This window comes from Zalophus californianus, chromosome 9 (assembly GCF_009762305.2).
Source record: "Zalophus californianus isolate mZalCal1 chromosome 9, mZalCal1.pri.v2, whole genome shotgun sequence".
Lineage (NCBI taxonomy): Eukaryota > Metazoa > Chordata > Mammalia > Carnivora > Otariidae > Zalophus > Zalophus californianus.
In genome coordinates, this window is record NC_045603.1 from 11,257,006 (window position 1) to 11,317,953 (window position 60,948).

The 60,948-nt window shown below is 49.5% G+C and overlaps 1 protein-coding gene across 1 annotated transcript; it reads right to left on the reverse strand.

Annotated features, from left to right (window-relative positions):
- Window positions 1-21,702: 21,702 nt before the first annotated feature.
- On the reverse strand, window positions 21,703-38,376 carry NCF4 (neutrophil cytosolic factor 4). Its single transcript, XM_027595691.2, has 10 exons — window positions 38,206-38,376; window positions 33,079-33,163; window positions 32,598-32,751; window positions 30,369-30,439; window positions 27,424-27,551; window positions 26,199-26,256; window positions 25,430-25,528; window positions 23,538-23,668; window positions 23,246-23,311; window positions 21,703-22,078 (listed from the first exon to the last, which is right to left on the reverse strand). Exons 1-10 carry the CDS (start codon window positions 38,235-38,237, stop codon window positions 21,883-21,885), a joined length of 1,020 nt encoding a protein of 339 aa, XP_027451492.1. The 5' UTR covers window positions 38,238-38,376; the 3' UTR covers window positions 21,703-21,882.
- Window positions 38,377-60,948: the final 22,572 nt, after the last annotated feature.

Here is a 60,948-nt window from a genome sequence, read left to right on the forward strand (position 1 = left end):
CTCTGCAGTAGAGGCCTCCCCAGAGCTGGATCTTAGAGTTTGTGGAGACTCTTGCCACACAGAGGAAAAGGGATATCTGGGCAGCCTTTTTGGAGGTGAGGGCTTTTGCTTTAGATCTCTTCATTCCTGGTGTCTACTCACTGATCTGGTTAGCTAAGGTAAGCACCAAGGAGTCAAGAGGGCCTCCACATAGGAGCAGGCCCACGCCCTTACTTCTTAGCTCATAGGTAATGAGTAACACCCCAAAGTCACAGCCAGTTAGTGACTGAGTCGAGTCCAGTGTTACCTCTATGACTTTGAGCACAGTAAGGGATCCCAGGAACAAATATGAAATCCTGAGCTTCTTGTACCCTTTCCTGCCCCAGCACACCCCAGCTCCTGGGACTTTGGGAAGAAAGATGACCAAGGAAAGCTCAACTGTGTCTCATCTCCATAGGAAACTCAGAGAGAGAAGGAGACTTAACCCTCCCAAACTTCTGCTTCTTGCCTCCCTCAATCCCCTGCAGATTGATTTAGCACCTTCTGCATTCTGTTGTCATTGCTCTTCTCTCTCCCCTTTTTCAGCCTGACAGCCAGTCAGGAACAGGGACCATTCCATTTAATTCTTCTCTTTGATGCTGAGGAGTTGTAGATGCTCAATTAATGTCTGTTGAATGGACTGGCACACAGTTGGATTGAATGGAGTGGACAGAATGCGATTAGATCCCATAGGAATGGTACAGGCACCAAAGACGATCTCAGTACGACATAGGTGGCCTCCCTGCCTCAACCTCAAATGTCACAGACTCTTCCAATAGTTCCTTTTGTTTAAGAGTAAGTAAGTACTGAATTCCCTTCATGGGTCTTATCCGGTAATTTATCTATAATCGTACTTAAAAAACTTATATCTCAGTGGACTTCCTTCTTCTTTCTTGAGCAACTGCAACTACCAAAACCTCAGTTCATTATCTCCCCAGCACAGCCATCCCATCCTGAAGGTCGTTCCATAAACAATGTATATTCGGCACTTCTGATCCTCTTACCTTCCCACCTGCTATTAGATCTGGGTTTGTGTTAACTCTGCTCTGGCAAAAACTCGGGCTTCTGTATGTTCAATTTGTCCCTTGTGAGGTCCCCTCGTCGGGCCTTATTGTGTGTCTAGGAGCTTGTCATCGGACAGTCCTGCCTTGCACTGCTATCAGTGCTGGCCGTTTCTCACTGGGCTGCCATGTTGCACAACTTCAGGGGACACCACTCACGTTGTGCTCTAGGGGGTTGTGAGTCGCGTCTCCTGAGCTCTGCAGCACAGTGACCCTGAGAGGTCCCCACAGTGAACTGTCACTACTTTGTTCAAAAAAGACCATCAGTGTGGGATTTCCAGTCCCCAGGACATTAGCTCTCAGCCTGTCAGAGTTGTTTAAGACGCTCGATGAACCTACCCTGCCAGCCTTATGTGTCACCACTCACAACTTGCCCAAGCTAGACACTTCTCTGCAAGTGTTCTCTGAAACACATAATTGCCAAGACCTTGAATCATTAATTCCCACTTCTCTCCCCTATGTTTTCAAACTGGAGAGTTTGCCTAAGCCATACACATAATCAGGCTCCTGCCATTTTTAAAGACAAAACCCTCCTTTGCCCAGGCATTCTTCTCAATCCCCATCCTTCTCCTCATTCATTCATTCATTTATTCAACCAATATTTTTGAACACCTACTGGATGCCGACACTTTGTTCTAGGTATTTTGGATTTTATTGGTGAATAAAACAGACAAGGGTCTCTGCCTTTAGGACTCTTACAGTCTCCCAAGGGAGATACACAATCAACAAAGAACATAATAAATTAGTAAAGGATAGAGTGCATGTAGTATTTTGGAAGGAGGTGAGTGCTATGAAAGAAAGAAGTAGATCTGGGCAAGGGAATTGATTGGGCATGGGGAGAGCAGGTTGCACTATTAAATGGGATGATCAGGGTATATCTCCTTGGGCAGAAGAGATACTTACCATTTCTGAAGTGTCTTGTTTAATTCACTGTCACCACTTCGTACCTCCCACTTATTCCTCAGCCCAGGGAAATCTGCTCCCTAAACACTGCTTCTGACAAGACCAACAAAGACCTCCATATTGCCAGATCTGGGGTCACCTTCCAGCACCATGGAAGCAGAGCTTGATGCTATTGAACATCCCATGCTTGACACATGTTTGTGCTTGCCCTCTAGGACACTACACTTTCCTGCATTTTTCTATTTCTCCTTTATCACCTCTTCTTTCTCTGCCCATCCCTTAAGTGATGGTATTTCCGAGACCTATCTGTGCCCCTGGCTCATCTGAAGCTATGTTTCCCCTAGAAAGTTTCATCCACACACACATGCTGTGAAACCCAAATCTGTTTCAGCTCTGGCCTCTGGAGACATCCACAGGCTCCTTTTTGTTTATGAAAGGTGAGGCCCCTGTGCTTCTACCAGAAACCTACTCAGCGTAACTAAGTTTCAGGAATCTGGAGGGTCCCCTGGGAGAGCAGGAAGAAGGCAGTGGAGGGTTTGGGTCAGGGCCTGAGGTCTGGGGTAAGAGAAGGAACAGAAGGCTTGTGGTGGGTACAGAGACCCTGGAAATATGGTCATAAGCCCAAGGAGAGACACCACTAGTGAGAGCTCCTTGGGCTAGGAATGGCCAATTTTCACAGTGATGGCCTTTTCTGTGTGGATCCAACCAGGAAATCATGGCAAAGGCAGCATGCCCAGATTGCCTTGAACCCTAGCACAGGGTGTTAAGAGAGAGAACACCCTTCTCTGCGTGCCCTGGGTTCCTGCCTTCCATGATTTCCCTCAGGCAGCCATCTGGTAGAAGGAACAGGTATGACAGAGCAAACATTTGGAATCACATGACATACCAACATGACCAGTCATCAGGAGGCACAACAAATCAACTCAACCTTAAGTGTCTCTATCTCTCAGGCACCAAGCTGTAGTTAAATGTTTGTAGAAAACACCATTTTTTTTTTTTTTGCCAAAGCATGTTGACTTTCCACATATCCTTCATACACAAGCCATAACTAATAATCACCTAATCCACAAGGAAACAAGCCACCCTGGGAGAGAGCAGGTAGAAACAAAAAACAATAGACATAGGCCCCCAAGAACCAAAGATAGTGGATCAATCAGAACTTGGATATAAGATATATTCCTATCCCCAGGCCCAAGAAGGCAGAATTTGATTAATCTAAGCTCCTCATGATAATTCTTCTCTCTCCAGTGATTGGCTTAGAAAGGGGCATGTGTACTCAGTTTGATCAATGAGGCATGAAGGTGAATCTTTCCTTGTGAGCAAAAATATCATTCCTGCTTCTGGACATGCCCCCCAGTCCTCTGCTGCTAACACCTGGAGCCACTCCAGCCTGGAACACCCACATTCTGGGCTGTTAGAGCAGGAGGAGGGACAGCACCTGGGTGCATGATGAGGTTGAGACCCGGAGACCTGTTGAGATTCACACAGTGCTGCCGACCTCCAGGTTCTGTATCTTATAGCCCAGCTACTTTCAGTGGCTTTTGGTTGCTTGCAGCTGACAGGGCCTCACTGTTGCACCTCTTTACATTCTATATATTCTTTCCCTTTTGTGACATCTTTGCTCTACAAACCTTCCCAGATCTTCCCCCAGAGTGATGGTAAGCAGGCCCTTGCTGCTCAAAGTGTGGTCCCCAGAACCACCAGCAGCAGCATCACCCGGTATTATGTAAAAAATGCAGAATCTTACTCCCATGGAGCAGGGTTTTGTCTTCTCACCACACTCAGCTTCAAGGAAAACTGGGAAACGCAGCCTGTATCATGGCGACTACGTGCATTAGTCTCCTAGAGCTGCCGTAACAAATTACCACAAACGTGATGGCCTGTGACTGCAGAAATCTTTCCTCTCACAGTGCAGAGGCCGAAAGTCCAAAATTGCCACATCAGTAGGGCTGTGCTCCCTCTGGAGGCTCTAGGGAGGATCCATCCTTGCCTCTCCAGCTTGTAGTAGCTCCAGGCATGGCTTGTGGCTGGGCGACTCCAATCTCTGCCTCGGTCTTCATATGGTCTTCCCTCTTTCTCCCTGTGTCTATCCTCTACCTTTTTGTTATAAGGACACTTGTCATTAGATTTAGGGCCCAGTTGGATGGTCCAGGGTGATCTCATCTCGAGATTCTTAATTACATCTGCAAAGACTCTTTTTCCAAATATGGTTACATTCACATGTTTTGGGGGTTAGCATGTAAACATATGTTCTGGGGGGCCACCATTCAACCCACTACACTATGTATCCAGCATGAATTCTTTTCTTAAGAATAAGGAAGTGCAGACACTGGGGGGTAATGATGAGTATTCTTGGGAACCCACAGAGCCAGGCTTTACAGAACTGGGGAGGCCACTGGGGAGTTGCAGGTGGCTGAGAATCTGAAGTAGTTCTAGTTTCACCATCGTCCACTCAGCAGCAGCACCTGCCACTACTGGGACCACTCCCCCTATCTCTGTCCCTATTCCTCTTGCCATTCCCCATGAGCACTGCCCACCTGACTCCGAACTATTCATGGTTCCCTTGGGCTCTTCCATCTCAGAGTCTCTGTTAGCTGCCTTCTCTCTTTGTCACAGGTTGGGCTTTCTGTCAGGCAGACTCTCAGGTGGTGTTTGGGGTTTTGCAGTGTGCTTATTAAGATGTGCCCCTGGGATCAAAACCTATAAGAAGGAAGGAGAGGAAGCAGGGCTGGCAGCAGAAGCTGAGCTGTGATGCACGTCCAACCACAGCCTCACCCATAGGTCTATATTTATTTTATTTTCCGTGCAAAGTAAGTGGCCAAATGCTCTGCCTAAAACTCTGCCCACTGGAGGATTTTTCCTTGCCACTGTTTTACAAGACCACCCCTACGTGGGGCTGCAGTGCAAACACCATTCTCTTACTGTTGGCACCCACATACCCAGCTGACCCATATACGAATCAAGCTTAGTGTTTTCTTCCTCTATTGGCTTGTCCTAAGGGACCTTCCTACCCTGTGCAATCTAAGCATGAGCTAAGGGAGAGGCATTGGTGCAGACAGGCAATGTGCTCATGCAGCTTGCTTATTTTATGCTCCCCAGTCCCGTTCATGCTTGATCCCAGGTAGACCCAGGTAGAATCATGCTTGATTCCATCTGATGACATAATGCCCTGGGCCTGCCCCACATCCTGACTTGGTGTGTTTGACAGAACCCAATTCATGAAGGCCAGTTATGGCCACCCAGTCATGGGGTGTCCCATAATCAAGCAGTGTCTCTGCTAGGGCCCCACAGCATGCAAAGGATTATTTTCCAAAAGGTATACAATTTTCCACTGCAGATGGTGTAACCTTGCCCCAGAATCCCTGGGGTCTCCATTATGCTTCACTCATTGGGGCTTGCCACACATACCTTTTCCCACCACTGATAGCTCTGGTATCATAGATTCTGCTGAATGGTCCCTGAAGGGGCTGCCAGTCGAGCCAATAGCACGTACAGCCCCTAGAGTACCAGTCCTTCATTGATGGAGCATCTCAGTAGTATATCAGTGTCCACCATCAGTGTCAACTTCTGTTCCCACTACCAGATCCTCACTCTCTCACTATGCTTCCTTTGTTCAAGTTCACGAAAGAGAATCAAACAGACTCAGTGAATCTAAGTAGCACAGATAGATAGCCAGCTGTGGGTTAGGATGGCTTTTGAGGGTCAGATGCAGAGAAGGCATACTGAGGTTTGGCCCCCCTCATGCTCTTACCCAGACAATGGAAACATCACCACCTACTTGCTCTAGCACCCTTGGGAAAAGTCCATGGAATTACCTATATAGAATGGCTAGCATATAGCAGGCATGAAATTACCATAAGCTTTCTTAATCTGTTCCTTCTCTTCACCCTGAAAACAGGAACACTTAATTTCAACTCATTTCCTTCCTTTCAATGCAGTTCAACTCAATAAACACGCACTGTGGCAGCCAAGGTCTGTTGTCTACTCTACAGGTTTGTGTTAGCTGCGTCCAGGATCACAGCAATGATTCCCATCTCCTGAATTCACATTCATATAGTCCCATCCCACACTGTACCAGGGCTGGTCTGTGGGACTGATGGAAGAGAGCAGGAGACGGCATGCCATTTCTGATATTATAATAGACGCTGTGGTTTCCATCTTGGCTCATTCCCTCTCACGCTCTCTCTCACATGTTCTCTCCCTCTCCATCTCTCTCTCTTCACATCCCAAACCTTTATCCAGATAGCTCAGTCTGGAGAAGCCAGCTGCCATGTCATGAACAGTCCTACGGAGAAGCCCACATGGAAAGGAACTGAAACCTTTTGCTAGCAAACACATGAACCAACTTGGAAGTGGCTCCTCCAGCCCCAGCCCAGCCTTCAGATGAGTGTAGCCCCAGCCAACAGCTTAACTGAAACCGCACAAGAGATCCTGAGCCAGAACCACCCAACTAAGTTTCTCTCAAATTTCTGACCCACAGAAACTGTGAGATGATGTTTATTGCTTTAAGTCACTAAGCACCAGGTAATTCAATACATAGTAATAGATAAATTCTGTATGCTTTTCACCCTATTTCTTTTCTTCTAACAGAACCACTATTTTTAGGTCTCTAGGAAGATGTCTTGTGCTCAGGGAAGGTAGTTCTTTATTGCAACCCACAAGAAGAACCATAATTTTAAAAAATTAAAAAGAAGAAGAATGATTTAATAAAGCAGTTTTGGAAGCCTCCTTCTGTTTGGGAAGTGATTAGCCTAAGGATGAAAACAAAAAGGGTGGTCTGCTGGAAAGAGCTCCTCTTCACAAATAAAAAGACGTAGATGTGCAAGGAGATGGTCTTTTGCCCTTCCCTTCTTCTGCCTCCTTCTCTCCTTGAACATGGACTTGAAGCCTGGAGCATAGCTATCTTCCAACCATGGAGCAACACAAATGAGGGAAAAACCAAGCGAGTGATTCACACACTGGCCCTGGCATTATCAAGGCCCTGGACCAACACTGGTATCCCTCACTTTCAGATTTATTCTGCGAAAATAAAATGAAGCCATTGCGGACTAACACAACCCTAACTGAACAATATATTCAGCTCCTACAATTTTCTGGCCACTATGCAGGACATGAGAACTGAGTACGGAATAAGACAGCCATGATCCTACCTTTGTGAAGCCCAAAGTTTTGTTTAAGACAGAGACAAGAAGCAAAAGTACGATGAACCTTTCAAAGCTTTGTAAAAAGAAAAGTGTAGCTGCTAGGGGAAGTAGAGAGCAGAGCTGCCTGATCTAGCCTGGAGGTTTAGGGAAGGCACCCTGAAGGACGTTTCATTTAAACTGAGACTGGAAAGGTGGGCAGGAGTTGGTTGGGAGGGAAAACTGTTGGACAAGAGTCTCTGAGATGAGGCATTTGGGAACTGGGAAGAGCAGGGGGTGAAGTGCAGAGAGGGAGGAGGGATGAGCAGGGATGTCGGGAGATGGAGGTATGGTGATAGCTCAGGTTCTGGGGGGCTTGGGGACACAGTAAGAATTTGGGACTTCATCCTACAGGCACTGAGAAGCTATGAGAATTTCAAGCAGGGGAGTAATACAATCTTACTTGTTTTTGAGCAGATGGCTCAGGCTGCCATGCGAGAATTGACTGGGGACAGGGACGCCACTGAGCAGGCAGTCACCAGGAGGAAGATGATGCTGGTTGGGGCTTTGATGGTGACAGGGAGGAGAGAAGAGTGAGTAGAATCTGGACATATTTAAGGGAGACGACCACTGGGTCTGGTGATGGTAATCCCACAGACCTGGGAGGGGTGGCCACCAACGGGGTGGATGGATGGAAGGCAGCACCAGGTCTGGGGGAGATGCAGCCTCCGAGGGCAGTTGCTATTGGCACATGGAAGATGCTTTTTCAGGATCTGTGGAAGGAATTGGCTTCCCTGGCAGGAGAGAAGCTGATCTGACATCCTGGAGCTGGAGAATTTATGTTTTGAGATCTGATAATTCTACCTCCTCCTGCCTATGCCCCTCAGTGGCTTTGCCCTGGACCACTAGCTCTTCCAAGGCCAGAAAAGCACCCAACACCCAACTCACCAGCAGGGCATTCTGAGCCAAAACTCGGGAACTGCAGAGGAAACCCAAATCTCTGCCCTGAAGCTACCGGCTCTTTTTCGAGGATGGGCCAATGTGGTCAAGGGGATACCAAGAACTGAATTGTGTGGTTTGGAGTCATGAGGAAGATAAGAGCCTGTCAGCATTTCATCTGTGCAGAGACAGATAAAACAACTGCCCTCGCATGAGAAGTTTACAGGAAAATCCCTGCCCCCAAAGCAATACTTTCTTCTGAGAGATGGGCCTGTTTCATGAGAGTTCCCAACAGGAGAGTGCAAAGCTAGGAGACCTCAGGCAATCACTAAAGGCAGGCAGTAATAGCTGCTCAAGGAGAGGGGTGTCCCCCACCCCAGGCTGATTACAGTGACAGAGAAAGCAGGTTTCTTCTGAGGGACAAGCTGTCACATGGAGCTGGGCCCCATGCCTCAGGGCTGGGGCCTAGGAGTAGCAGGTGCAAGGTTACGAGACCAGATAGGGAGGGGCAGGACAGGCAGGCCTCCATCTTGAGCTTTAAAAAAAATGTCTAAGACTTTATTTTATTTTTTAAAGATTTCACTTTTTATTTTATTTATCTTAGAGAGAGTGTGTGAGCAGGGGAAGGGGCAGAGGGAGATGGAGAGAATCTTTATTTTTATTTTATTTTATTTTATTTTATTATGTTACGCTAGTCACCATACATTACATCATTAGTTTTTGATGTCGTGTTCCATGATTCATTGTTTGCATATAACACCCAGTGCTCCATGCAGTACGTGCCCTCCTTAGTACCCATCATCGAGCTAACCCATCCCCCACCCCCCTCCCCTCTAAAACCCTCAGTTTGTTTCTCAGAGTCCATCGTCTCTCATGGTTCGTTTCCCCCTCTGAACTCCCCCCCCCTTCATTTTTCCCTTCCTACTATCTTCTTCTTCTTCTTCTTCTTCTTTTTTTTAACGTATAATGTATTATTTGTTTCAGAGGTACAGGTCTGTGATTCATCAGTTTTACCCAATTCACAGTGCTCTCTTCAGGAGAGGATGGTTTCTGTCTGCTCCTTCTACAACCCCAGCTCATTTGAAGTTCTTGGCACAGAGTCTACTGTGCCCTTTTGTGTTGCTGGCACTGCCAGCGCTCCAGTCAACCCCCGCCCATCACTGCTGACCCGAGTAGCCGCCCATCACTGCTGGCTCACTCCTGCTCCCACTGCCTCAGGTCATCATTTCACAAGATGGCGCCATCCAGTACTTGGTCTCCTGGCCACTCCTTCCATTCACCAGAGCTGTGACTCAGAGCCTATTTCTTTCCCCAACACTGCAGCCAACGGGTGAAGCACATGGATTCTGGAGTCATCGACTATGGAGTTGATTTCTGGCCCTGCCATCTAGAACTCTGAGGCTTTGGGCAAGTCTTTTAACCTCTCTGAATGGGTATCAGTGTTTATCTATAAAGTGAAGATGATTCTAGTATCTACTTTACGGGGTTGTTTTGAAGGTTAAATGAGAAGATGCAAATAAGGAACTATGTGGTCCATAATAAACTCATCGTACATGCTATCATCATTATTATTATTTCCTGGAAGTAAGAGCAGTTGAGCAGGTAGAGCTTTATAACCCAAGAGGATGGGAGCAGAACAAGAGAGGAAAATCCATGTCGTTTACTTGATTATATACTAGTGGTAGACTTAGGTCTGGAATACAGACCTTCTAAGTGCCAGACAATGCTTCTAAGTCCTAATACAATGCATATAATTAACTTTCATATTTATTGTATAAGGCAGGCTCCAATCCAGAGACAGAGATCACACCAGTTATTTGACCCGAGAGATCTGAACATAAACAATTGTTAATTAAGTGTCTGGCTTCATCTGGCTTCATCTTTGGGTCACCCCTTCCTTGACAGGGCAGAAGGCTAGGGGTCACGGTGCCTACCAGATGACCTCTGCCTTCCCCGGGACATGGGGGCAGGTAGCACCACTGACCTGCTATCCCCAGGTATCTTTTTACTTCAGGCTTCAGAAATGCTTTGTCTTTTTGTGCAAGACTTTGATCTATCCATCCAACTTGGGTTTTGTTTCGGTATTCTCTGCCCTCCCTCCTCCCGACACACACACACACACACACACACACACACACACAGCTTCAGAGGTTCTCTGATTCAGTCATGGGGATTCTAGGATTCCAATTGCCCAGGTGCCTGAGGTTCTAAAACTTGAGGATCTGCAAGAGCAAATGTTGCTGATCAAAGGCCTCTCTTTCCAAGCAGGAAGCACATAAGCCCCAGACCAGATATCCCAAGCGGTGCTACTTGGGTCCAGGTGTACATTGTTTAAATGTCAAATGGGTGAACAAGTCACTCCTATCTTACAGGAAGTGTCCCGATCAGTTCTCGTAAGGCACGGGAGGAAAAACACACAGCTTCTAAAAGTCCAGTGAGCAGAAATAGCTGAGCCACCAGCATGGTTCCCGGATGGTTTTGTGTTCTCTTGCAGGAACTGTTACAGGACAGGTTGGGCAGGGGGTGGCGGGACAGTGTGATCCGGTTGGGGTGTCTGCGATTGCCTCCAGCTCCAGCCAGCCCTCCCTGTGCCCCTACTTCCTGCCTTGCCGGTACCCGGCTCAAATGTTTCAGTTTTTCATTAAAGCTTAGGGCAGTTCTTTTTAGGTGGTCTTCTTGTCATGAAGTCTGCATTTGTTGGGTGGCTGCTATGTGCTGGGCAAGGGACAAGATATAGCTCCTTATTCTCACAAAACCCCATGACAAAGAAGATACTCTTATTAGCCCATTTCACACACAAGGAAACTGAGTTACACAGCTAGGAGGTGATAGTGACAGGACCCATGTTTTCCACCCACAAGCCACAGGGCCTCCCTTGCTTCCCTGCTCTTCACAGCAGCCTCCAGGCCGAGAGCTGCCTCCTTTTCCTTTTTAATGACTTTCCCTTCCCCCTACCCTGTGCCCAGCAGCACCCGCCCTTCCTTCCTCTACTCCCATTCCTCTTCGCCCCTAAAGTCAAACCTCTAACCTGAGGCTACTCTCTGGGTTTACCGCTCGGAGGGAAATGGAACATTGACCAGATCTGAAAGGTGGAAAGTCCCGAAGTTTTCAGCTTGGGAAGAGCTGTGAATCCCTTCCCCGACACAGTGCTGACTTGGACTCCTGCCCCAGCCTTTCTTCTCCTAGGCCAGCCTCCCCAGTCCACAGCCTCCTCCTGCCTTGTCTTTCAGGAAAGCCCCACCTCCATCACATCTGTCGGCCGGAACGTCAAAAAACATACTGAGGTTCAGTAAGTTCGTGGATTGCCTATTGCAGCTTTGGGCACTGCAAATAATAGAAGCCACTCCCTCAAGGAAATACTGACACCATCCAATCACCGCAGAGAAGGGCAATTGTCACCCTCACTCTTGCCATGCCCCATCTGGAGCCAAGAAAGAAAGAACTGATCAGTGTCACGTAACGTCTAAAAAGGTACCAAATGACCCAAGGCAGGGAGGGAGCGAATGCTCTTAGCATGGTAGATCAACATAATTTAATTCACACAAAACAAAACCAAAGTCCTGAAAATTGGAGAATATGAACTTCCCACGGAAACCAATTTTTAAACTTTAAATTATATCTTTAATGTCATACTTGATGCATAGATAAGAATATGTGTCGGGGCGCCTGGGTGGCTCAGTCGTTAAGCCTTCAGCTCAGGGTGGCTCAGTCGTTAAGCCTTCAGCTCAGCTCATGATCCCAGGGTCCTAGAATCGAGCCCCGCATTAGGCTCCCTGCTCGGTGGGGAGCCTGCTTCTCCCTCTCCCACTCCCCCTGCTTGTGTTCCCTCTCTCGCTATGTTTCTCTCTGTCAAATAAATAAATAAAGTCTTAAAAAAAAAAGAATATGTGTCACATGTATGTAAGCTATAAAGTATAATAAAACAAATCACTGTCAACCCATCCCTCAAACCCAAGTACTAGAACACAGTACCAGCCATTTGTATCTGTCTTTCTCCCTATGCATTCCTTACCTCCCTCCCAGAAGTAACCACTCTTCTGAATTTTGTGTTTGCTATTTTTTGTTCATAGTTTTTTGAGCTTTATCAAAATAAAAACATACCTTTGGAGACTTGATTTCTTCATTCAATTACATTTCTGAAAATCATTCATGTCTCCATGTATGTTTCACCACTGTGTTGTAATTAATGAATGAAACTACTGTTCTCTGGGTGGGTGTTTGGGTTTTTACATTTGTGGCAGAGGGTTGCAAAGAAACCTGCCACTGAATATTCTTGCTTATGTCTCCTGGTCTCATGTAAGAGTTCATTGTTGGGTCATAAATTACACGAATGTTCAACTTTACAAACTAACGGCAAACAGTTTTCCTAAGTGATTGAATTAATTTACATTCCTCTTATTTCTACTCAGCATATTTTCATGTTTATTGACAATTTTCTCTGTAGTGCAATTCTTATTTATGTTTTTTGCACATTTTGAAATATATTTGTCTGCATTTTTCTTATCGATATGTAGGAATTCTTTATATATTCTGAATACTAGTCTTTTGTCAGTTATATGTCTTGCAAGTGTTTTCTAGATTTTGGCTTATGCTTTCCCTTGTGTCTTTGATGAACAGAATATCCTAAGTTTAATGTAGTCAAGTGTATTAATATTTATTTATTTTTGTTTTGTTTAAGAAATCCTTCCCTAGCCCAAGATTAGGTAAATAGTATCCTATGTATCTTCTCAAAGTATTGCTTTTCCCTCTTATGATTCACTACATCTAGAATTGCCTTTTGGGATTGTTTGAATTAGGGATTTAGTCTCCTTTATTTTGTGTTCCATACAGTTGAGCAATTTGTCCATGTACCATTTTTAAATTTTGTTCCTGTTTTCCCCCATTGATTTACAAAGGTCCCTCTTTCATATATCAAATACCATGTGTGCATGGTATTTCTGGGCTCTTTATTTTGTTCCACTGCTAAACTGTAAATTCCTGCACCAATACCACACTGTTTTCCATTTCCATTGCTTTATAAGAAGTTGCTTTCTGGAAGGCTTGCCTCATCACTTTATTCTTCTTTGGGAATACATTGGCTATTCTGAGTCCTTTATTCTTCTATATAAATTTTAGAATAAATTTTTGAACTTTAAACAAACCAACAAAAACAAACAAAAATACTGGAGTATTTTTTCTTAATTGCATTTAACCTATTGATATCTGTGGGTCAGTGGGAAGAAACAAAATCTTTATATGATATTAGCTTCCTACCCATGAACATCGGCTGTATTTCCATTTATTTTGGTCTTTAATCTTTCACTTGAGTTTTGTAATCTTATAGGTACAGGTCTTATACACCTTTAGATTTATTTTCAAGTAGCTTAAAATTTTATTGATGTTGTGAAATTCTTTTCAAATTGTTTATTGTTGGTATATGAAAAGGCAATCAACTTTTAGTATTAATATCATCTGCCACATAGCTAAACTTTATTATCAGATCTAATAATCTGCCTGTACATTCTCTTGGGTTGTCTACGTAGACAATTATAGCAAATGTGAATAACGACAGATATGCTTTTGCTTTGCAGTCCTTATACTTTAGTTTCTTTTTATTGCCCTACTGAGCTGGCTAGGACCTCTAGTATTGCATAGATGGGCAGTAACAGGTGTTCTTGCTTTCTTCCTGCCTTTCAAAGAAACTGCTGCTAACATTCCAGTATTTTTGTATTAAGAATGATGTCTGTTGTAGGTTTTTTTTTTAGGGTTTTATTTGTTTATGAGAGAGAGAGAGCAGAGGGAGGAGCAGAGGAAGAGGGACAAGCAGACTCTGCACTGAACAGGGAGCCTGACGTGGGGCTCCATCTGAGGACCATGAGATCATGACCTGAGCTAAAACCAAGAGTTGGACGCTTAACCGACTGAGCCACCCAGGTGCTCCTGTAGGTTTTCTTGAAGACAAGTCTTTATCAGCTTAAGCAAGTCTCTTTATTCCCAGTATATTAAAAGCTGTGTTTGTATGTGCATATTCGTGTAATTTAAATCATGAACGGCTTTCTAAACAGTATCAATTTCCTTTTCCCACATCTGTTGGGATGACCATAAAGTTTTTCTCCTTTAATGTCTTAGGCAGTGGTGAACATTTATAGATGTTTAGATGCTAGACCTCCCTTATATGCCTTGCTTAAATCTAATGTAGTCATTTGTATTATCTTTTTTTTCTATACCCTACTGCATTTCATTTGCTAAAATGTTTATCCATATTCATATATGCAATTGGTTTATTCTTTTTACTACTTGTACTATCTTTGTCTGTTTGGGCATCAAGAGAATTCTGGCTGCATAGATGAGTGGGCAAGTATTTTGGCTTCTATTTTCTGGAAGTTTTTTTGTCATATTAGCAAGATCTGTTCCTTGAATGTTTGGTAGAATTCACCCATAAAACTATAGTATATGCCTAGTGAGGCACGATACTTCTGCTTCAATTTATTTAACAGTTTTAAGGGAAAATTTAGGCTTCTAGTTCTCCTGATAAAATTTGTTTACCAAGGGGCACCTAGGTGGTTCAGTTGGTTAAGCACCTGCTTTCAGCTCAGGTCATGATCTCAGGGTCCTGGGATTGAGCCCCCGCATCAGGCTTCTTGCTCAGCAGGGAGCATGCTTCTTGCTCTGCCCCTCCCCCCACTTGTGCTCTCTCTCTCTCTCTCTCTCTCTCAAATAAACAAATAAATAAAACCAAAAAAAATTGTTTACCAAGATATACTATTCTAAGTATTTGTTTTGTATTAAATTTAAAATTAGGATCTATGGCTTTAGAGGGATTTCTGCAAGTTTCTTCTAAATCTCTGTTTTATCTGTCATTATGGTCCTTTTTCATTCCTAACACTGTTTTCTTTTATCCCCCTCCCCCCCCCCTTTTTTTTTGCTCTTCATCAGTCTTGCCAGAGTCTTTCCAAAGAACCCATCTGGGGCTTTTTTGATCATTTTCTATCGTACTTGCTGCTGTCGACGTTGACTTCTGTGCGAATCTTTGTTATTTCTTCCTTCTCTCCTTGTGCTAGTTCTGTGGTTCTTTTTGTAAGCTTAGCCTGTTAATTTCCAGCTATTTTTCTTTTTATGCACTTTCTGTATTGTCATATTGGACCATTAAAACTTAAAAAAAAATCCTCACACATTTAGAAATTTAAAAACACACTAACTGATAGGTCCAAGAATATAGTAAAGGGGCGCCTGGGTGGTGCGGTTGGTTGGGCGTCTGACTCCTGGTTTTGATTCCGGTCATGATCTCGGGGTTTGTGAGAATAAGCCCCGCGTCGGGCTCTGTGATCCGCAGAGTCTGCTTGGGTTTTCTTCCTCTCCCTCTGCCCCTCCCCCCACTACACACGCTCTCCCTCTCTCTCAAATAAATACATATTTTTATTTTTATTATTTTTTTATAAATAAATATTTTTTAAAAAGACTATAATTATAATTGAATTAAAAGAACACTTACAATTGAGTAACAGTAGGCTATCAAAACTTGGGGGGAATGGTAAAGTCACATTTTTATTTTTTTATTTATTTTTTTTTAAAGATTTTATTTATCCATCTGAGAGAGAGAGAGAATGAGAGACGGCGAGCACGAGAGGGGGGAGGGTCAGAGGGAGAAGCAGACTCCCCGCCGAGCAGGGAGCCCGATGCGGGACTCGATCCCAGGACTCCAGGATCATGACCTGAGCCGAAGGCAGTCGCTCAACCGACTGAGCCACCCAGGCGCCCTAAAGTCACATTTTTAAAAATTAGAGCCATTTGGGGTCCTTGTGCCACTGAGCCGACAGGCAGAGAAAGGAGTCACTGTATTGGCTGGGGCTATTGATGCCTATTACCAGAGGGGAGATTAAGTTGTTTCTAGGCCAAGAAGGTGATGTCTGGAACCACAGTGATTCATGTGTGTGCCTGACAGTATTTTCTTATCCTCTAGTCTTGGTCAGTGGCAAACTGAGGCAATTCAATAAAGACAAGACTTCCAAGAACTCAGATCCCATGGCATGAAGTGTTGGGTCGTCCCACCAAATAAAGGCCCCCATTTGGCCAAAGTGCTGGAGGAGAGTAAGGGAACAGTGAAATGAGCGGTGGGAGGAAGTTGTCTCAACTACCAATTTAGGATCTATGGGGAGGCAGCGACTATAACAACCATATTATTTAACCTACCACCCCTCCCTCTATTTTATATACAGAATACCTGTGGCAGCGAATGTTTTAGGTTTCAGTTGGGAATATGCCTGTGTTGATATTGCCCTACAATGATATTGTAGCTGATGGGACTTTCCACGCTCCGTGTCCAGGCGCATGGAATTTTCACTTGGAGGAAGGACAGGAGCGGATGGTGAGGGGCAAAGGGGCTGGATTGTGCCAGATATCTTCACTTGCCCCTCCGTATCTACTCCTCACTCTTCTCCACCCCGCTTTCTGCCCCAGGAATGCGACCTGTGCGGATTTTAAGAGCCCAGCCCTCTGGCTTCCAGGTAGCTCTAGCCATGGGGAAACCTGTCTCTCGGGAAGATCCGAAGGAGGAGGATGGAGTATTGATTTCTTCGGTTCTTTCCCTGCAGAGTTACTTTGGGCAGGCTGTGTCCACCAAGCAAAGGTCGCTGGTCCTCTCATGGTGGCCCTCTGCATACATCTCTCTCCTTCCAGGTTTCGTAAACCTTTCTTCTCTTTAGTTCAGTGGACCCAGGAATGCAACAGGTCCGTGGTCCTATCTCTGGGATATTGAGCCATTCTTTCTGGTTCCCCACATGCTGCCTCTATCTCTGTAAGTAGTTCCTTTATTAAACACCCGTTGAATCATCCTAATGTCAGGATGCCATAGTTTTCCTTTTGGACATTTGACGGTGAGTCAGGCATAGGAGTCTCAAATGAAGAAGCAGCATTGCAATTAAATCTCTTTTTAATGACTTTTCCAGAGGTATTCCATTAACTTAGGTTTCCTCAGAAGTCTGTTTCTGATTGGGCAATTTGCCATGACCTTCTACACGTTATGAATTGCAAACTGTTCAAGGCTATTACCTGGTCGCAGATATTCACCACATTGGCAAGGGGAATGTTTTCATCTGCGTTCGTCATGTCATCAGCACCATCATGGTTACCAGTCCACTCTTATCTGTACTGAACACTGCTTCAGGAATTTCCCCATCACGCAAGGAATGAACAATAGATGAATCACAGAGTTTACCATCTCTTTGCTTATCAGCTCCTCTAGCTTATTTACATTTTGGGCTGATAAACTTGTGCAAGAATGAAGTTTTATATCACCATCTTCTCATTACTCACAAAAAGAAGTCTTCAAAGCCCTTAGGGACAGGTTCATTTTTCAAATATCACCGTAGACAGAGGCTGTGTCAAGCCTCTGTGAATAATGATTTGTCAGCATCATTCCAAGCATAATGGGCCATTGTGTCAACAACATTCTGAAGAGTAAACTCTTTTGGGGAATCATGGAGTCTTAGGCTCTGTGATTATAGCAAGTGCACAGTCTGAAAAGAAGTGTTTATCCTTGTTCTAAAATTCTTTGTACTCGGGCTATAATACATATATCTCAATGGGGAGACATAAACGCTGAAACACTGGTGTTCATGAGAAATTCAGGAAGGAGGGATGCATGGCAGTTTTCCAGGAATGACAATAACATTTCATAAGTCTTTTTTTTTTCCCCAGTCCAGAATGCCTGTAATGAGTTTGTGACTGGTACAAAGTAGTTATTAGCAGTCAGAAAACATTTCTCTGGTTACCTGTGTTGTCTTGTTTGCATGATAATGGACAGTAAGTTGCATCCACCTTTCAAAGATGGCACATGTTGTTTTTTTTTCCAGTGAGCTCCACACATATCCTGTGTGTCTCTGCAGTACTTGGCAAACCAAGAAGAGTCCACAGGGTGTAACCAATGGGTGGCTGCTCATCGGCCTTTCTAGAGAGAAGTTTTCTCCCCACCACCAATTGATTGGTGTCAAAATTCAAATCAGTTAATATTGTAGCAAACCCACTGATGCAATTCTCAGCAGCTTCGTTATCAGCAAAAGATTTTTCACCTCCGATTTTGACATTTTCGTATTTCAGTTATACATAAAGTCAAAAATAAAGTAAAAAATCACACACACACCCTAAGTAACAAAGTATAAGGGAACAATAGAGGCAAGTGTGGCTGGTAAACATAACTATTTAGTTCAGGGTCAGGAACTGTCACTAAACCTGTGCCAAGTTTACACAAAAGGAGGCTGTGGGTCTCTAGAGATACCCCAACCCCTGCCACCAAGCTGCCTTTTGCTTAGTAGTTGTCAGGCATATCTTCTAGTACACTTTTACTTTCAATGTTTCCATGTCCTTAGATTTTATGTGAGTCTCTCATGTGTATGACACTCACATGGACTTAGTTTTTAAAAAATCTAATCTGACAATCTTTTGGTGCATTGAGTCCATATATTGTTTGAAGTATCAAAATTATTGATATATTTGAACTTATTTTTTTACCAAGTAACTTTTGAACCCTACTTCTTTTTTCTTCTCTCTTGCCTCTTTTTTTTTTTCTGAAGACTGTATTTGAAAGTAATCTCTACACCCAGTGTGGGTCTCAAACTTACAACCTCCAGATCAAGAGTCACATGCTTTTCTGACTACGCCAGCCGGGCACCCTACTTCTTGCCCCTTTTTAATTGGTTTCCTTTCTTCTTATTCATTTTGACATAAATATTGGGAAATACATATGTTCTTTTCCTATTTTTTGGATGATTTTCATTGAAATTTTACCATGCACATTTAATTTGACCAACGTTAAATAATTTTAACTCTGCTTATGCATAACGTAAGCATCTCAGACTTTAATTCCACCTCTCCCAATGCATGTATGATTCTTAGCATCCAATATATTAATTCTGTCCTTTTTTTAACTCTGGACATTAGACATTATTATTCTTATATTGAGAATGTTTCTTTGAATTTATATGCATGTGTATGAGTCAGGATTCCATCAGAGAAGCAGGATCACTAGGAAAGATGTAAACAAGAGTTTTGCCTTGAGGATTCAATCTTCCTCAATCGTGGGAGCTGCTTAAACCTTTTATACGATGCTGTTGTATCCATGTCAGGTCTGCCAGGCAGGCTGTCAAAAATAGAAGACGTGTGTGATTTAAGAGAAGCAAGGACAAACAGAAACCTCCAGGCGTGAGCTGGAATCGTGAGGACGGGCTGTAACCACGTCAGCCTCTCACCACTTCCAAGAGTCCAGTGAGGGTGACTCGCAGAGGGAACTGGTGGCCTTTGGCACAGAGCTAAGCACACATCCAGCACAGGAGCTGAGACCTGACACTGAAGGGGTTACTGAGAAACCTGCTATCATTCTAAGTGTTGTTCTTTTGTGGTGATTTCAACTTTCTCTCACTGCTTTGAAGATCTTCTCTTTGACTTTTGTGTTCTGAAGTTCCAAACTGTGACCCAGCAGACATATATATATATATATATATATATATATATATATATATATATTTGCAGATAAGCAACAATGTGCATGAACTGCAGCAGCATCTCTTTACTAAAAAGAAGCTTGTTGTTGCAAACATCCTCCTTCTGAATCTCTTGCAAAATGTCTCTGATGGCTCACACCAATCTGGATCCACACAGGGAAGGAAATTCTTGGAAATATTGTATCAGCTTAGTTAAGTCAATGTAAGACAAATGACCACAATACTTACCATTGCTTTTGCTTGTCATATCTGCTTGCATCTCAGACTGTCCCTCAAGGAACTTTTTCTTCTTGAAGATGTACTTTAAAGATACTTTTGGTTCAGGGATCTTGGTGGCAACCTTTCAGTTTTTGTCTGTACATGTGTTCATTTCACCGTCACTGTTGAGATGGTTTTACCGAGCATATAATTCTTGATTGCAAGTTATTTTGTCTCCAAAATGTGGATATCATGCTATTGACTTTGGCTTCCATTGATACTGAGAAGTCTGCTTATCATGTTAATTGTGATTTTGTAGCGACCTCAACCTTCTCCACTTTTAAAATCTTCTCCTTGACTTCAGTGTTCTTGCAGTTTCAAAATGTTGTAGCCAGGGATGGACCACTTTTTTTACTTATCCTGCTTGTCCAGACACACTCCTTAGACCCACAGATTTGAGTTTCTCATGAGTTTTGTAATACTCCATCTGCCATCTCTTTAAACATTGCTTCTCCATTCTCTATATTTTCTCTTTCTGAGATTCTGGTTTTTCAAAACCACATGCTATTGTTTGTATCTCTTAACTTCATTTTCATTTTCTCCAACCACTTGTCTCTCTGTATTATATTCTGGGTAATGTCTTTGATTTTCTCTTTTCCAATGCACTGGTTTTCTCCTCTCTAATACACTAACCCACCCACTGGGTTTTCTGTTTCAGCAGGTGCACACACACACATCTACACATGGGTGCACGCATAAGCATGTATGTACATTCCAGCTCTCTTTTACAAATCTGCCTGGTCATTCTCTTCAGCTTGTTAGTTTTTATGCTTTGATCCTTTATTTGTCTAAACATTTTAGTCACATAGTTCAAAAACTTGTAGTCCCTGGGGCTCTAAAGCTATTGCTTATTCTCACTGCCTATTCTCGCTCATGGACAGTTAGTGATCTTTGACTACGAGCCTTTGCTTCATCTAAATCCATCGTCCCAGAGTGAGGACACTTCACTCCAGACGGGGTTTCCTTCTGCTTCTACTTGGAGGCAGGGATGTCGCTCTGTCAGGATCAACTCAGCCCTCAACCCCAGGGCCTTGACCCATCACAAGAGTCCCTGGTCCAGCCTCCCCACATCATGGCCTCCCTGGGGCTCAAGCATTCTGACAGCAGTTCAACCTCTGCATTTCAGAACAACCCCCACCCCTCCATGCTGTGGGGTCTGGCCCCAGCTGTGACATGGGGGGCTTGGGGGGAAGGGGAGAGGGAGGGTCACTGAAGAACCCCACTACTTCTTGTGAGGCTGTGATTCTTTGAAGAGTGTGTCCTATCTAGGGCCCCTCAATCAGTCTGGTCAGGCAACATGTTAGAAGCCAAACAATTGGATTTGCTACAATGGAGCTTTCAAGGTCTGTTGGATTTTTGTTGAGTGGATATTTTCTAGTGTGCTGTTAATGGGTTGTATTGCATCCCCCCCAATATATGATGGGGGGATGCAACCCCCAGTACCTCAGAATGGGACCTTACATGGAAATGGGATCTATAGAGAGGCAGTGAGGTCAAAATGAAGTGCTTAGGGTGGCCCCAATCCAATATGGCTGGTGTCCTTATAAAAAAAAGGGGGGGGAAATTTGGACACAGAGACAGATATGCACAGAGAGAAGATGTGAAGAGACACAGGGAGAACACTATGTGAATATGGAGGATGGGAATGATGCATTCATAAGTCAAGGAATGCCAAAGAATGCCAGAAAACCACCAGAAGCTAGGAAGAGCAAGGAAGGATAGCCCAATGGGTTTCTTGGAAGCATGGCCCTGCCAACATCTTGATGTTGGTGGACACAGCAAAGGAATGGGGCAGCTGGAATACAGGCCCAATACCAGAGCCCCCTTCCCTATATAAATGACCCCTAATTGACGCTTATTAGTGAGGATTTTACTCTCTCTCCTTTCTTTCCTCAGAAGATACTGTCTTTTTCAGTCTGGACCTTTGAGATGAAAGCGTTTATTTAATTCTGAGACCAAGTGTGCAGACAGACAGAATACAAGCCAAGCCGAGCCGGTCCATGGATTCAAACCGGGAAGTCTGTCCCATGCTCCCAGGCTTTCCTGGTCCTAATCTCCTCGGAGGGCTTCTTACCATGTGTCCCTCCCTGCCGCAGGGACACCATCAGCTCAGGGGACAGTGTTGTAGACCGTGTAGTCATCCTTCTGGGTGACATGCAGCTTCCAGGGGAAGAGGTGCTTCTGGGAGGGGAGACGTTGGGCCTGCCTCACCATGAGCACCACATCCTCATCTGAGAGAAGCCGCACCAGATCCCCCTCAGCATCCCGGTAATTTAGGGCGATGTCCTCCCTCTGGAACTCCCGCCTGGGTGGGAAAGACCAGGGTTAATAAAAGATCCAGGGGCCTTAGGCCTAAGCCTCAGGGAGACAGGGAGCAGGGGCTGAGGGAGTTTTAGAGCCAGGATCTAGGAATCAGAAGAGGTCAGAGCTTGACACAGGCCTTATCCCCCGTGTGGTCCGTCCTCCCATTGTACAGATGGAGAAACTGAGACCTACGGGGGAGAAGGGGCTTTCACAGTAAATTAGTGGCACAGCTTGAAATGCTTTGTGTATACATGTGCAGAGCTCAGAACCGTCATGGGGAGGAGGCGTGAGTTTGGCCAGGCACACAGTAGAACCAAGTTCCCAGCTAGCTGTGAGCAGCTATGGGGGAGAACTCCTTAAGGATTGGGACCGTCTGATGTGGGGTGCACGTGGTTGGTGACAGTAAAAACGGATACAACCTTTCCATGGGTAACTCGACAAATGGGCTTAGAAGCCTGACAGGCTTGCAAACACCTTGATTCCAAAATTCCACTTCTAGAAACTCATCATAAGGGAACAATCGTGCAAGTCACCAAATATGAGAATCACGGCATTCTTTCTGGTAGTGAGAAAGCGGAGGATGATCTAAACGGCCAAGAAGGGGTGGCTACAGTGACTGTGGTGCATCCCCAGAATGACACGGCACAGCCCGCTGAGGTCATATTTATGGGGTGAGGGTGGAGGTGAGCACTGGGGCCACCTGCATGTGCATCTAATAACAAGAGGAGGCCTATCTATAGTTCACTTCTTTCTGCCTTTCTGTGATTTCTGACACCTTGTGTTTTTTAATTATGAATAGGAATTACTTTCATAGTCAGGAACAGAGCCAGGTTATTTCCATTTTGGGTGAATAGGCTGGCTCTTGGGAGGTGGTGGCTCTCTGATGGCGGAGGACCCAAGTCCAAGGCTTTTCGCTAGGAAGACTCTAGCTCTAGCTGCAAATTCCCCACTCACAAACTGTGTGGCCTCCCCCAAGCCCTTGTGTTGTCTCTGTGCAGACCCCCCACTCATCTCCGTCACGGGGGGGGGGGGGCTGATATCTGCCCCGCAGCGCCGGGCTGGGGATAAGAGATAGGCAAAACACCTAGCGCCTTCATGCGCTGTGTTCCTCCCTCTGTCCGCTCCTCCAGCGTGTCTGACCCCTGCCCTCCGTCCTTGCCCCTCTTACCTCATGAGCTGCAGCAGGTCCTTGAACAGCGGAGTGCTGCTGAGGTCCTCCTCCACGGCAATGTCCCTAAGGGGACAACGGGCAGTGGTGAGCGGGCATTGGGTCGAAGGGGGACACGGGAACAAGGCCGGCAGGACCACACCGGATCTTACATCTTGTTACCCAGGTATGGCTTATCTGGAGGGCTTTTAGTTGGGCGAGGAGATCTGCTTTGGGTCTCAGAGCCCAGAGGGTGATGGGGGGGGTGGGGGGCAGGGCTGGAGGCGGGCAGGGGGGTGGACAGGCCACGAACTTGGTGGTGCTGATGGTGTCCCCATAGTAGTAGCAGCGCAGCCAGTTGGTGGGGTCTTCTTCCTCCGGGAAGTCCTTGAGGATCTTCACGAACGACTGCGGGAAGATGCCCGTGGCTCTGTGGACAGTGCCCTGGGGCGGAAAGGAGGGGCTGCCCTGTTGGTGGGAGGAGAGGGAGCAGAACCAAACGCCCCCCCCCCCCCAGCTCCCTTATCATCATGTGGACGAGGTCGTATGCAGAAGCAGAAGAAAAAGTGACCAAGGTCGCCATGCTGTTCACCCCAAGACATATTTCTGTTCTAGAATAAGTCAAGCTCTCACTATCTGGGAAGCTGCTTTCATCTAATTCAGTCTTTCAGTCAAAGACTTCGTGAGCACCAGCCACGTGGCAGGCCCTGGGACTCGGGGTGGATGGCATGCCCTCCTGCCGGGAGTGCGTACTGTAATGGGTGACGGCCAATGCACAGGAAGTAGGTGTGCTTCACGCTGAGCCAGTGGCCAAGGTGTTAAGGAGGAACCCAGACGAAGGGAGATGAAGAGGTGGTCCCTTCACTCATTCATTCATTCATTCTGCAGATAGCACAGAGCGCCTGCTCTAGAGCCAACAGACAGAAAGCTCTCTCCAGCCCCAGCCACGCATGACCCAGCCACTGCCTGTGTTTTGCCCACATGTTCTCTTAATCTTCACAACCCTAGAGAAGACATATTATCCCCATCCCATTTTACAGACATGTAAACTGAGGCTCAAAGTAGTCCCCTCACTCCTCCCCTGACCCTCCCCTTAACCTGAGGCCAGAAATCGGCCAGCCTACTAACATAGAGAACTTTCCAGAAAACAGGAAGGTAACAAGCACTTCCTATTTCTGGAGAGTTTCCCAGCAATACCCGACAGCTGTAAGAGCCACAGGGTCCCAAGACAGGGCTCCAGGACTGGGGTACCATCAAAGCTGCCAAGTCCGTGAAACCCGCGGTCCTCGGGCCTCTCTAGCCCCTGGACGCCAGGGACCCTGCCCTCCCCAGAGTCCCCCTGGGGCCTGTCTCACCATCTCCTTTAGACACCTCCTGCCTCAGGAGCCTCGACAAAAGGGAATCCTGTTTAAGAACAGCAGGACCCGTGGAGCACTGGGTGTTATACACAATGAATCACGGAACACTACGTCAAACACCAATGATGTAATGTATGGTGATTAACATAACAGTAAAAAATTTAAAGGAAAAAGAAACTAACGAAGAAAAGAAAAAAATAAGAACAGCAGGACCCAATCCAAACAGCTGGAACCAGGGCCAGGGCCTCCCATCTCCATTCACCGAGTGACCATGAGCCCCCGTAGGGGCCATGCATGCCGCACGTGGGGACAAAGCAACGATCAAGACAGGGGCCTTCAGAGGGCATCTCTTCCCTGGGGCGTTCCTTGACCCTGTCCCCTCTGATTTCCCCCACAACCAGACCTGAAACAACCTCACTTCCCACTTACCTCCAACCTCACCCCCAACCTCACCCTTATCCTCATTGCCATGTATACCTCCACCCTTAGCCCCATCCTCAACTCAAACCTTACCTCCAACCTTATCCCCATTCTCAGCTTTAACCTCACCTCCATCCTCACCCCCATCCTCATCACCATCCTCACCTCCAACCTCACCTCCAACTTCACCCCATCCTTATTCCCATGCATACCTCCAATCTTATCCCCATCCTCAGCTCTAACCTCACCTCCAACTTCACACCCATCCTCACCTCCAACCTCACCTTCATCCTCACTCCCATCCTCACCTCCAACATCACCTCTAACCTCACCCCCATCCTCACCTCCAAACTTACCTCCAACCTCACCTCCATCCTCACCCCCCTCCTCACCCTCAACCTCACCCCCATCTTCACCCCACCCTCACCTCCAGCCAGTCTTTATTGATCCGACTGAGAAGGATGATCACATCTCCAACTTTGAAATTCAGTTCCAGTTTGCTGTTGCCAGTGAAGTCAAACAGGGCCTGGGAGAAGAGTGGAGTAGGGCGGGAGGAAGGGAGCATTCACTGAATTCCTATGAAACTGCTTTGCATACTTCAGTGCCCCAGTTAACAGATGAGGAAACTGGTTCAGGGAGCATGACTGACTTGTCTGAGGCCACTCCATTTGTTAGTGGAGGAGCCAGAATTAGAACCCAGGTCTCTCTGACTCCAGAATGGTGCTCCTTTCAGACCTGGTGGGATGAGCACAGAGAGGCAAGGATCCAAACTCCCTGGCTCGAGCACCTTCCTCAGCCCCCCAGGCTTCAGTGTGGGCTCCAATGCTCCCATAAGCCCAGGGCACTGACCACACTGTTTCTACATGTGTGTCCCCAGGGAGCTGGGACCTCCTTGAGGACAGGGCCTGGTTTGAGTCACCTCTGACGTTTCAGTCGCCAGGGTGGGGCTGGCCTGGAGGAGGCCAGGAAAGCTTGCCGAACGGATGACAGATGACTGCATTCCCCTCTGCCTGAGTGCTCCCCATATCACCTCCTATCAGCTGGGTTGGGCGCCCTTAGAGCCGAGGCTGAGGCCCCTCCAACCCACAGCACCCAGCACCAAGTGTGGGCACACAGAGGGCGCCCAGCAGGAGGGGTGCAGTGGTGAAGGGTGGAGCCCAGAGGTGAGGTGGGCGGCCTGGCCCAGTGGAGGTTACCTCTGCTCGCGGAGCTGCCATGCGGTCAAAGTTGGCGCCTTGTGGGGACTCACTCTTGCTGCAGAGAGAAAAGGAAGGCCTGTCAGCCCTCCTGGTTCCCTCAGGGCCTGGCTCCCTGCTTCTGTCCCCAAAGCAGCCCCTCATCAGGGGCAGGAAAGGCGGGGAAGGGAGAGGATGTTAAAAATGCAGCTACAGTTGCTCCTCTGGGCCATCACACACACGCACACGCACACGCACACGCACACGCACCGGTTCCCACTGCCCATGGGGGAGGGACTGTATCCCCTTTGTGGACCAGGAAACAGAGACTCAGCAAGGAGGTGGGGAGGCAGATACGCATTTGCTCAGCACCCTAACTTGTCAACCCTTTCGCATCTGTTCTTCCTTCTACTCCCCACACCCAACCTCTCATTTTTCAGCCAAGGAAATGGGTTGGAGAGGCCCTCTGTGCCAGGGCTCAGGGCACAGGGCTGCCACGTGGCTCAGCTGGAATTGAGGCCATGCCTGCCGGCGTGCCCCGGGGAGATGGCCAGGCACTGGGAGGACACCCAGAGATACTAGCCTGAGGCAGGAGGGAGGCCAGGGCTCTGGAGCACTGTCCCTGAAATTCTTAGCGGCAACGGCCTGGCGTCTGGGAGCCCAGCCCTATCACAGTGGCTTGGATTTTCTGTGATTATTTTCTGCTTAGGAGGGAGCTTGGAAGGGAGTGGTGGGCTCTTTGGAATCAGTGAGGAAGTAGCAGTGTCCCCTGGGGGCCCATGTGATACACCAGAAGCCACAGACAGCCCCATGGAACTGCAGGACCGGGGGACCAGGCATCCCAGGAGATACTCTGGGAATGTCTGTGCAGAGAGCAACTCCTCCCTTCCCTCCCACTCTCCACTCTCTCCAGGCACCCCGAGGCCTGAGGCAACCGCACTGGGGACTGAGACACCCAACTCTCCTCATCTGTGGCCCAGCCCCTGTCCTCTGGTCCTCACTGTCACACACATCAAAATGCACCCACCTTCTACCCCTCCAGGCCCTGTGCTCGGTTTTCCAAGCTCACCTAACCAGCTGAACATCCTGGGGTGTTCAGGGATAGAACTGATGTCTAGTTTTTCTCTTCTTCCAGGGAAAAGACGTGCCTTGGCCGTGGGGGCATCTGGGACAGAGCGCCCAGTTAGGAAGACCTGGTAAGGGGCCCAGGGCCTGGCCCGCGGGAGCTCAGCGGCCGGTCACTTACACTTTCCGGGTACGCGGCCGGAGCCGGCGCAGTGCTTGGGGCACCTGCTCCGAATCGTAGGACGACTGGTAGAAGAAGATCCGGACGTCCTCGTCCATCAGCACCCAGATGGGCAGGCTGAGGAGGCTCTGCGTTTGGGAGAGGAGGCAGGACAGGGGGGCGGTCAACAGAAAGGTCTGGACATCCCAGCCCCCCTGCCCCAACCCCATCCCCCACACTGGCCCCTCTCTTTCTAGTACCGCTTCCTCTGCCTGATCACAGGAACAACATATTTCATTTCATACAAGACACGTAACATTTCAGAAGCTTTCCTCTCGGGTTCAAGATCAGGAGGGGACCAACTGGCTTGAGGACAGTTCATGTGGAGAAAACCTAAAGGCCTCCAGACACAATGATAATGGTAATGGCAGGTAAAATGACATGGAGGTGACTGTTCAGGCACCACATTGAGTGCCACACCGGGTGGCCTCGCTCCGTCTCACAACAACCTGAAAGTTAGTGCCAGAGAGGTGAGGGGACCTGCCCGAGGCTGCCTGGCCTAGCGAGTGACAGAGCTGGGCCACCCAGAGCCGTCTGCCACCAAGGCCCAGCCCTGAGATAAAAAATCAGATAACAGTGGGAGGAAGGACACCTCAAATGACCCAAAACAACAACAGCTGTGGTATCACAGCCTAAAAAGTGCTTTCTGATACTTGGCCTCATACACAGTTGGGGAAACTGAGGCTCAGAGAAGCAAAGGACCTGACCCAGTTGGCAGAGCTAGGAAGCAGTGGAGTCGGGACCCTCAGTCATTCTCATGTTGGTTACACCCACCACTAGGCTCTCCGTGAGGATGCAGAGTACCCAGACCCTGGCAGTCATTCCCCCCAAACTGCACAATGCACAGGTCCCCGGGAGTACTCCAGAGGCACCTGGAACCCCTCGGAGAATCCCATGGAGGCAGCAGGAGGGGGAGGGACCCAGAAGTCCATCCCGGAGGAACTGGGAATGCAGAGCCCGGAAAGGACACGGCTGTCATCTGGGGAGGGCTGGGAGGCAGCCCAGAGATGGGTTTAAGGGTACAGACACTGAGCCAGGCTGGGGCCTGGGATCAAATCCCACTCACCAGCTGGGTGGCCGTGGGCAAGCGCGCCTCCGTATGCTCATTAATAAAGTGGGGATGATACTAGCGTCTGCCTTGTGGGATGGCGTAAGGATTGAATGCGTGATGCGTGCACGACACTTAGAACACCACCAGGCGTCTAATCTAACAGGTGCGCCGTCAGAGCTGGAAATGATCGCTGTCACTGTCGCTTTCATTACAACGCAGCATGGTGGGTACACAGAGCCACAAGTTCGAATCCCCAGCCCTCCTATCCAGCCGCTCTACCACACGGAGTGAGTGGCTCCACCTCTTTGTGGACAGGGTGAATAGCGTCTAACTCACAAGTTACTGAGAGAAATAACTAAGCCTATTCGCTTATCCTACAAATGTATATCGAGAGCCTCCCGGCTGCCGGTCAAAGCACCCCACATCGTTCCAGGCAGGCGTCATTATCACACGACCCATATTCTCCATGAGGACAGTGGGGAGACTGGTGGGTGGACGTTACAGGGAATCAGATTTTTCTAATAGCTGTCCGACAGAGGATGAGCAGGGAAGCGTGGTAGTGAGCTCCCCGTCCCTGAACCTTTCAAGCATAGGCTGGCGTTATCCATAGCAGAGATTCCTGCACTGATTGACTCCTGGGCTTTGAGGAACCAAATCAGACAGAAAGGATGGGCTTCCTCCAGGTGTGGGAGGAAGAGCCCCAGCTCCACGGCCTCATCCCTTCCTCCAGAGCTCACCCCTCTCCTAGCCCTGCAGGGGGAGACGGGAGCCTCCATCCACCCTGAAAGAGAAGCTGTCACAGCGCCCCCTTGAGGGGAGATGCCTCCATTGCTGTGGCCCAGGGGCTTCCCACCGTCCCTCTTCTCTGCTCAGAGCCCAGGATTCCTGCAGCCCCTGGAGAGGGCTGGGGTTTCTCCTCCAGACTCCCACCTCCCACTGCTCACTCCACTAGGAGTTATGATCTCTCACATTCTGGAAGCTCCCAACATCACTCCCCTCCCATGAGACCAGCAAGCTGGAGGCACTGCCGTATTTCATAGGTGAAGAAACCAAGGCCTAGAGAGGATGAGCCACTCACCCCAAATCACCCAAACAGTGAATGTCAGAGCGAAGACTGAAGACTCCTAGCTCTGTGCCCTTCAGCCATGAGAGTAGAAGAGGAGGGGGAGCCCTCGCTGGCTGGGAGGGTGCCTCTGTGCTATGAGGAGGGCTTTCCTCTCCAGTTTTCTAAGGTTGCCATCAAGCCATGGCTTGGATGCCTCTAGTGGCGGGGTGCTCACTACCTCATGAGGAACACTGTCCCTTTCTTGCACAGTCCTGATTGGTAGAAGGCCTTCTTGACCATCTGGTCTCTGCCTTCAAGGTGCTTCTGTCTCTGTGCTCTCATCTCCTAGGGATGCAGACAGTTTACAGGTTGGGAAATACCCAAGGGCCTTTCTCTAGTTTGAACAAAGGCACTATGTGAGAGAGCTGGGGCCCTGGCCCATCACGCCTCTGTTACATAGGCCACGGTTTTGTGATTTCGTGACCCACCTGTCTCCCCCCCAACACACACACACACACACACACTGGGCAGCAGGTACGTTGAGGGCAGATACTGGATCCTATTCACCTCGGTATCAGAACACCTGGCAGACACCAGAGTTGTCAATTCAAAGTGTGGTTCCTTGTACCTTCTCCATTGCTTCTGCCTCTCCGCCTGGAGCCCCCAGAACACATCCTGTTTCTCTCCCCAGGGGAGAGGATTAAGGTTTGAAGATGGGGCCCATCAGAGCAGGAGAGCCAGCTCCCAGGCCACATCCAGGGATGCTACCTTCCCAGGGGCCCTCCAGGTGCCAAGGTGACCCACCATTACCTTCATGTAGGCGTTGAGGGCAGGTATCCGCATCTCCGCAATCTCCTGTTTCACACCCATGTAGACTTTGGCTGTGGAAATGCAAAGAGCTGTCCTGGGAACCTGGCCCAAGACTGTGGTCTCTGGGCTCCAAGCCACCCACCCAGGCCAGGAATCCTCCTCACTGGCTCGGCCGTGTTGAAGGGGCCTCCCCAACTTTCAGCTTGCATTCTCTGGGTTTACTGTCACCAGCTGATATTTTCCTTGTTTTGCTTATTTATTGCCTGTACCTACACGTGCGTGTGCACACACACACACACACACACACACACACACACACACACACACACGCACTTATGATTCTTGGCTCCAAGAAAGGAGGAGATTTGCTTTGCCCACAGCTGAATCCCATCACCTAGGATGGGGGTCCTCAACCCCGGCTGCACATTTAAGTCACCCAGGGAGCATTTAAAAATCTCATTATGTAGGACTTGCCCCAGAATTATTAAGTCAGAATCTCTGGGGGTGGGACTTGGGCATCAGAATTCTCTAAATCTCAAGGTACTTATAATATGCCCCCCAAGGTCTAGAATAGTGCCCCCCACCAATCAATATTTGTTGAGTAGATGAATGAATCATTCCTCAAAAGCAAGGCAGCGTGTTTAGGGAGAAAGGGAAAGAGATGATGGCTGACCCAAGACAAATGTCCTCTCCAGGGGCCTTAGGTCGGGGGGGGGGGTGCCTGGCAGAACCATCCCCCGAGAACCCCCAGCAGAAGGCAAACAAATGTCTGGCTCTGTTGCCTGTGAGCTGGGCAAGGGCTGGTGTCCAGCAGGAGGGCAACATCTGAGGTCTGGGGTAGAGAGGCCTTTGGGACTTAGCAGCTACAAGAGAGCAGTTAATCAGAGGTCAGATTACCTGGTTGCAGGGGAGGGTGTTGGGAGGGAGAAGAAAGCAGGGGATGGTGCTGCAGAGAACGCCTAAGAACCTTCCCAGGAGCATCAGAGAGGGTATATTCTGTAAGGAGCTGGAGGAGCGGCTGGTGAGGTAGGAAGAGACCTGGGAGGAGGTCAGGGAGAGCTTCCCAGAGGAAGAATCGGGACAGTGAAGGTGAGGCCAGGATATGCCCACGGAAGTCCGACTTAACAGGTCACGGGCCACCATCCCAAGGGGAATTCAGTGGGGCAGTGAGAGCAGAAACCAAGCCGGTGGATGAGCAGGGAAGGGAGGGGAAAAGGGGGACAGTGAGTGACTCCTGAGGGCCGTTGGGGTTCCAGGGGGCTTAGGGCCGGAAAGCCTCCTCGTGGCACAGGCTTGTCTAAAGACAGGAGGACGGAGGTTATGGGAGAGCCTGGCAGAGTCCATAAATAAGGAAAAGGCAAGCGTATAAGGAGACCACAAGGTTTCTGGGGAAAGCTGCCGAGGAGGGAGGGGCCGAGCTCCCTGGAGCCTGATGGGGAGGCGGGCTCAGAACAGGAGGGTCCCCCATCCCCTGCAGCCCAGAGACAGGGAAGGGGCAGGTGTGAGTGGAAGTGGCTCCGAAGGAGGAGAAGAGAAGCCAGGAGCCCCTGGGGGACAGCTTCAGCTCCTCTGGGACCTCTGCCGGGACAGAGAGAAAGCAAGAGCAAGAAGGAGGCAGAGTGTGGAGCCTGAAGAAGGAAAGGTCAGGAAGTGTCTCCGCTGTTTGTGGGAAGGGTGCTTGTATGCGGCCTGCAGGGTGTGGGGTGCACCCCGAGACCACCCCACGGACCCGGCACCCCAACACTCCTGCAGGGCTCCAGAGGTCAGGCGCCAAGCAGCTAGAGATTTGGGCCTCTCCGAGGTGCCTGTGTGGACTGAGCTGGGGAGAGAGGCCAGGAGGCAAGGGGTGAGCGGACTGCCCAGAAGCAAAGATGGGGTGCCCACAGTGTCCCGGCGGAGGAGAGTAGGAGGGGGAGCCCCCGGGGAACTGCGGGAGCTGGGCGGCAGTCAGAGGGCCACTGTCAGACAGGGCTGCAGGGGGCGCTGAAGGTGAGTCCGTGCGATACCCAAGGGATGGATGGCTGCAGCAGGGTGGGCAGGAGGTCAAGGGCGACGAGGCTGGAGGTGGCAGGCTGCGACTGCCAGGAGGGGCCACGGACGGAATGGTTGGCATGGAGGCAAACCCAGAGTAAGCCCCAGGGGTGGCAGAGCTGGAAGCAGAGGCCGAGGGCTCTGTCGTGTGGCAGGACGCCCGGCTCCCTGGGCCGCGGGACTGGGACGGCCGCCTACCTGGAAGCACAGGCAGGTTGCAGGTGAATGGGCTGGTCTTGTTCTCCGGCCCAAACCGCTCCTCCAGCTTGCTCTGCAAGGCATAGAACTGGCGGTAGCGGCGGTAGATGAGGTACTTGGATCCCCCTTTAGTCTTCACCTCGATGACAAAAACCTAGGGAGGACACAGGCCAGGGTGTAGGGAGGCTGGGGGCAGAGGAGGGTGGGGGTTTGAAGGTCCTAGAAGTAGAGCAGTGTTTCTCAACCTCGCTAGTCCACGGGGGACCAGCTACTTCTTGGGGGGCTGCCCTGTGCGATGGGCAGTGCCGAGCAGCATCCCTGGGCTCCGTCCCCCAGAGGCCAGCAGCACCCCCGGCCCCAAGCTGGAGTCATCAAAAATGTCTCAAGATATTTACTACAAAATCGCCCTGTCAGGAACTTAAGGGGATGAGAGAGTTGGAGGTTCAGAGGTCAGAAGCTGAAGGTCAGGGGGCTGTCTTACAAAATAGCTGGTGAAGCCCCTCTTCTCCTCGATGTCCGCAATGTTGGCGGAGACCGCAATGTCGTCGGGAAGCTGCTCAAAGTCACTGAGGGAGACGGGAGGGAAAGGAGCCTGGTTACCACCTGATGGGCTCGCTGGGCCAAAGTAGGCAGAAGTGACCCAAGAGTGTGTCTGGCATTCCTCGGTCAACACCGCTTCCGGAGCCAGGCTGGGGCACGGACCGGACACTTGGAGACAGGGCCGTACATCAGCAGCCATATTACGGGCGAGCGAATCACTCTGTGGCTGCGTTATTCATCCAGTAGTGGCGCATCAAGTAACATCCATCATGTCAGACCCTGGCGAGGCCCTGGGTCATACAGGGAGAAACAAAGTCAACGCATGTCCCACAGAGAGAATAGTTCATCATGCCCAGGCTGAGAAAGTCCTCATAGAGGAGGATGTGGTGTTTGAGCCGGGTCTGGAAGGTCAAACAGAAGGTCAAAGGGGAATCCACCAAGTAGGCGGGGGGGGGGGGGGGGGGTCTTCCAGGCAGTGGGAACAGCATATGCTAAGGTTTCAAGGCGCGAGGAGTGGGCTCGGGTCTAGTGTGACTGGAGTTAGCTGTGATCGGAGACTGAACAGACAGGTGAGGCCAGGTTGAGGAGGGTGTCCAGTGCTGAGCTAAGTAACTCCTGTAGGCAACAGGGAGCCATACAAGGCTTCAGAAGAGAGTAAAAACAGTACGATCCCGGCCTACAGTGGCCAACTCAGGCAGCTGTGTGCAGAGGAAAGGGAGGGCAGAGACGGAAGGGACAGATCAGCACTTCGAGGCCCTGGAGCGGTACAGCTGAGAGATGGTGGGGGCCCGAGCCAGACACAGAGACACAACCCTTGGTGGACACTGTTTCATTGTTGTGTCCTCTGCTTCTTCCTGCTAATCGAGCTCCATTTTTTTTTTTTAGGGTGGCAGTGTGCCTAGCCTCAAGGTGATAGGCCATGATTGGTCTGACCCAAACCTAATAATCTCATTCCTATTTCCCAGCCTCCCCTGCAGCTAGGACCAGCCGTGTGATCAGTTCTGACCAATGAGACCTAAGAGGAAATCTGCACTGGGACCTCTCCAGGAGTGTTTGCTTTCCTGATCCAGAGGGAGGGGCAGGCCAGCATGGGTTTCCTCACCTTCCCCCTTCTGCCTACCTTGGAAGCAGGGGTGCCGTATGGACCCACAGCAGCCACATTGCCTCCATGAGGCCAAGACAGGAGGAGGACTAAAGGAATCTCTGGGACTCTGGTCCTGAGGTCACTGAGCTGCAGAAGCAGCCGTGGCCTACCTCTGGACGTCTTGTCACGTGAACAAATAAGTCCCTGTTTGTTTAAGCTCCCACGAGTTCCTCGGTGCCCTGCCGACTTACACATTTCCAGCAGACACACCACCATCTGTGAGTCATTCCTGACCGATGGCCAGCAGGGTTTGGGGACTGTTTGGATTTGGAGGTGAGAGAAAGGGCAGTGTCAAGAGTGACACCTACATATCACCCATCTCCTGCCCAGGATGGCTGGGAGGGGGGGAGTGCCGATGGACCGAGTTTCAAGCACACTAATGTGAGGCCCTTGGGCCCCCCGGTCGAGGTCTGGCAAGAACTCTTGTGGCTCTGGCGCTCAGTGGGGGCGGTTGGGGATGGGGGTGGGGGTGGATCTCTGCTGGAGTTGGGGAGGTACCATGTGCCCGTGACCGGTGGTAAAGGCCCCCTCCCCCGGGAAGAGCAATCTGTGAGCAGAGGGGGCAGACAGCCAAGGGGACAGAGAAAGAGTAGCCAGGGGTCGCCGAGTCCTGAGCCACTGGGAGACCGGGTGGGAGTGGGGGCGGGGCTGCCACATCCGCAAGCTGGCCAGGCCCTCGGGGAGATCGGTTTCCCAGTCTGTACACCCAGTCCCAGCTGCTGCGGGTCCCCACGTGGCCTGGGCTGCGTGGGACCTCCGGCTACCTCAGGACACTGGCGGCTGCCACGGTGGGGGCGGGGGGGGCCTCAGGGTGGCAATGGGCAGGCAGAGGAAATCCCCACCACTTCCCAAGCAACTTTGTGGCCACTGGCAGCCTCCCCCCTCACTTTCCACACAGGGCCCCATGGCAACACCCTTGGGAGAAGCTTCCTCCTCCACTTCTCCCCAGAGGCTGTGCATCTCATGGTTATTTCATCTGCAGTGGGATGGGGGTGGGGGCGGACAGGAAGGAAGGAACCAGAGCATAGAAATGGCCCTGGGCAGGGACTCAGCCAGGTTGGGTCATAACTACATTTAACCGTTCCCTGAATGTGCGCTATGCGCCAGATGCTCTTCTGGTACCTTTTTACAGACAGGGAAACTGAGGCACAGGGCGGTTACAGAACCTGCCCAAGTAAATCAAGAAGCTGGGATTTGAGCCTAAGCAGAATTTTGTTCCCAAACACCGCCACACTGCTCCTAGTTTGCTGTCCCAACAGCTCACTGCACACACATAGACAAATCCCAGCCCCCTGCCTCTGTTCCCCCACCTGAGGTAATAATAATAATAATAAGAGCAAACCCTTGTTAGCACGGAGTGTAGCTCCCATATTGTTCTAAGCACATTTGGACATGGCCTCTGCCCTCCTGGGTCTCATGGCTGAGTGAAGAAGTTTGACACTAAACAAATAACAACATCGTTTCAATGGTCAGGGAGGCTGTGAAGGAAAAGCACATGGTGTTTTGAGCCATCCTAGAGCCTGGCCATTATTATAATCCCCCCACCACCACCACCCCACCGAGGACTAGTAGTGCAGTGGGCAGGAGAGTTTGGCAAGCAGGCACTTCGAAGAGGGGGCTTACGTCCATCAGAGAGAAAAGCAGGGTGCTATGCATGTCCAAGGTTCATGGCTCACTCACACGGAGGGTGGTCAGGGAGGGCTTCCTGGAAGAAGGGGGGCTGGGTCAGCAGGAGAAGCAAAGAGGAGTTGGCCACAGGACGACAGGCAAGGGAAACTGAGTGCAAAGGCTCTAGCCGTGCCAGAGGGGGCAAGTGCAAGGAACTTTGGGGCGGGGGCTGTCTGAGCACAGCCAGAACACAGAACGAGGGGTGGAAAGTAATCTGAGACACTGGCAGGCCCATCACAGAGGCCCTGAGCCTTGCCCTGAGGTGCTGGGCGAGGGAGGCTTTCGCTGGGATGGCATGGGTCAGGAGGTCTCATCCATACCAAGTCCAGCCCCCGATTCCCCACAAAAGCCGGGACCCTGTCCACTGCTGCACTCCCAAGGCCCAGAGCAGTACCCGACACATAGTGGGTGCTCCATGCGGGGCCACCCCATGTGTCTTAGCAAGTCCTCTGGTGGTCAGCATGGGAACGGCCTGGCTGCCTGCTGGGGGCTGAGGCAGGAAGCTGCTACACCAGGGCGGAGGCAGGGGTGCAGCAAACCCGACTGGAAATCCCCCCAGAAGAGCCACTGCCCTGGAGATCTCAGCCAGGACCCCTCAGAGCTGAAGTCAACTCGGGGCCTTCTGGGGCCGGGCTGCTCTGGGTTCCTACGCGCCCATGTTATTCACGCAAAGTCCACTGTGGAGCCTGGATGGGAGGGGCTGACCGAGGCCTGGAAAGGCCCTCAGGTGGCAGCGAGGCCAGGTTTCGTGGCTCCTGCAGACAGTAGGTGCTCAAAACATGTTTGTTGGAACCAAACTCACCACCCCAAGGCAGTCCTTTCGAACTTTGGGTGTCTGGGGCCTGGGGTCTTAGAAAATCCTGCTGGACCCTCACCCCCATTTTCTGTCCTCTGCTCTGGCTTCAAGCAGAGCACATCCAGGGCACCTGAGGGGCAGGGAGCCCAGTGACCCCAAGACCTGGCTCCATGGCCCCATGAAGGGAGGCAGGAGGGAGCCCCTTCCTCCTCCTCCGAGGGGCAAAAGAGTGGCTGAGAAGAAGCAGGGAGTGGGAGGGAGGGAGCACACCGTCGGGGACAGGGGGTGGCTCTTGGTGGGTGTCCTGGCTTCTGACATTCCCTGACAAACAGGAAGTGCCACGAGCCTCACATGGCAGCCACTTCCTGTGTGTTCGTGCATTCGGCTCAGTGTCCAGTGAGAACCTGTGGGGAAGAGAACCTGGTGGGGCAGCCCCAGCCCCTGCACCGCCCTCCGGCTCACCAAGGCCCTTCTTGACTAGCTGCCCCCCCGACCTTCAGCCTTTGGCAATTCCACCTCCAGCCCCCAGACTCCACTGTGGACCCTTTGCTGCCAACTTTGACCTAAACCAGCCTGACCCATCTGACAGTGGGCACGCTCTCTTTCTGATGTCACCGGCTCTTCCAACCCAGGGCAGGAGCCAAGCCCTGTGTCCTCAGGTCCCCTACAGCTCAGGGCGCAGTCTTGCTGAGAGATAGGCCCTGGTGAGGCTGTGCTCCAGGTGACCCTGAGGAAGGACTTTATCCTCCTTGGTCCTCATTTTTTTCATCGGTACCACGCCAGGATTGGACTAGAAGGAGCCACGGACATTCTCCAGTTCAAAGATCCATTCACCGATTCACTCATCCGGCAGCATTTCCAGAGCATTTAGTCCATGCTGGTGTTACTCTACGTACTGGGGGTACAGCAGTGATGGGGGGACAAATACCCTCATGGGGCCTGCTGATGGGAGAGCCAGTGATACAGAAAACAAACGAGCCAGCATAGAATATTATGCAAGTGGTCTAAGGACTCTGCAGGAAAGGGAAACAGGGCGAGCCGTCAGAGAGCAACGTAGGGACCGTGAGGGAAGACTTTTGACATTTGAGCCAGGCCCAGATAAAGAGGAAGAAGCCAGATCCTGTGATTCTGTTTGAACAGAAGATGGAAAGCCATCTTCCAGCCTGGGACCCAGGACACCTGTGCAGACTCACACCCACTCCCGTGTGACCCTGGGACAGTCACTTCCCCTCTCTGAGCCTCCGTGCCTTCATCTGTGCCTGAGGGAAGTGAGCCACGACTGGAGGCTTCCTTGAAACACTTCTGAGAATCGGCATTTCTGAACATTCAGGTTCTGACTCAGCTCCAGCCTCTTAGCTTTTGTGACCTCGATAAGGGGCTGTAGGAGGGTGGGCCTCTGTCCCCCAAGGTCGTCCGGGAACAGGGCAGAGGCCCAGGGAGGGCACTGCCCCCACACTCACCTCTCGGCCCGCAGCTGCTGGGCCAAGGCCATGGTCGTCAGTGCTCCCGGGGAGAGGATGACAAGAATCTCACCTGGCCAGGCCCCGAGGCCGAGTTCACCTCTCACTCACCACTAGCCACCCTGCGTCTCTGCTGTGGTCCCAGGAGTCCCCAAGAGCCACCCCTGGGGAGGCCCCACCCCTCCCTCTCTCATTTAGAAGAGGCTCCTCCTCTGGGCTCTCTAGGTCTAGCCCTGGCCCCACACTTCCTCTTCCCCACCTCCCAGCTGCACTGCAATTGGGGAAGTGCCCACGCTTGGATGCTGGGTTTGCAGGAATCCACTGACTCGGGGGCTTTGAGGACTTCCTCGATGTGCTTTCTTGGAGCTGGGCTGCCGTTGGGCATCAGAGAGCTCCATTCCATCAGAGACAGGGTCCCTGTGCTGGCTCAGCCACCAAGGGGCCTCATGAACTTGGAGAGTCTCTTTTCATCCTCTGGCTCATCACTCCCAACCCTCTCACTCTCACTGCCAAGCCTTTGCCCAAACTATTCCCTAGGCCTGGAGTGCTGGCTTCCACCTTGCCTGCCATCCCTCAGGCTCTGGGCAAATGCCACCTCCTCCAGGAAGCCTCCCTGGTTTCCCCAACAGAATTAGCACTCAGTTGCCTCTGCCGTATAGAGTGTGAATGTTGGTTTATGCTTCTGTCTTCCCCTTCCCCAGCAGCTCTGGGCTATACTCTCCTCATTCCTAGATCCCCAGGCCTGGCACAGCCAGCCGGTCCTTGCTGGATCTGCCAACCACAGTGAACTTTATGTTACAAACCTGATCACACCTTTTCCTGCTTAAACTCTTCAACTGCTTCGCCTTGCACTTAAGGAGAAAGTGCAAACTCCTGGTCCTGCCTGCCTCCAGTACTCAGGGGATGCTTCTGGCTGGTGATTCCATGGGTCCCCTCCCCGGTATGGCTACTGGATTCTGAAGGGAGCTCTCTGAGAAGTCCACAGCCACACCCAGTAACCCCCAACCCACCACACACACACTCACACTCTCTCATCCACACTCAACGCTCACTCATGCATTGCAGATGCAAAGCAGAAGAACAGCAGAGAGAGAGTAGAGATGAGAAACAGCCATGCTTTGCCATCCATGGGCATCACAGGATGGGGCCTTCTGACTCCATCTGTCCCGAACCCATGCCATAGCAGTGCCCCTAGGACTGGGACAAGGGTCTGGGGGGACAGAGCTGGCTGCGTGCAGGCCAGAGCCAGGGTCTCCTACAACAGTCCCTTGATTACCTCCCAGACGGAGGGAATGGGGACAGGAGCATTCTCAGGATCCTGAGGGCTATCTGGCTATAAGAATGGATGGCAACTGGCAACCTCAAGCCCTTCCTCTGAACCTCATCCCTGCTCCAGCCAGCCACCCCATGGCACCCTCTGCCCCAAATAGAGTTCAGGGTGAAGCCAGAGTCCCCAGGAGGGAACATGCTCCGGGCCCAGCTCCACATTCCTGACTCAGTGAGGATCTCCCTCTCTTCACCAGGCCAAGGCCCCTTCTGAAACCAAGATCCTTTATGTGCTCCTTGAAAAATGAGAGGCAATCAATGACTATTCACTGAGCAAAGCATCTGGAAGACAGAGATAAGACGGCAGGGTAAACACAAGCTGAAATTCCCCCAACCTACTCCAGACATACGAAAAAGGCCGGATAATACATTCTTTAGTACTTTAAACACATAGAGCCTAGCTCACAAGCAAGAAAGTGTAATATTCCGGTTCTAACAGAGGGAGAACCTAGACCAGAGAGAGGGGCTGGTGCCTCACACTCCACGGGAAAACTAAGGGTGGAGATGGGTTATTGGGGCTGAGATTTGTAATGCCTAATCTGGGACTGGGCCTGGGCTACGTGTCCTGCCATTGCCAAGAAGTCAAATCTGAGTTCCCAGTGTGAGGCCAGGCGTCAGAACTGATTAGAAGACCAGCCTTTCTCAGCTATCAGCCTGGGATCACAGCAGGAATGGAGATACTCTCCCAGGCCAGGAGTAGAACAAAGGGTACGTACACCAGATCAGAGTCTCAAGCCTGAAACATGCACTAGCGCGAGGCCCAGATCCAAGCTACCCACACGGTGCGGAAATCCCAAGCTGAGGCATTACATCAAAACAGTTTGGAATCCATGAGTCTATAGGAGCAACAACAAAACTGCCCTGTGAGTTCAGAAGTCGAAGTTAAAAATTGTGTAAAGAACACCTACACTCTGAAAGACAGCTGACAGACTCAACATACGGAAGAGTTCACACCCGGAGAACTAGAGATAATATAACTAATGACTCCAACCCAGTCACTGGTGTCTCAGGGCTCCTGGTCTACAGTGTAAAGCAATGAAACGCAGAGTCAAAGGACAGGGTGAAGTGACAGACATGGCAGATGTCTGTAAGCACCAAGAGCTGCAAGCACCCAGCCGTGGCCGGGGTCAATGCAGCCCTAGAGTTGGTCAGGAAAGACAGGAAGTGACAATCTTAGCCAGGAAGTGTGACACAGCACTGTCATGTGATTGTATCATCATAGGTGTATGGTTGGCAACACATACAGTTGCACATAAATGTGGATATAAACACATACAACTCTGTGTGGGGACGTGTGAGTGTGTTTAAGTTGCATCCACGCAAGAGCACACAGCATAGTGCACAGCAGTGAGACTGTGAGTATGAGAGGCCCCGTTTACGTGCTGGGATCTAAGTGGGCATGAACACGAATGCATTTATAACATACAAACTCGGGCGACCAGTATGTCCTTTTTGATCCTTTCTTTACCCACCGTAAAACAGGCTTACTGAATGGGGTGGTATTGGGAATTAATGGGAAAAATGTATGAAAAGTGCCTAGACACATGGGAATTTCTTCTTCTTGTTCATAGTTTTCAGTGTGTGTGTGTTTCAGGGACAACAAGCCCTCAAGTTCACCTTCCCAGATTTCTCAAGGTCTTGCCTTCCCATCCCCCACTCCCTCCCCCCCACCCCCCAAGAAGCCTCCTGTGTGTGGCCCTGACTCAGCCCCCAGGCAGCCATCCCTGCCTCCGCAGTGGGGGGGAGGGGTGCGGGGATGGGAATATTGTCCAGGGAAGGGCCCCAGGGCCTGTGGGGGGCCAGCTCTTCCCCCCCCTGCCCGTGGTTCTGCTGAATATGGGTATTTCTCTAGCTCCTCATACACAGAACACTGCTGCTAATTTTATGTCCGAGCTCTGATACGGTGTAATTTGAGACCAGACACTCTGTCAGCAGTAGGCACCCGTCCTGCTGCGGCTGCAGGGGTGGAGAACGAGGCAGAAGACTAGCCAGGAAGAGGAGCCAAGCTCTTCACACATTTCATTAAGCTAGTGTTTATCGAGCCTTTCTGGGGAGGTACAAAGAAATGCCTGGAGTGACCTCTGGCGTATCAAGAGCTGACTTCTGATAACCTCCTCGGGCCACGGCTTGGGAGTAAACAAGAGTCATGGAACAGTGGGATGGGTAGCTCCCCCGCCCAGGCACTGGAGCTCAGATATTTTATTCCCAGAAGGAAGCACCTCTGGCCTTCCCTTCCCCAGGTTACTTTGAGAGCATACCCAAATCTAATAACCCGGAGATTCGAATCTGGAGGAAAATCGCTGGGGGAGGGGGGGGTCGCGGGGGAGGGGTTGGAAGCAAATGACAGTTAAGTGACAGTCTGACAGTGACAAGGAGGATGGAAGGCCGAAAGAAAGCAGGTGCAAAAAGTCAACAACAAAGGGCAGGGGCCGCTCCGAGAAGGGGCATCGCTGCATTACGGACCGCAATTCTTATGTCTTGTTCATAGCGACATCTCCAAGGCAGGGTTCCATATGCTCAGGCCACACCCGAGGGATTCCCAGAGGACTGAATGGGATTGAGGCCTGGCTCTAAAACTCACAACATGCACAGCACTCTTCAACCCTGACTGATTCGGGTGCCGGCGTATCTGAGCTAAAGCGCGGCGCTCGGTTTAAAGATGAGGAACACGGCCTCGGCCTCCGAGGAGCCGGTGGTCCCGAGAGCTCCAGCCCCGGGAAATAGGGCACAGTGGCAGGCGGGGGCTGGGGAGGAGGCAGGACCAGGCGATGATGCCCCAGGAGCTCCTTAGGGGAGCTCAGCAAATGCCTGCTGCCTGAGTCATCAGTTCTCCTAGGGAAGAGAAGGAAAATCCCAGATTAGGCTGAGCAAGATTCCTGGCGATCCCTCACGCACTGAATTCCCCAATCTTGACCCACATGTGTCTCTCCTTGTAATTTATGAGGGGAGCTTCACTGGACCTCCTCCCTGATCCATAAATAGCCACCCCTGGCAATCCCAAGGGAGTGGTATTTGGAGACAGAGGGTGTGGAGGAAGCCAATCGGACAGCAAGCTCCCTGAAGGCAGAAGGCTCTGCCTTCTCTTTGGCGCCCTGGCTTGCAGCAGAGCTGGGTGCGGAACCCAGATGCCCTGACTCTGGCATGTGGCTGACTGGAAGTTCATTTTTCTTGTTCATTTTTCTAAGTGGAGATGGTAATATTTGCTTCCTGGGGTTACTGCATTGCTCATTGTTTCAAAATGTAGCGAGGACCCACTACGTGCCAGACACCCAGCGTGTGCCGGGCTCCAGATAAAAGCAATTGTCCTTGGGATGCATACTTTCTGGAGGCGGGTTAAACAGGATGATGAATGCCAAGGGCTTAGTACAACACCCACACGCGGAAGGTGGTCAGTAAATTACAAATGTTAATGTTGTTGTTATTGAGAATAATTTTCTTGGTATGGATTGGACCCCTCCTGATCTATCTCCCCATGCGCACTTTGATCCTCTGTGTCTTAAAACTGACCACATTAGATTCTAATTTTTCCCCACATTCCTCTAACCCACTCCCGCCGCACTTGTCTCTGGAAACGGCTTAGCACTCAATCAATGTGTTGACGGAAACGACCACCAGGGGGCGCCGCAACTCAACATCCCGGTTCTCGCTCTGCAGCGCCACCTAGAGGAGAAATGTCCTGAGCCGCAGTAGAAGGAACAGCCCCACTAGAGGGTCAAATTGTGAGCTAGCCCCGGAGGAGCCCTGCGTGCTGGATCCCACTGTCCTCCCCAGAAGGGCCCGTCGGTCCGAATCTGAGCAGGGCTCGCGAGAAGATGCCCCCAGAGGCTAAGGACCCTGAACCTCCTCTCCCACTGATCCGAAATAGGCACCGAGATGCCCTGAGTTTACGGTTTCACAGCCCCTCCACCATAAAATTGCAGGAGTATATGAGTTAGCACTTGTAAAATCTTGGAACAGTGCCTGCCCCAAAGTTCAGCTCAGTACATGTCGGCTCCGGTTATTGCCACTTAATCCTCACACCTACCCCGATAAAATAGGTCCTATTTTTATCCCTGGTCTGGAGATGAGGAAACTGAGTCTCTACAGGATCAGGAGCCTGAAGCAAAGTGACTTAGTGAGTGAGTGGCAAGGTCAGATTTTGACCTCAAATCTGGATGACTCCAAAACACAGTAACTATGCTAGACCTGCCCCCATTCTTTCATTTATTCATTCCACAAGCATTCATTTAGCATCCACTCCGCACAGGTATAAAGGATACAGACAGGAATCTGGGACAGTTGCTGCCCTCAGTGTGCTCCCCCTGCTGTTGAAATACACACATAAACATGTAGGCATGCATACACACCGGCACACTCGCGGCGTGCAAACACACGCAGCTATAAACTCAGAGGCATGCATGTACACGCATGCCCACATATGCACACATGCACGCATGCCCACATATGCACACATGCACGCATACACACATGCATACAGAACAAAGTACAATTCCTGGAGAAGCCTGGAGATACAGAAGAATCCAGTTTCCCCGGTTCCATGCCCCCAGGGGGTCACAGACACAAATTTCTCCCGAGGCCTAGCCGGTGTCCTCACAAGTTCAGATGGAGCCAGGGTTGAAAGGCAAGGGGCGGGGGAACCCGTAGCTTAGCATCTGTCTCTCCACGGCATCATCTTCCGGCACAGAACTCCAAGGACTCCCAGAATTCTCAATTTGAACCTGGCCTTCCAGCTTTTCACGAACGTCTGCCTGAGAAGGTAGGATAGAACTTGTTTTAGTAGCAGTCGGTTGGCTTGATCTACAACTTCCTGTGTGTAGATACCCAGTGCCTGGGTCTCCGTTGGCACTATGGCTCCTATCCCTGCAAGTGTTGGGGTCAGTGAGCAGGACCGAGGGACAGTAATCCTCTGGAATTCATTCAAAGAGGAAAGAGAATCCATCACAGTGTTTAAATAAAGAGTGATGTAATCTGATCAACATTTTTTAAAGATCCCTTTGCCGTGTGGACGATAGCTCACGGGAGGTGGCACTGGATGTAAGTAGACTAAGCACCCCCTACTAACAGCTTTCTGATTCGATTTTTAAAAATCAGCTTTATCAAGTGTCGTTTGCATACGATAAAACTCACTGACTTAAAGCACACAGGTCAATGGGTCTTGACAATTATGTAACCAACCATGTCACAATATAGGTCATTTCCATGATCCCAAAAAGATCCCTCGTGCCCCTTGCCTCGGACCTCCCTACCCTGCCCGAGGCTCTGGCAACTACCGATCTGCTTCCTATTATTCTATTTTGTCATTTCTGAAATTTCATACAAATGGAATCAGAGTATGTGGTCTTTTGTGTCTGGCTTTTTTCACATAGTATCAGGCTACTGAAATTCATTGCTGTTGATGCATACATCAGTAATTTATTCTTTTGATGACCGAGTAGTAGTCTCTTATATGGATATACCATAGTTGCTTATCTTTTCACAAACTGATGGGCATTATGGCTGCTTCCAGTTTAGGGTTTTTAAAACAAAGCTATGACAGAGATTCAAGCATAAAGGCTCGTGTGGATGTGTGTCTCATTGCTCTTGGGTAAAGATCTAAGAGTAAGGTGCTGAATCCTATGGTATTTAACTTTAGAAGAAAACTGTTTTTCAAAGTGGTTGGACCCTTTTACATTCCCACCAGCCAGTGTATCAGGAAGCAGATGTGCCAAGGTTCCAGGTCCTCACTGCCTCAGATACTGTGGCTCCAGGTCTGTAAACACGGCGGGAAGGGGGGGCATCTAAATGTAGTCACAGCCTCTGGGCTGGTTATTAAACTGTCTCTCTGCTCCAGACCCACCCTTCTATGCTCAGCTCTCGGGAGCTGGTGTTGGGTGTCCAGACCACATTACTGCTTGGCAGACTGATTCCCATTCATTTCTGCCGATAGTAGCTCCTACCAGGAGACCAGAAGGATGCAGAGGAGGAAGGCATTTGCTCCCTTCTGTTTGCTCCCAGTACCCAACAACACTGCCCTGAAAGTCAGTTCTAGTTTTTTCCTGTCCCCAAGATGAGCCTCACCCCAGGCCTTCCTCAGAGGTCTGAAGTTCTGAGTCCCAGCTCCCTGAGGGCCCTTCTCCAAGCTTCTGAGGCACCAACACCAGCTGAGCAACCTCCCCTCCATCTGCTCCTCCTCCAAGCTTCTAGGTTGCAACAACCCCACTCTCTTCCTTCCGTTCCCACTGCCATAGGAAGCAGGTACTCTATCTGGTTACCTCAGTGTCCCCTTTTGCTTTTCAGTCCTCCAAGATCTGTACAACCCACCCCCTATATTAAGTTCTCACTGCTAAAATAATTTGCGCACTTTCTGTTTTCCCAACGCCCAGCCCGCCTGGTAGGACCCAAGTCCAGCTCCTCGCTAGGGCGTCCCAAGGGAAGCTCCTGCTTCCCATCAGGCAGGAGGAGCCCATGCTGGGAACAGAAGCACAGGCCCTCGGACAGCTCACTCAACCACTCTGACCGGCAGTTTTTTCCTCTACAAAAGGCACGCAGCTAGAGCCTGATATAATTGAGGGCTCAATAAGTATTTACAGAAGGAACTGGGAGAAGGAGGCATTTTATATTAGCTACTGACACCTGCTCAGTTGGCACGCATTGCAAATTTTATTCCTAGGGGGAATGCAAATTCTTACTCTTTCTTACTCTATGCTTTTCTTCTTCTTAACCAGAAACTGCTAAAATCCCCTAGAATTCATGCTTGCCGCCTTCCTTTGTTGAGAAAGTCCCGGAGTGGCAGTGGACTTGCAGGCGCCCAGCTAAATGTAACGTTTCCCAATCTACCTTGCAGCTACAGGTGACCGCGTGACCAAGGGCTGGCTGGTGGGATGCCGGGGCGGGGGGTGGTCTGTGGACACAACTTCCTGGCTGTGCCCTCAGAGAGAGAGGGTGTGTCCTCCATTCCCCTGTTCCCCTTCCTGCTGGCTGCAGAGGACAGTTAAACAACAAAGTAGAGGGTCTCTGACCCAACCCCAGATGGCTTACACTCCGACTGTTCATGAAAGAGAAAGAAATCTTTATTGGGTTCAAGCCACTGGTATTTTGACCTTGGTTACATCTGCTAAACGTGTGTCCTACCTGATACCCTAGAGCAGGGATTGGCAAACGTTTTCTCTAGGGAGCCGAACAGTGAATATTTTAAGCTTTGCGGGACATTGATCTCAGTCACAACTACTGGATTCTGCTTTTGTAGCCTGAAAGCAGCTGTAGCAATAAATCATTGAATAAAGTTCCAATAAAACTTTATTTATAAAAACGAGGCAGCAGATGTGGCCCTCAGCCCATAGTTTGCAGACCCTTGAACAAGAGTTAAGAGCCAAGAGTCTCCCAGGTAGCAGTTCACAGAGACTGTGGGTAGGAGGATCTGTGAAGAGCTCAGGCAGGTGACTCGTTGGCGGGGCGGAAGCTGAGCCCCCGCCCCAAGGTCACGTCCTCCCTGGGGGTCTCCATCTGCCTCTGGATGCGAATACGATGGCACTGCTTCTAAAACTCTGCCTCAGAAGAGGAGGGTCCCCCGGGCTGCAGTCGGCACAGCCTGGACTCATCAGAACTTGACTTCCCTGAAGGCACCAAACGGGGGGGGGGGGGGGGGGGGAGGAATAGAACCTGCAGAAAAACCACGGCTCCAGGCTGTCCCAAGTCTGCAAGAGGCTCTGTTTGAAAATCAGGGTTGCCTCCAGGGAGTAAGTACAAAGGAATGCCAAACGTCTCATAACCCCTCTCCCCTACCCCCCTCCTCCCCATCCTGCAGCTCCTGCACACACTCCCTCTAGCCCCAGCCCCGCCCGATGGCATGCCTCCCTCCTCCCTCCTGCCTCTCCTGGATCCCATAGATCCCTGGAGCCTCTCTCAGCGCATCTCAGTGCATTCTCCCTCTGTCCCCCCTGCGTCCATGATTCTATGGGCCTTCTTCAGCCTTCGGATTCTCTGCACCAGCTAAAATGCAAAGCTGGTCAATGGCTCTTTGAAGGCTGGGGGGCGGGGAGGGGTGGGTGGGGTGGCCTCTAGCTCTAGCTCTCTCTAACTATGGGTTGGGAGTTCCTACCCATAAGAGCTAGTCTTCTAGACTTTCCACCCCTTCCTGCTAAGGACTATGTACCATGAGCACCCGTGGATCAAGGACTACCACATTCATCTATGAATCTCCAGTGTCCAGAATGGGCCCGACCTGTGTGTGGGGTGTGGAGGAAGGGCGTGAAGAAGGGGGCAAAGCAGGTGGGGCGGGCTCACAGACTGCATCGCCTCCTCTGGGATCTGCCCTCCAGGTTCAGGGAAGAGCTGCCTCTGTCCCAGCCCACAATAAGCACTAATTGCCCAGCGTGCCCTGGAGCCCCGAACAGCACACCCAGGAACCAGAGAGCTTCGCAACAGGAGGTCCTGGAAATTCTGTAACTGCCCTTCATCCTCTCACCCTTTGGCAATCTGCTCCCACCCCCGAGCCCTGAGACCTCCCACCCTCTGCGCACCCCGCCCTCGCCCCGGGGCCCCTTCCCCAGCCCTGGCCTCCACCGATTGCTTCAGTTTCCCGGACCGGCTTGCTCCCCCAGTTCCGCCTCCACGTCTGGGGGCCGTTCCTGGGCTCCTCCTCCGTCTACTTCCTCAGTCCCCTCCCCACACACCCGTGCTCTCTCTGGCTGCGGGCTTCATCTACTCCTGTGCCCCCGTTACCAGCTGCTCCCCAGTGGTGCCCCAGGCCCGTGCGTCCAACTGCCTCCGGGCCCCCACCGCACACAGATGCCCCCCAGCTCTGCAGAGCACCCTTCCTCCTGCAACCTCTGTCTTCGCCATTCGCCCAAGTCAGAGACCTACAGGTCACGTGGCCTCCTCGTCCTCCCTCGCTGCTATGGCCAATCCCCAGGAACGTGTTTCACCTCCAAATGTCCCCCAAGTGCCCCCTCGCTCCATCCCTACAGCCTCCTGTCTTGCCCGCGCTGCTCCAGCAGCCACCCTACCCGAGCTTCCTGTCCCAGTTCAGCTCTGCAGTCTGTCTTCCCCGTTGGCTGCAGGAGGCCCTTCCTAGAAAGAACTAACCTATGCTTCCAGCCCTCTAGCTCTCCAGAGAACCAGTCCAGCTTGCTGTCATCCAAGCCAGGCTCCTGCCTGACTCTGGCCTCCTGTCCCTCCCCTCTTCCAGCTCGGGTCCGTGTTGCAGGTTGCCGGTGCCCCATGAGGCCCACATCTTCTCTGCTTGGCCAATTCCTGTTTCTCCCAAAAGACTATCTACCTCCCCTGGACAGGCGTCAGAGGATTGAAATGTGTTGTCTGCCTGGCACGCAGTAGGTGCTTAAGACGAGGAAGTTGGGGTTGTTATCGGGGGGGGGGGGCTCCTACAGCCCCGGGACCCAGCAATGATCCCTGAGTTGCTGCTTTAATGCAGGTCTTAGGGTGGGCTTCCCCCTCACAATGACATTTGATGCTCAGACCACTCAGACCAGTGTAGCAGCGAAGGGATGGGTCATTCTGTCCCCGTTTCACTTACTAGCAGGATCGAGACTTCCTCCAGCACCTTCACCCCGACTCTTCCCACAAGTCTCCTTCCTCTAGTAAGAGGAGGAAGAGGGGTCTTCTCTCCTCTGCGGCCTCCCTGAGACCAGCAGCGTCCCACGTGTGGCACGCCCCCCTCCCCTCACTCCCCTCGGACCACATTTACAGACTTTTAGGGAAGAGCGGAAGGTGGCAGGTGACCAGAAGGGCGAGGGGCTCTGCACACTCTTGCTGCAGGAAACCCCTCGCTACCTGTCTCTGTCTTTGGGCCCAAAGCATTGCCCGTTGTGTGACCCTTCCCTTACAACCCAGCAGCTCTGACTGCACCTGTTACTTCTGTTCCTCGACTTGTCAATGTCTGAATAAAAGGCGCAGGCTTTGGCTTGCGTTAAGGAAGAGGAGGACTGAAAAGCCCCCACCTTCTCTTTCCCACCCCAAGGGAACTACTGAAACCCTTCCATTATTCCCTCTAAATTCCTCTGTATTTCTATATAAAAAGCTTATATTGCTATTTTTGACTGATTGACTGTTAGACATGATGCCTCAGTTTCCTCTTATGGCAAATGAAGATTCGGTGTTCCTATTTTTGTTGCATTGTATTACATCTTTTTTTCCTCTTTGGAAGCTTTTGGAAACTTCTCTTTATCTGTGGTCTTCTGGGGTCACATGATGATGTGTGTTGTGTGGATTATTTTTCATTCATTTTACTATTTCTATGGTAGGCCTAACTCAATCTGGACACTCATGATCTTCAGTTTGGGGAAGTTTTCTTGGATTGTCTTCTTGATAATTTTCTCTGTTCTCTCTCTCTCTTTTTAAAAAATTTTCTAAGTCAGATGGTAGACCCCCTGGATTGCTTTTCTAGGCCTGTTCCTTCCCTTCATATCTTCCATCTTCATTTCTTCCTGTCATATCCTAGAAAATATTTCTGTGACATACTTTTCAAATCTGCTACTGAAATCCCTATTTTGGCTACCTTATATTAAATTTCCAAGACCTCTCTCTTGTTTTATGATTATTCAGTTGTCATAGCATCCTATTCTTGTTTATGGATTGTATCAGTCAGCTTTTGCTGTGTAACAAACAACCTCAGAAATCTCCAGTGGTGCACAACAATAGCATTTTTTTTTTTTTTTTTTTTTTTTGCTCATGCATCTGTGGCTTGACTGGAGTCATTCTGATCCAGATGATTCATTCTTGAGTCCAATCTAGAGGGACAGAGTTTCTTCCAGGCTCTTCTTTTATCTTTTTCGTTTGGTGTCTCTGTTTCACATCAGCAGCTTTCCTTATGTGTCTAATATTCTTGGGTTGTTCACGAACATTTAACACTAAATGTTAAATGTACTAAAAAGGCTGATCAGAAGCTCTGCAAGTGCAGGCGAGGGCTTATGGATTGACAGGTGTCCATTTCAGTGTTGGGACAGAAAAGAGCAATATTGTTGGGAACTCCTATTATGATAGCAGGCATGAGAATTTTTCTCGAGGAAATTCTCCAGTAACTTGTCTGGCAGCTGCCAGTCTCTGCTTAAGATGTAGGAAGAGGCTAGGGTGCCTTGGGAGTGGGAGGACCAGGAAGATGTTCTGGTCATTTGGGATGTGGACTTCCAATTAATACCCTGTTTTCAGGGGCACCTGGGTGGCTCAGTCAGTTAAGCATCTGCCTTTAGCTCAGGTCATGATCCCAGGGTCCTGGGATTGAGCCCTGCATCTGACTCCCTGCTCAGCAGGGAGCCTGCTTCTCCTTCTCCTCCCCCCTCATGCTTGCTCTTCTCACTCATGCCCTCTGTTGCTATCTTTGTCTCTCTCTCTCTCTCAGATAAATAAATAAATAAATAATCTTTAAAAAAAAAATACCCTGCTTTCAGCCCCATGTCTCGTTCCTGCCCTCTGTCATGCGGGCAACCTTGCTGTCCTGAGAGTTTCCTCTCTGCCATCTCCAGAGTGTAAACCTTCTGCAGGAGGCTCAAGGGTAAGCCCTTAGCCGCCAGCTCTCATCTCACACCATCAACCCCTCCACCGCTCCCCTTGCATCTGGACCTTGCTGGGGTTCTAGAGGCTCACTGTTTCCTTCTCCCCGTGTGCCCTCTGCCTGCTGAGTCTCTTCGGCCTTTCTACATACGGCACCATCATTCCAGACAAAGCCCCTCCCAAAAGTGTGTTGCAATCTCTCATCTCTTGATACCTCCTTTCTATTCCCTGTTTTTGTGGGATCATGCCTTTTCTATTTTTTCTCTATAATGTCAGCGAATGCTCAGAAGGGAGAAGACACCAACGACCTACCTTTTCTCTGCAGAGGGGTTTCTCGCTTTGTGTGTGTATAAACATCTTCCATCCAGACTCTGCCCAGGAGGCTGCCCCTTTTTAATGACCCCAAAATTAATCGAGGCATTTTCCTGAACTAGGAAGTCATCCGCTACCACCTCCTCCAGGAGTGAAGCATGACAGACATTCCATTTTTCTAAACGGCCATGTGCTTTTTAAAAAATTTTCTTTCCATTATGCCTCTCTTCCCAGATGAGGAACTTGTAGCTTGGATTGGAGAATTGCCCGGGGCCCAGTGTGCCACCTGATGGAGAGCACAGGCCATGAAGAACAGGAAGACACACAGCAGAGGGGTCTATCCTTTGGAGATAGTCATCCTGCCTGACCCATGGGCACACCCAGAGGCTGGTGCAATGTCACCCAGCTCCTGTCCGGTCCAAGAGCTCCATCCTTGCCACCTGAGGAGCAAGCAACACCCTTCACTTTTTGATGTGGTTACTAAACTCTTGTCTCAAAGGCTAATGCAATTTGCAAACCGATTTGGATGAAGGTCTTGGGTGTGAAATCATGATTTTCCATGCCACCCCCTGCTGTTTGCGTCGTGTGCGCCGGGAAAGGTAAGAAGAATGAGCTGAGAGCTCCCTGTCCTCATCCTGAGTGGGCAGCCCTGGGGTGAGGGACCTTTAAGCTAAAGAACCAGGCCAGATGGGTGTCCACAGTGCCATGTGGGGAGGGAGCCTTTCCAAGCCCTGTGGACAAATTCTGGAAAAAACGGGTCACCTGGACCCTGAGCAGGCTTCAAAATAAAAGCCTCCAAATAGTGATAGGCTGGGGGTGGGACAGGGCCAGGGGAAGCCAGGGAGAGGGAAGCAAACAGGGCCCAGGGATGGGGAAGGAGCTTTCTGGGGAAACAGGCACAGCTGTACCATTGCTAAAATATTGAGATGCTTCCAAACCAGTCTGCTAAAAAAGCACTGCTCCTCGGAGCCTGTGCCCCACCCCCACTACCCCCCTGGACCCCCTAAACCTCCTCACAATCCATCAACTAAAGGGTTAATGCCTGGTCCATCAGGAGGCCTGCAGGACCCTACTGGCAGACCAGACGACTGTGGTTACAGATTTTGAATATGACCCCTGGAAAAAATAATGCCATGAACTGACATGGATGTCACATAGGCTTACAGAGCACTCACTTTATGCACTATCCCACTGGCCCATTCATCAACCAGGGCTTACCGACCCCCTTGCTGCACACCAGGCCCTGTGCTAGGCCCCAGGGTATCAGGCCCGAGGCAGGTAGGCTCAAAGTCAGGGGAGGCTCAGAGATCTGGGAGTTGGTTCATTTTGCTGAAAATGGAGCAGGAGGGGAGACAGAAGAGGAGAGGCAGATAGGTCAGCAGGGGACAGACCAAGGAGAACCTTGTAAGTCAAACTAAGGAAGCTGAGCTTTATCCAGCAGCTCAGAAGCAGGGGAGGTGCCAGATCAGATTTGTGTTTCACTGAGAACACCATGGAAGCCAAGGGGAAGATGGGTTGAAACAGGGCAAGACTAGAAGCTGGCAGATTGGGTACCCGGCCGAGTATGTATCCAGGGGAGGGTTGAGAGGCTGTAAGGAGAGAGGCAGTGGAGATGGACAGACAGAGGGCAGGGTCACAAAATGCATGGCTAGTTCCATAGAACCACACTGTGTACAGAGCAAGTTCACTATCATCCCCATTGGAAAGACTGGGGGTGTTAAAGCTACAGAACAGAACCAGGAGCCCACCTTTACCGAGAGTATGTTCAACCACTGCTACAGGGGCTTCACGTGTAAAGTACCCAATGAGGTATACATTTTCATGATTCCCATTTTACAGATGAGGATACAGAGGCAAAGAGGAGTTATGTAACCAGTCCAAGGTCACGCCACTTGGAGGCGGTTGGATCTGGATTATCCCAGGCAATGTGAGAGGAGAAAACTCAGAAAGAGACTCATGTTGGTTTTTTTTTTAATATTTTTATTGTTATGTTAATCACCATATATTACATAATTTGTTTTGGTATAGTGTTCCATGATTCATTGTTTGTTCATAACACCCAGTGCTCCATGCAGAATGTGCCCTCTTTAATACCCATCACCAGGCTAACCCATCCCCCTACCCTCCTCCCCTCTAGAAACCTCAGTTTGTTTTTCAGAGTCCATCATCTCTCCTGGTTCGTCTCCCCCTCTGAGTTACTCCCCTTCATTCTTCCTCTCCTGCTATCTTCTTCTTTTTCTTTTTTCTTTCATGTTGGTTTTAAAGACACGTAGATTCACTCTATGTGACACGTAGATTCATTCATTCTATGTGTCTCTAAAAGGGAATCCCAAGAACAAAAGGTGGAAGAGACTAGAAGGAAATGCCAGCCCAATATGAGGAGTTTTCCAACAATCTAGGCTGCCTTGTGAAGAGGTAAGCTCTTAGTTGATGGCAGTTTGCGAGAGTGAGGCCATGCCCCTGCATGGTGACCTGCCCAGAAAAGAGGGACATCCTGGAGAAAAGAACGGGAAGTTTGGCTAGGAGGGGGGCTCTGGATCTAGACCCTTTGCATCCACACCCCAGATTGCTACCTACCAGCAGAGTGACATGGGGAAAGTTACTTAGCCTCTCTGTGGCTCAGTTTTGTCATCTGTAAGATGGGGCTAAGAATAGTGTCTGTCTCATAGGGTGGTTAAGTTGAGTTAATACATGAACTTACCATTATCAGCGTCCTCATCACACCCCTGGACATGGGTGGCAAATGACACTGGCTCTGGGGACACCATCCAAGAGCTCATTAATGAGGAAAAACAACCTTTCTCTGGATTCTCTTGAGGGGCAGGCTGCAAGCAAGTTCCAAACTCTAGATAGTGAGCTATGCCAGGCTTGCTTTAACTCATGCCCTCTTTGTGTTTACTTGTCAGCTGTCCTCCCTCAGGGTTTAAAAGTTAAAAGTCTTTTGACAGTTTCAGGTTGATGCCACTGCTCAAAGGATAAATGCAGGAAGGAGTTCAGGGCCTCGATTGGGAACATTAAAAGGATGGCAGTGACCCCGTCCCAGTTCTTGAGGCCAGAGTGGAGGGTGCTGGCAGGGGTCAAATTCAGACCCCAGGGGAGGTCTGACCATTGCCTACTGGGACACTGGACTTCCCAGGCTCATTATGCTCACACCCTTGCCTGTCAAGTTTGTAAAAATAGAAAACCAAAACCAAGAGGTGGGAGAGAGCTCAGTAAGTCATACGAGAACATCCATCTCATTTCTTCATGGTAAAGCCTTATTTCTGATGTAAAATGAAAAAACCAGACAACCTGATTCTTCTTCTTCTTCTTTTTTTTCCCAAAACCTGGGTCCAAAGAACAGTTACAGTCCAAAATCAAATTTACCTTGTGCATCAGCCAGGGTCCAGCCCCAAATAAGAAACCACATTAGTTATTTTAACAGAGAGAATTTACTATAGGGAATTGTTTGGACAGGTGTTAGAACCTAGAAGTTCAGAGAGGGGACCCCACAGAGCTGGGGTCTGGACCCCTTGAGGAGGGGACACTACCCATTGCATTGAGGGAATGCAGTGGGGTTTGGGGGGTGTTGGAAAAAATTGAAGATGGTTACCAAGTGCTGCCGCCAAGATGCAGGGCCATTACTAAGGTGAAAAAGTGAGGCTTATGCAGCTCAGGAGAATTGCAAGCAAAAGGAAAAGAGCAAGGCCCACTTCCCCCCCTCCAACATTGCAGTCTCTCTCTAGCGCCCACTCGCCACAGAGGCAGCAGCTGGGTGCACAGAAATGGATTTGCAGGGTCCCAGGCCCTGTGCCACAGAGTGAATCACAGGAAAGGGTGGGTTTGGGGCTGAGGTGATAGCTTAATAACCAGCACATTCTGGAAGGAAGACAATCTTCACCACTGGGACTTGCAAAGAAATGACCCACAGGCCTTGGAATAACTCCCAAAGCATAACTTAGAGAGATAACAATACTTTTTAGAAATAAATTCTGATTTATATAACATTTATCGATCACCTCCTATGTGCCAAGCACTGTGATGGGTGCTATGGGGAGGCTTGGAACCAAAAAGAGCCTCAAGGTTGCGTGTTCGAATGTTGGCTTTGTATCAAGAAAAAAATTACAAGGCAAATGCTGGCTCGACTATTGCCTAGAGGGTGACCTCAGATGAGTCACAATTCTGACCTCCATCTCCTTGATCATAAATGCACGAGTGGTCACCTTAGGTGTAGACCTCAGAGCATAACTAGAACAACTGCATGAGCTAAGGAATGTAAAGTACCCACACATAGTGGCCTCCAGCTGCTCTTTCCTTTCCTCCTTCTTTTCATTCTCCCCATCTTGGTCCCTCCTCTGCTCCTGGTCTTCCTTCTTTTCCTCTTCTTCTACCACCACCAGTACCACCACCATCATCACCATCATCACCATCATCATCATCATCACCATCACCATCACCATCATCACCATCATCATCATCACCACCATCATCATTACCATCATCACCATAACTATCATCACCATCATCACCATCATCATTACCATCATCACCACCATCATCACCATCATCACCACCACCATCATCATCACCATCACCATCATCACCATCATCACCACCATCACCACTATCACCATCACCATCATGATCATCACCATCATCATCATTACTATCACCATCATCACCATCACTGTAATGATCAACATGATCATCGCCATCACCATTGCCATCATCATCATCACCACCATCACTATCACCATTGTGATCATCATGATCATCACTATCACCATCATCATCATCATCACCACCATCACTATCACCATTGTGATCATCATGATCATCACTATCACCATCATCATCATCATCATCATCATCATCACAATCATCACCATCATCTTAGGCACCTCCTACCTAGATGCTGTGTTAAATGCTTTACAAGCATTATTTTATTTATTCCTCACCACAGTCCTGTAAAGTGAGTAAATTATCATCCATATCCTATAAATGAAAAGCCCAAGTCTCAGGAAGTAAAATGACTCACCCAAAATCACAATACAGAATAGGAATATTCTCTCCATTTTACAAATGAAAACACTGAGGTCCAAAGAAATGGTATGTCATACCCCAAATCATCACACAACATAGCAGATGGCAAAGTCATTCAGATGAAATCTTCAGACTGCATGTCTGGAATTTGGCTTGCCCAAAACCAGTGGCAGGTTTTTCTATTTTGTTTTATATTATAGATAATAGAGTTTTTTTAAGTCAGAAAATAAAAATGGGTTAATTACCCTGTGGCTTAGGTTAACCTCATAAACATTTTTGAATAAAAAAAATTACATATATGGTAAAAAAAAAAAAAGAAACCACTCCACAATATATTTCATTGTATGGCTAATCCATAAGTGTCTCCCATTGATGGAAATTTAAATTGTTTATAGCTTATTTTGCTATTACCAAAAATGTTCTGAAAGAAATATTCCTTTGGGAGCATATTTATATTTTTTAAGATTTATTTATTTATTTTAGAGAGAGAGTGCGCAAGTGCACGGGTGGAGGGAGGGGCAGAGGGAGAGTCCCTCCAAGCAGACTTCCTGCTGAGCATGGAGCCCGACTTGACTTGGGGCTCAAGCCCATGGACCCATGAGATCATGATCTGAGCTAAAACCAAGAGTCTGACCTTTAACCAACTGAGTCACCCAGGGGTGCCAAGGGAGCATATTTATAAACATCCATAGGTAACAACCTAGTGGTAGAATTTCTGGGTCAAAGGGCTCGTGCATTTTTAATTTGGATAGAAATCACCTTCTAGGAGGGAAATTTATGTTTCCTCTTCTCATTGCCATCACCAGATAGGATCACATTTTACAATTTTTGCCAAGCTGACGAATAAAAAAAAAAAAGTATTTCATTTTGATTTGTGTTTCCTTGCCGCTAGATGAGGCTGAGCATAGTTTTACACGTTTATTGATGCTGTGTCTTTCTTTTCCTTTCACCCTCCTGTATGCCCTGGGACCCTCTTTTTTCTATTGGATTTTTCATCATTTTCTCATTGATTATGAGCATTTTGCAAACCAGGGACAACTGGCCCTTTTTTACTGTGTGTGTGACAAATATGTGTCTTTCCATTTTGTTGTTTGCTTTGGACTCTATCGATGGCATTTTTTTTTTTTTTTTTTTTTTTTGCCTAGCACAGGTTCCACATTTTCATAGAGTCACATTTGGTGAACTATTTATGTACAGTTTCTGGGCAGCCTCCTGGTTTTCACGCTTTCCCTTTCCTTGTCAGCAGGTTGAAAGGATTGCTGGGTGACTGACTCGGTGATGGGCAGCGTCCTTGGGCTCGCCCTCTGTCACCCCTGCATGGAGATGCTGACCCCTCAGAAGCTTCAGCACACGTGAGCCTGTGATCTGCTCTGCAAGGGCTGCTACCCCCCGCTTTCATGGCCAACTTCGGGATGCACTCGGCTTTGCTTCTCCCCTGACATCCAGCTCCTTTTAAGGAGCTATGCATCTTGTACAGTCCCTAGTCCTCCAACTAAATGTACCAGTTCTTGCTTGCAGCCAAGGCATCAGCTAAATTAAACTTTGGAGTCGCGGACAGAGTGTATCAGATGCACCTCAGTGAGGAGTGGTGGGAGCAACCACACCCCATCTGTCCTGAGGGCTGGGGGTCAAGCTCTCCCTGTCCTTCCCAGCATCTTCCTTCACTCAGAGACACCACTGTCCCACCACTAGGATGCCATTTACACTGAGTTACTCCCACTATCTCAAGGATGCATCCACCCAACAAATAGTTACTGAGTGCTTCATTTTACAGGGTTGGGTTTGCATTTCTCCTCTAGGGCAGCCTACACACAGGAAGGCCAGACATGGATTCTTGCTAAGGGGAATCTGGCGGCTCCCTGCAAGCTCAGTGCAGTGTCGCACCCACCCTCCCCGTTCCACGGTGGGCAGATGCACGAGGCCCGCCCTCGGCCTCAACCTGCACCCCTCTCCCTTGCGGGGAGGAAGCCCCTCCGTCCCACCTGGAGACGGGCTCAGCAAGCTCCTGGTGTGGGCCCAGCTGCAACCCTGCTGCTCCTCCTAGCCTCCGAGGATGGGGTGGGAACGGCAGGGGGCGACCTCCCTATGCAGACACCACAGACCGGGTCTGGCTCTCAGGGCTGAAGGCTCCAGAGTTGGGATGGCCAGCACACCCAGAGGTGCGCAAACATGCCAGTGATTATAAAGCATCATAGCACGCATGCTCCCTCCCGGCTCCCTCTCCCATCACAGCAGGTGAGATGCTCAGACACCCCTAGGGGCAGCTGAGACAGGCGTGCCAGGACCAGCCCAGGATCCCAACTATGGTTTGCTGACTTGACAACCACGCACATGCACACACACACACACACACACACACACAAACACACACACAGAGTCCACTCCATAGAAATAGGTCCCGTCATTCGTTTCTCTAGAGCGAGGGCCCCCAAACCCAGTATCACCCCCAGGAGCCCATTGGGAAGCCCCAAATTGCACCATTAAATCCCACCTGGACCACCAATCTGTGCACGTGGGTAACCATGCCCAAGCCTCACTCAGTTTGCTTTGCTCTGAACATACAGAGCAGAACATGTCACTGAAAATGCCACCTAGTCATTCACAAAACTCCGATAAATTAGAGTTCAAAATTCTATGCCAGTTGCAGAAAATACCGCCTTTTGAGGGCGAAATCATGAAAGCCTTACACGTCTACATCCTCCTTTTTGGAGCTTCTGGAAATGTCGTGTGCGCAAATGCACTTCATGCCCAATTCAAACACAAACACAAACACAACCACGGCTCTTTTCTCTGCCTGCACAAATCCTCCTCCACACAAAATTAGCTTTGCAAAGAGAACAGTGCATCCATCTACCATTTCCACTGCGAGTTCATTCTTTTTAGTGACAGGGATGATGGTAAACATGAGAGAGAAGTTCTCAGGAGCTGAAATGGTGACTCAGAACAGTCGGGGCCTTCTGAACATAATCAAAGGAAGAAACTGGAAATTAAAACATCCCTTGACAGAGGATCCTGTCATGTCAGGGGGATATGCAACAAGTCTGAGCAGATTAATTTCCTCTCGGCATAAAATATTCCTTCTGATCATAAAGGAATCTGCTCAGAAGTGACTCCAGACAATCACAGAACACGTATAGGACAGGTGCTGAGGGACAAACTACAACTCTGATAGTGACGAGAAAGAGAAAAAGTGAGCATCTCTGGATTCAACTTTGCCCTTCCCTGACGTCCTTTGAAAGCTAAATCCCCAACCCTCGCTGCACCTCTGCCAGAGAACTGTAAGTCTCTCACAATCTAGTATGAATTAAACTATGTATGACCAGAAATCATTCCATAAGACCCTTCTAGAAGAGCCCCCAAATGCTGTTGAAAACCAAAAAGTTTGCTAAACTGTTCATGACCAGATGGACAGCCAGCCAGAGCATCCTAAGGAGAAAAGAGGGCAGAAGGTCAAAATGAAGACCTAGGATTGAGAATTCAGCCTCGTTCTGTGGCATTTTTCTGTATGTCCTCCATAGTTTGTAACAGGAAACAGGAATTCCCAAATCATGGAAGATGCCCCAGCAGAAAAGGTTCCAGAACATTTAGGAAAACAGGGTATTGCAGACCTCTTCTTGCCCTCTTGGAGAGAAGGCTGCCATGAAAGAATCTTAGTTAATGTTTGGTTTTCCATTGCATATTTCTCAAGTTTATCTGGCCATGGAACGCTCTGCTTATGAAATATCTGAAACAGTAAGTAAAATGGAGGCATTTTCATCTAAGTTTTAGCTGAGGGTCCCAGACAAGAGTTGTCAACTGTTTGTCACATTCCAAAGTGGGATTCTAGATAAGCAATTTTTTTTCTTTGAGGGCCAGATAGCAAATACTTTAGGCTTTGTGAACCATAGCTCACAATCTTTTTTTTTTTTTTAAGAGGTGGTGGGCTGGATTTAAGCTATAGTTTGCCAACCCCTGTACTCAACCCCTTATGCTGGTCTTGCAGAAATGAGAGGGTCAAAAAACAGTTTTGTGACTCTTGGCTTATCCCCTGGAAGCTATCAAGGGGTTAAAGTCAGAAAGACAGAGAAGTTGAAGGTTGTAGATTTTTCTTTAGAGGAAGTTGTTGGAGGGCCATGTGCCCCAACTGCAAAGAGTAATTGTTGAGGTGTGTTTTGACTATTACTGTAGAAAAGACGATCTCAAAACTTAACCTTCAATGATCTACTATTTCTCACTTGTTGTGATGAGCACTGGGTGTTATATATAATTGATGAATCATGGAATTCTACTCCAGAAACCAATATTGCACTGCATGTTCACTAACTAAAATTTAAATTTAAAAAACGATATACTATTTCTAATGATTCTTTGGGTTGGGGGGTTATTCTTTTGCTCCATGTGGTGTCATTTGGGGCTACTCATGTGGCTACACCCAACTGGGAATCTGGCTGCAACTACAAGGCCAAGGTGGCTTACCCCACAAGTCTGGCCCATCAGCTGGGGTGGGTGGATGGGCTGGGCCTCCCTCCCTCTTTCTCTCCATATGGGCTCTCATCATTCATTGGTTTAACTCAAGCTCCATTACATGGTGGCTGGATCCTAAGAAAGCAAAGGTGGAAA

Bases quoted from the DNA above. Each gene is read 5' to 3' on its own strand.
- NCF4 (XM_027595691.2), bottom strand. From the start codon at position 38,237: ATGGCCTTGGCCCAGCAGCTGCGGGCCGAGAG. The intron at 30,440-32,597 runs GTAGGCGGCCGT...GCATTTCCACAG, and splicing joins CAACCTGCCTGTGCTTCCAG to CCAAAGTCTACATGGGTGTG. The intron at 23,669-25,429 runs GTGAGGGTGGGG...TTTCCGCCCCAG, and splicing joins TCAATAAAGACTGGCTGGAG to GGCACTGTCCACAGAGCCAC.